This window comes from Balaenoptera acutorostrata, chromosome 1 (assembly GCF_949987535.1).
Source record: "Balaenoptera acutorostrata chromosome 1, mBalAcu1.1, whole genome shotgun sequence".
Lineage (NCBI taxonomy): Eukaryota > Metazoa > Chordata > Mammalia > Artiodactyla > Balaenopteridae > Balaenoptera > Balaenoptera acutorostrata.
The window spans coordinates 30,580,762-30,642,120 of NC_080064.1; the positions used below are offsets into that span (position 1 = coordinate 30,580,762).

A 61,359-nucleotide genomic window follows, 5' to 3' on the forward strand; every position below is an offset into this window, starting at 1 on the left:
CTTGCCACAACTGGAGAAAGCCCTCGCACAGAAACGAAGACCCAACACAGCCAAAATCAATCAATCAATCAAACATACGCATCTGATTCAAGATTCTCATTAAAAAAAAAAAAAAAAAAAAAAAAAACCGGTTTAATAGCCTATCTCTGTTCCATTTCTGATGCCAGGATGGCAGTGACAAGGTGGAATGTCACCAGCTGCTAGATTCAATAGATTGCGTATGGCTTCACTATGAAGAGAAGGCTGTATTTTTTTTTAATATACATCATTTATTTAGATAGATTTCTTTTAGTTCAAGACATACATTCTAATAGGGCAAATGTAAGATGAAATACAGATTGTCAGAACAACTTCCCAAATTGTACACTTCATTTTGCTGATTCAAAAATGCTTGAATAACAACTTTTCAGAAAGAAGGATGCGTTATTCACTAAGTGTACACACTGATTGTAAGACAATCCCAGTTTCAGTAATATTCATTTCTTAAAGTACATCTTAAAATAGGGGAAATATGGACTACATATTTGTTGACTACAATATGTGTATATATAGCCAACAAGGATGTTTTATCAGTAAGGTCTAGTATTTTTGCTGAAACTGAGAGCTCGAAGCAGGAATCCTTTCCTAATCCTTCTTGCATACCACCAGTGACAGGATGCTCACTACCTCTGAACACAATCCTTTTCATTGTGGGACAGTTCTGTCAGAGTTGGTTCTCAGTGCCTTGTCATCTCCGCGTTCTGCCCTTGGAGCAGGCAGGGTTATTGGTGCTCCCGTCTCTGCCCCCCGAGTCTCTCTTCTCTGAAGTCAGGATCCCCAATTCCTCACTATCCTTTGCCCTCCACAGATTGGCCTCTGGTCTCTCCCTGTCCCCTCAAAGGTATGGCAACCAGAATTGAACCCAACCTTCCAGCTATCACCTCCTTCATCCTCAATCTATACCGCCAAAGATGCAGCCTGAGATCACATTAGTTTGGGGGCAGCCATCTTAACATGGGATTATATTGAACCTTCAGCCAAAACCTTTTTCATGAAAAATCTTTTCATTTTACATCCATCCCCATTCCATTTTACTTCAGGGAGTTTAGTCTATCATTTCACTTTACATTTGTAATTTTTAAGATCCCCCCCCCACAAACTGCAGAAACTTCAGGCCCTACAGAACCTTCTCTTATTGCTTTCCCCATTTTATAGATGAAGAAAAATGCGGCACAGAGATGTCAAGCAAGTTACCCAAGGTGGCAGGGCCAGGAGGTGGTGAAGTTGGGATTCAAACTCTTAACCCCCTCAGATGAACCAACAAGGGCTTGAGGAGTTTTCCCAGGGGATTCATGTCTTTAAATGCAGTACTGGGTTATGTTTCAATTTCTGTATTTTAATCAGTTAAGAAATACTTTGTATTGGGACTTCTCTGGCAGTCCAGTGGTTAGGATTCTGAACTTCCACTGCAGGGGGCACAGGTTGGATCCCTGGTCCAGGAACTGAGATCCCACATGCAGTGCAGTGCAGCCAAAAAAACAAACAAACATTGTATTAATTGTTTAAAGGGCATTGCTTGATTGAGAGATTGAGTGCTTGGCAAACGGTGATTCGCAGTTACTCAGTCCTTTTATCACTTAGCTGAACACTGCCAGCCCCTGGCGTAGCTTTGCCTATGAAACAATTTTAAATTATTTTTATTATAATAACAAATTTATAGTCTATACCCATCATAGATCACTGGTTAAAGACAAAAATCCTAAAAAAACAAAATTTGATGTTGAAATACAAGTTAATTGGGAAAAAAAGTTAACGAAAATATTTCTGTAAATTCCTCCTATCTACACACTGCTTACATCTGATCATAATTTTCACACGTTATTTGATAAATACTGTTGGGACCGCCAAGAATCCACCAGGATAACTAAATTGGGTCCCTACCTTACACCCGTGCCAAAATTAATTCCAACCTATTTTATTTTATTTATTTTTTTGGCTGTGCCACGCAGCTTACAGGATCTCACTTCCCCGACCGAGGGGCTGAACCCAGGCCATGGCAGTGAAAGCTGGAATCCTAACCATTAGGCCACCAGGGAACTCCCTCCAACAGATTTTTTTTTAAACTATACATAAAAAAAAGAAACCATAAATGTGTCAGAAAAAAGTGGGCGTATTTGTGTCTTAATCTTAAGAATGGAGGCCTTCTTACGTATCACAGAAAAACCCCAAACCATACAAGAAAATGATCTGTTTCTCTACATAAAATTGAAAATTTTTCCTGAGTTAAGAAAAAAGAAACACACATACAAAGTCAAATGACAGCTGAATACGAAAGGAAAATATTTGAAATCTATCACAAAGAGCTAATTTCCCTTATCTTTAAAGAGCTCCTATGAATCAGTAAGGATAAAAGACCAATAATTCAATAGAAAAATAGGCAAAGGACGTAAACAACTAGTCAGCCCCCAAAATGCAAATCGGTCTCAAATGTAAGAAAAAAGAACCTTCATCCTCACTTACAGTAAGTGAAATACAATGAGATACCATTTTGCATCCACCAGGTTGGCAAAGATCAAAACGTCTGGAGACCACGGTGGGGCAAGGATATGGTGACATGGGCCATTTTCATCATTGCTGGTGGGAAGGTAATGGTACGATTTCTATGAAGAGCAATTTAGCAGTATTCTTCTAAAGGTCAGCGCTCACATGCCCTTTGTTATGGGTTGAATTGTGTCCCCCCACCAAATTTACATGTTGAAGTCCTAACCCTCAGTACCTCAGAATGTGACCCTATTTGGAAATCAGGACATTACGGATGGAATTAGTTAAGATGAGGTCATACTGGAGTGGAGAGGGGTCCTCATCCAACATGACTGTTATCCTTATAAAAAGGAGAAATGTGGACATAGACACACACACACAAGGAGAATACCATGTGAACATCAAGGCTGAGATGAGGTAATGCAGCTACAAGCCAAGGGACACCAAAAAGTGCCAGCAAACCACCAGGAGCCATGGAAGAGACCTGGAGCAGATTCTCCCCGACAGCTCTCAGAAGAAGCCAACCTGGCCCCACCTGATCTCAGACTTCCAGCCTCCAGAACTGTGAAATAATAAATTTCTGTTGCTCAACCATTCAGTTTGTAGTACTTTGTTACAGCAGCCCTAGCAAACTAAGACACTCTTTGACCCAGCAAGATGAATTCATCCTACTATGTATTTGTGCAGTTGCAAAGTGGTGAGCAGATGCGGGTCTACTTGCAGTGTTGTTTGTAATAGCTAAAGGTCAGAAACAACCTAAATGTCTTATCAGTCACAAACTGCCTAAATAAATTATGGAATTATCTCAAAGGTCTATTAGGAAGTGAGAAAAGCAAGGTGCAGCTGGTTGTAGAGAGGGCCTCGTTTGTATAAAAATAAAGAGAAACAAAGCAGAATGTACGTGAGCAAATATTTGCTTGTAGCTGCATAGATTCTATCTGGAAAGATACACAAGAAATTGCTAACTTCAGTTGTTCCTGGAGAACAGAAACACTTTAAGGACCATGGAAAGGAGATTTTGGTTCTACTCAAAACACACCTGTACCTTTTGAACCTTTTACATTGTTTATGTAACACCTGTTCAAAAAAAAAAATCTGTGTATAACATCAAGATGCCTCTAGTACTTCAAAAACCAACAGGAAAAAGAGAAAATATAGCCATTTTAGCTTTTCATCTTTTGGAAATAACAGCTAATAACAGTAATATTCATACCTGAAATGGGTTATTTGAGGAGATATCTTCTCTCTTATCTCTTCGTTTAGAAACAAAGCACAAAATGTGTTTTGAAAATAACCAAATAAATCACAAAAATGAAGCACAAGATGCCAAAATTCTAAACTCCCATGTATTGAAAGCAAATCTATTTTTTAATTCATAGCACGTAGTTAAATTTCAATCTATAATGACAATTTCAGCATACATTCAGTCTCCAAATCAAACCTAACAAGATATTTTCAATTCATTTGTCTATAAATCTTAATTTTCCTCATAAAATTAATTTAAATTCTATTAAACAGTTGGCATCATTTATTAAATAGGAAAGGGTCAAAAGTAGCCTTTAAAATAACAAATCTTACAAAATATACACTTTCTAATACAACCTTTGGAATCAGACTGATCTAAAATAAAATAAATTTTCTCAAAATATCTTCTTACCTTGCAAAAAAAAGAAATTATCTTCTTTATTCAAAAAAGGGTTTGTCGGGCTTCCCTGGTGGCGCAGTGGTTGAGAATCTGCCTGCTAATGCAGGGGACACGGGTTCGAGCCCTGGTCTGGGAAGATCCCACGTGCCGCGGAGCGGCTGGGCCCGTGAGCCACAATTGCTGAGCCTGCGCGTCTGGAGCCTGTGCCCCGCGACGGGAGGGGCCGCGATAGAGAAAGGCCCGCGCACCGCGATGAAGAGCGGTCCCCGCACCGCGATGAAGGGTGGCCCCCGCTTGCCGCAACTGGGGAAAGCCCTCGCACGAACCGAAGACCCAACACAGCCAAAAATAAATAAATAAATAAGAAAATCCTTTAAAAAAAAAAAAAAAAAAAAGAGGATCACCTCAAAAAAAAAAAAAAAAAAAACGGTTTGTGAGGTCATTGATCTCTGTAAAAACAATTGGAGTGTTCAAACATGTTGAGAAATACAACCTGGGCTCATCCTGTATGTTTGTGCAAGCTGCGAACTGTACAACTCCAGGGGGCGCCATTGAGATCATAATCCAAATTGTGCAGTGCACTGCCTGTGCAACCGGGCATATCAATCCTGTGCCTACTGAAAATGTTGGGGGTCGTGGAAGGCTTTTGGGGAGGAGAGGGTAGATGTCAGAGGTGGGGTCACATAGATTGGGAGGCCAGAATCTCATGCATACAGCCTCCCATCTCTCCAGGCTGACCTCCCTTGTGGAGGCGCTGGCAACAGAAATATCCTGAGTTTTCTCTGAGCCTTACAGCCTTGGTTTTCCTAAGGTTGGTGGCGGGAGGACCATCTGCCAGGGCCTACAATCATCTCCTTGGCCTGTACCACTCAAAGTCCTCTTTAATCTCTTAGCAGCTGAGAAGCAAGGCCAGATGAAGGGACCCCACCATACCCTTCATTTTACTCCTACCCTAAAGGAGGCAGAGGTGGCTAGTGCAAGAGGAGAGGTGGAGGCGGCTGAACTTGAAATGACATTCAGGACATTTGGCCTCCAGGACCAGCTCTACCACTGCCTTTCTGTGTGATCTTGGCAAATCTGTAAGCCTTTCTGGGCTTCTGCCTCCCTGTTTGCAAAATGAAGAGGATTATTGCCATTCTTTCTCTGTCTCTTGGAAAAACACACAAAAGAAGAGAGAAAAACACAAAGCAATGATTTCACAGGGAATGCATAGAAATTCAAGCATTCCAATTATTATCATTAAACATCAAGAATTTGTCAGGAGGCTCTGAGCAGCTATTAAAACCTCAAGCAAATCTCAAGACCTCCGTGGGCCTTCGTTTTACCATGTGCCAAGTGGCAAAGCTTGAATCAGATCAGCAGTTTGCTGACCTTTTCACCACTAAGAGTCTATTTTATTATTTCCAAACCATCCCCACAGACCTCACATTTTGTAAGATTTTATCCCCTAAGCTGTATTTAGGTAATTATTGTATACTTAAGAAATATTAAGGAATTATTGTTATCATTATAAAGGATATTTTTGGTTGTGAGTGACAGAATTTATGGGCTTACATAGGCAAAGAGTCTAGAACTAGGAATAGCTTCAGGCAAGGCTCGATCCAGCAGCTGTTACAGAGGACCAGTGTTCTTCTAGTCTCTTGGCTCTACCTCCTCTGAAGTGTCACAAGGTGGCTTCCAGAAACTCTTGGGACTACTTGCTTTTCTCACTTGTGATTGGCAAGAAACAGAGAGCTTGCTGCCCGGTTAACATAAAGAAAAGACACAGAATTGAGACTCATTAACCTGGTTAGCCTGATTTGGGCCACGTACCCTTTCCTGACCAATTACCAAACCTGAAGGATAAGGTGTATTGATTTGCTTAAGCCAGTTAGGCCCCACTGCTGGAATGGGGTCATTTCTGACCAGATCACATGGCTGGGAAATTCCCAGCACTAATAGGAAGGGGGAATCGGACGAAGGGTGCTGGAGAGACACCAGCAAGTTTCCTGTGGTGTGTTTATCAACCAGCGATATCTCAAACAGCCCTTCAGAACTTCTGACCAGCATGTGAGCTGCACATTAGTGACCTCCAGGATCTTGTGAACTAGTCTCAATGACAACCCCATCTGGGGATGGCCACACTGACCACGTGAGTTGACGTCAGCCCAACTGTGGTTAGACTTGGCCCAGATGCAAGTTCACCCATGAAGCTTCTAGTTCTCTACTCCCACCCAGCCTTTCAGACATGGCTCAGCTGGAGGCCCAGGTGAACTTCAGACTCCCCAGTTCCCAGGCCTATGCCTGCCCTTTTCAGATACAAGAGGATATCTGTGAGCTGGATTTGGCAAAGAGGAAGCAACAGAGATGTCCACAGCAAAACATACCTGGAACCCTGGCTGCCTCGTTCACTGACTCACCACAGATTTACCAACATCTGTGCCAGGTCGTGTCCCAGGGACCCGCCTTCAAGGAGTCACAGTGAGGTGGGGAGACAGTGGTGCCCCAGACCATTACAGTTCAGTGTGGAAACACAGTGAGGCGGGCAGCAGTGGGACAGGGGCAGGCCCCTCCCCATCTCGGGCCAGAGGGCATGAATGTCCACCCCAGTAAGGTCAGCAGCAGGACCACTTCAGCCCAGCCTGGACTCTCCTGGCCCGAGGGAAGCTATCTCTGGTAGCTTCAAGGATCTCACCAAAGTTGTGCCCCCCCAGTACAGACTGGGGAGTGTTCAACCCCAGGACTGGGGACCCAAGGTTCTGCACACCATCAGGGCCTTGCAGGATTCTCTCTGGCCCCTTCAGTGCAGTGGCTTTGGGGCTGGGGAGGAGTGGGAGTGGGCATAGGGGACAAGCCAACTCACCCTTTTGCCTGCCTTCAGACCCCGCCTCTTCCTAAATCTTCAAAACCAGGTAGGATTCACTGGCTAAGCAAGCACACAGCGAGGCCAAAGGGGTCCCCTGCCACTGCTCTCTCCAACAGACACCTGAGATTCTACTTCTCCTTTGAGTAAGGCATTGCCCTTATCAGGTCCTCAAGTAAGTCACCAGTATTTCTGAGCACCTGTGTGGGTCTGATCTCCCTGTCTCTGGCAAATGGGGCCAGGGATGCCTGGGATGGAGAAAGCCTGGCTAGTCCCATTCTCAACTTTGCCGAAATTAACTTGCCATGTGGCCAGAGGCAAGTCCCTTTCCTGCTCTGTCTCTCCATCTATAAAATAAAGGTTCTGGGATAATCAGTCTCTATGGGGCTTTCCAGCTCTAACAGTCCAGAATGTGAGCATTCAAGGTTCAGCAAAGAACAGGGAGCAGGGGTGGCTGAACTGGGGGAAGAGGGGGCGCCATCTGGCCAGGACCTCATAGACCAAAAGGATATATAGAGATATAGATATAGCTATAGATATAGATATATAGATATATAGGATATATCGATATATACCAATAGAAATGAACAAAGCCATCTGACCTTCTTACCTACAAGGCCCGTGAAATTATATACATATTTTTTAAATAAACTTTTTAATTTTGGAATTAATTTTCAATTTACAAAAGAGTTGTAAAGATAGTAGAGAAAGTTCCCGCATACCCCCGCATAGTTTCAGTTTCCCCTAATGTGATCATCTCATACCACTGTGGTACGTTTGTCAAAGCAAAAAAAAAAAGAAAGAAAAAAATTGGTACATCTCTATTAACTAAAATCCAGACCTTATTTGGATTTTACCAGCTTTTCCATTAATGCTCTCTCTGTTCCAGGATCCAACCAGGAACTATACTGCATCCACCCGGCGTGTCTCTTCATGTCCTCTGGTCTGCTTCTGTCTTTCCGTGCTTTTCGTGACCCTTTCAGTTTTGAGGAGTCCTGATCAAGTATTTTGTAGAATGGCCTTCAATGGGAGTTTGTCTGAGGTTTTTCTCTGGGGTTACGGGTTTGGGGAAGAATACCACAGGGGTGAATTGCCCTCCTCATCACATACTGTTGGGGGCACATGATAGCCACTTGACTTATCATGGGGTGGTGGTAACCGTGATCACTCGGTCAAGGTGGTGTCTGCCAGGTGTCTCCACCATACACTTCCTATTGTTCCCTTTCCCTACTCTGTGATTTAGAAGCAAGTCACTAAGCCCAGGGCACATTCAAAGGAAGAGGAGAGGATAATTAGCCTGGAGAAGGGAGAACCTACATGTGTTATTTGTAAGATTTGTCTCTACCCTGGCCCCACCCAGCTAGTTATTTATTCAACAATTTATTTCTACCAGTACCAACTCAGGGATGTGGATTTTATACTTTGGGTTACTATCTAATACTCCATTATCTATTTTATTGCTCTAATTGTTGCAGCTTTGGCCATTGGGAGCTTTTGGCTCCCGAGTCCGTTTGACACACTCCTACCCTTTTGAGTTTGGGGCACTTCCTAACTCTGGCACCACAAGACACTCCAAGCTCACTTTTTTCCCTGTCCCAGCCCTAGAATCAGCCGTTTCTCCGAGGAAGTAATATATTTTTAAAACAAACCCTCCAATTATCTTGTCAGTAGCCCAAATGTACTGCACTGCATTTGAATACACGATGAAAGAGTTCATTTGTTCAACTGAATTTTAAAACATACTTCAATATTTATAGCTCCTAGTGTGACAAGTCCTTTTTTTTTTTTTTTTTTTTTGGCCATGCTGTGTGACATGTGGGACCTTAGTTCCCTGACCAGGGATCGAATCCACACCCCCTGCAGTGGAAGCGCAGTCTTAACCTCTAGACCGCCAGGGAAGTCCGACAAGTCTTTTTAAAATATATTAGGAGCCTCAAAACATGGGAGGGATCTGGCCCTTTCTCCATTTCCAGGAGGGCTTGTGGAACTGAACCTCTACGGCCACACTGCTAAGGCTTGGGGACAGCCTGCCCACACTTCCTACAGTGGGGACCTAGCTCCTGTGTCCTTCCCAGTCTGAGCTGCCCGGTGGAGCTACCAAAGTCCTAGGTAATTCCTGGGACCTTTCTCTCTCCAGCCTCTCCTCGCCCCCCCACCCCCCGCCGCCCAGGGGGCAACCAGTCCTGGAGCTCTGCAGACCCCACTCAGGCTAGCCAGGTGCAAGCAGGTGGCAGGAGAGCAGGAAGGCTCCAGGAAGGAAGTTGGCAAGCCCAGCCACTGAGACGGGCGTTCAAGGGATGGGGGTGGCGGTGGGTGGGTGGGGGGGGGAAGCGGGGTGGGGAGCGGGTGGGCTGAGCACATTAGATCCAGAGGGCTCCCGGGGATTCGGGCCAAAGTTTGCAAAATCCAGCTAGAAGTGGAGCAGGGTTTCCCCAGAGCAGTCCTGGGTTCTGCAGAAGACAGTCAGCTTCTCAGGAAAGAGCCGCCTTCATGAGCCGGAACAGAGCAAGACTGCGGCTCACTCTGGGAGGACACGGAGCTGTGTGACTCATCGCCCAGTCCTGCTGGCTCCCTCTGGCACAGTGCTGGGCAGTACAGGGCCTGGGAGTACGGGCGGAGTCCCAGCCCGGTCCTGGCCCAGGAGGCGGTCCAGGCTGGCAATCACAATCCGGCACGTAGGGTCATAGGCAGGGTACTGTGGGAGCACCGAGGAGGAAGCAACTCAGCACCAAAGGAGTCTGGGCAGGCCTCACAGAGGAGGTGACATCATCAAAAAGAGGAATAGAATTGGCCAGGCAGCAGTAGGGAGGGAAGAAGGGGAGGGCACTCCCGGGGCTGAGATAGGAGATGCAAAGGCACGGAAGTGTCTGCAAGGCGCTGGCACAGTGCCTGATGCCCAGCGAGTACATAAATGCGAGGCATTATCGCTGTGGTTGACTTATCATCATTATGATTATTAACCTGGACTCATTACTTAATATTTTTACTACCGTAAAGGTAGTTACTACAATGAATGAATGTCTAAATATACTGCACTTTTCACTGAATTTTTCCCAACTATAAAAGGGGCTGTTCTGAAGATTACGTCTACAGTACACACAGCACTGGGCAGGAGTAGTGGTGAGCACGTGTGCTGGCACAACGGAAGGAGCCTCGTTTTCCCCCTCTCCTGGAAGCCAGCCCCTGGGGTTCCTGTGCCTGGGAGACACAGAAGAAGAGGTATTTGGGGGTCTTTAAAGATGACCAGACAACAAAGCAGGGACTTGGCTAGGTGGGATCATTGGTGGTTTCAAAAGCGACAAAGGTGGCACCTGGTGCCCTGGAATGGGAGCTCCTGGTCCTGGCTGCAAGTCTTTCCAGCTGGGACAAGGCAGGTTGTACTTGCCCTTCTATCCTGGCAAGGTCTTTATTTCAGAAAAAATTGTACCTGGCCCTGGATGGGGCCCCAGCTCTGTGTACCTGCTCCAATCACGGTGTACCTGTTGAGTGTTCCTGTCTCAATGCGAATAGTGCCTGCCTGGGTGTACCTGTCTTGATTACTATGGCTCTGCCTCCAGCCGTGTGTGTGGACCAACGCCTGTGTCCCGTACTGTACCTTCGGCGTACTTAGTTAGGTCTGAAAGTACGCGGCTGTACCTGTGCCTGTATCGCCATACACTAGGTCTGCCCTTGCCTAACTCGGTGCGCGTACCTGGTTCAGCCTGGGCTTACCTTACGCCTGCGGGCCATGCACTCCTGCCCTGCAGATCTCCTCTCCGCGGGAGGCTAGAGGTTCACGGAAAGGACAGCTGCCCGCGCGCCTGCCCGGATTCCTCCTGGCCAGGCCTGGCGCTCTCGGGCTGCGGGGGCGGGGCCTGAGGCCGGGGCGAGGTGGGGAGGGATGGGGCGGGGCGGGGCGGGGCGGGGGGCGGAGCAGGAAGGGGCGATGGCCGCTCCGCCCCCTGCCTCTCGGGCCGGCTCTCGCCCCCCCCGCCCGGCTTCCGCGTCATGGTCCCGAGCGCCACCTCCTCGCCCACCCGCCCCATATAAAAGCGCCGCCGGCCTGGCCCCCGGGACTCGGCCCCGTGGAGATGCCGCCGGCCGCGGCAGGCGCACTGAAAGGTGAGGCGCGCGCGACGGGGAGGGGGCGCGGGTGCGGGCTTAGGGGGCGGGCGGAGGAGCGGATGGGAAGGGCTTTGGCTGGGACTGACCTGAGCCGGAGGGACGTGGGGCCGGTCAGCTCCGGCCTCCCCTACCCCCAGGATCCTCCCAACTTAGTCCAAGTCGGAGGATCCTGGGGGTAGGGAGACCGAGGTCCGGAGGGGGAATAGAGCGCTCGCGAGGCTCTGGGCCGGGACACCCTCAGCGTCACCGAGCCCGGAGGCCAACCAGAGTTTCCCAGCAACTTTTCTCTCTGGTGGGTCGCCCCGGAAACTTCCCCTCCCCCGGTCCGGGAGTCCGGCCACGGGCCCCTCGCCTCCTGGCCTGGGCTCCGAGCACTGGGCAGGCAGGCGGGAGGAGGCGATGGCTTCATGGGGGAAGCCCCCCCCCCCCCAGCGCAGTTCCAACCCAGTGGGTTTCCATCTGAGAGCCCCGCCCCGCAGCTGTCGGGGCGCGGCGAGGTCCTCGGAGGCCTCCCAAGACCTCTGGGTCCCCTGGGTTGACGGGGGGCTGGGGGATGGGGTGGGAGGAGGAGTCAGACTGCCTAAGTTCAAATCCTTGCGCCATCAGCTAACAGCTGGATGACCTTAGAGCAAGTTCTTAACGTCTGTGGCTCAGTTTCCTCCTTTGTATTAAGGGAATGATGCTCCCTAGCTGAGAGGGCTTTTGAGAGGATAACAGAGGTAACGCGGAAGATGGCTTTACATTTTGCATACTGCCACCAATCCGCGTGTTCTCATCCTGTTGGATGGGGCGGGGTCAGGAGAGGGGTGAGAGAGAGAGAGCCATTCCCCATCCCTAACCCTCGTGGTTGTCATACAGGAGCTGTGACAAGTGCCTTCCACCAGTCCGAGCTGTGAGTGGCCGGTGGAGAGAGAGGCCCACCCAGGAAGCCACCCCACCATGAGTCTGTGGGAGCTTGAAGACGGCCACAGCTGCCAAGGGACCCCCAGGCCGGCCCAGGAGTCCACGGCTGAGGAGGCAAGGACTGCAGAGCTGCAGATGAAGGTTGACTTCTTCCGGAAGCTGGGCTACTCATCTGCTGAGATCCACAGTGTCCTGCAGAAGCTGGGGGTCCAGGCAGACACCAACACTGTGCTGGGCGAGCTGGTGAAACATGGGTCAGCGGCCGAGCGGGAGCGCCAGGCATCGCCGGACCCCTGCCCTCAGCTGCCTCTGGTCCCCCGGGGTGGGGGCAACCCCAAGGCCCCCATCCTGGAGCCCTCTCCCCCCGAGGAGGACAAGGAGGGCAGTGACCTGAGGCCCGTGGTCATCGATGGGAGCAACGTGGCTATGAGGTACATGTCACTTCTGTGGCCAAGACTGTGGCCGGGAATAGTGGCCGTGTGTCTCTGCACCTGTGGTAGAGAGGATTTCAGGAAGGAGTTTGACCGCTTCTCCAGACTGGTCTAGAGGAAGCCCTTTATGGATGCCCTACTGTGTGCCAGGAGGCTCCCTTAATCCTCATGGCTTCTTGGAAATGGGTTTTAGGGATGTTTGAGGGAGCTCAGAGTGTTGCTCAGGGTCACACGACTGGTAAGTGCCGGAGCAAAGATTCGAACTCAGGTCCTCTGTCTCCAGAGCTACCTTATGCTCTTCAGGAGGGATCAGACTGTGGGCTCCAGCTTACTACATAGGAGCCTTCTTTCCTCCTCCATGAGATGGGACTAACCCACCCCTCAGGTGGTGGTTGTGAGGAGTGAATGCACAGAACCTGGAGAGAAGTAAGGGCTCATTAATCAGTAGTAGTGGTTGTTATTGTTACTATTATTCAGAGTCTGGGACTGCTGAGGCCTTGTCCCAGACCTGGGCTCCCATGGAAGTGGGCCCCGCTACTGAGGTCTTTGTAGCTGTGACCAAGAGTAACCTCGAGGATCTGGCTCTACATCAGGGGTGTGGGTGGGTAGCTTGATGCTTTGGCTCCAGGGGAGCAGTGACTTGGGTCACTTCTGCTGGAGCCACCTGTGCTGGACTGGGCTCTGAGGGCTCCCCGGGGGGCAGAGCCAGGACTCAGCCCCTGTAACCATCCCACCTTTCCCCTAGGCAGGCTCAGCCTTGGGGGGGGGGCCGGGGGGCGGCGGGAGGGCTGCCGCCGACCCCAGGGAGCCCAAACTTCCCTTCCATCCTGGCCCTGCCCTCTGGCCCTGCTTTCTCCCAGTCCTTTCAAGGCAGGCTGGTGAGTCAGGGTTGGGTGGATGGTTCACAAGGAAAAGTTCCTGTGGGTGTGGAGGGGGAGATCCCAGACACAGGTGTGGAGTGGGAAGGGCTCCTTCCCTGGCTTCCCTGAGGTCTCTCAGGTGGGCTGCCTAAGGCCTCTCTATGCCTTTGCCCCTCTGCCCCTCCCACACCTGGCCCACCTGGCCCAGCTCAGCTGTCTGGCTGGTCCTGGCCCAGCTCAGCAGGTGCGCAGGTGGCCCTCTTCCAGCCACTTTTGGGTCAGTCTTCCCATCTCTGAAACGGACTGAGCCTAGGTGGAAATTGAGGAAAGCTGGCATCCACAGGCCAGCGGCTGCTGGTCACAATATGTGCTTTGAGAGTTAGGGGATCCCTCTCAGGCTCCAGCGGTGTTTGGCTGGGATCAGTCGGTGACTCCCTCCTCTAGGGGTGTGGGCCGGAGCGCTGAGCCCCGGGGGCAGCCATGTGCGGTGTGTGTTTGTGTCCCGGCAGAAGGAGGAGGGGCCTGGGCGGGAGGAGGGGCAGGTGGTGCAGTGGGTGGCCAGAGGCCGAGCCGCAGGGGTTTTCTGAGCTGGGGCAGTAGCAGGAGGGGAATTCCAGCCTCAAACTTCCTGTCTCAGCTGCTGCAGGGTTCCTGCCCTTCTGCCCCCTCCCGCCCAGGGCAGGCGGGCCAGCCCCTGCCATATGCAAATCGTGGGGAAATTCACCTCTGTTTCCTTCTAAGGGAATTTTTCTCCACTAGCTGGGCCCAGCCCAGGCAGATCTTTTCACCTGGGTAGCCTGCCTTTTGGCCCTGCCCTCTGCCCTAGGGCGGGAGCCGCTGAGCTGGAGTCTCCTACAGAATCGCACATCTTAACCAGTGTCTCGTTAGACAGGCTGAGAGGCCCTGACCTTCTGGGCCGACAGGACGGTGGTGTGGGATGGGAGGATGTCTGGTTTTCCTGTGCCAGGACAGCTTCCTCCACAGCAGCGGAGGGGGACTAAAGTTAGCTGTAGAGAGACACTCCTGGCTTGGGAGGGCAGGATCTGGGCTTGACTTGAGAGACTGGAACATGTGTTCTACTTCTCCCAAGACTAAGGCTCTGACTACCTGCTTAAGGGATATTCTGGGGGCTAGGGCGGCTGAGAGCAGACTTGTCCCCAGCCAGGGTTTCTGATGCCCAGAAGCAGTACACTGTCCTGGAAGCCCCAGTGTCCCATGAAGTCCCAGGGCTTGCAGGTGCTGGCCTGGGATGGGGCATATGCAGGTACACACGTGTGTATAGAAGGAGGCAGGTAAATGCATGTGCAAACTGCGTACCTGAGACAGGGATCCAAGGCAGAGATGATCCCATCCCCACATTTCTGGGGAGACAGAAGGCCTAGGGCAGGGGGAAGCACTGGGCATTGCTAAGGCAGACCTGGGACCTGACCCATCCTGCCAGGTCAGGGAAGGCTTCTCAGAGGCAGTGACACCTCACCTGGTCCTGACAGAGGAGAGAAGTTTGCCAGATGCATGGTTTTCCCTGTTCCCAGCCTGCCCTACCCTCTGAACAGTTTGTTCAAACTCAAGTTTGGGAGCTTTTTTTTCTTTCCTAAATAAACCTCAGCTCTTCTGTTAGGGGCAGGAAGGCAATCCAGTACCCCCAGATGTGGGTTCAAGTTCTGCCTCTTACCAGTAGCCAGGGAACCTTCGATGAGTCTCAGAGCCTTGGAAGGATGAAGCAAGGAGGTGTGAGATGTACCTGGCCTCCAGCAGGTGCTTGGTACCCGCCCATCCCCGCTCCGGGCCTGCTATCAGGGTTGGCACTTGTCTTTGTACTGTCTTAGCATCAGCACCCGTGGTGGCTATGAGCACAGCCTCTGGGTCTGCGTTTCGGTTGGACCACTGCTACTGTGTGATGCTGGCAACTGGTTGCCCTCTGTGGACCAGTTTCCACACCTGAATAAAAGGGCAAGTGGGACTTCCCTGGTGGTCCAGTGGTTAAGACTGCGCACTTCCAATGCAGGGGGCTCGGGTTCAATCCCTGGTCGGTAAACTAAGATCCCACATGACATGCAGCACAGCAAAAAAAAAACTGGGGGTGGGGGGGCCAGGGCCCTTTAATGATAGTACCCTCCTCAGAGACTTGCTGGTGATTCAGTATTGAGCATGGAGATCAGGGCCTGCCTCACAGCTCTCAGTAAATGTTAACTTTTATTATAAGCAGGCCAGCGGATGGCAGGGAGGCCCCACCCGGTGGGGATGAGCCCTGCCTTCGGGCTGGACTTTGCCTCACCTACAGTTTACGGAGACCTTCAGCCCTGGGAGCCCCCCACCTCACTCCCAGACAGCCTCCGTGCCCGCCAGCTGCCCTACCTCCCTTTCTACTTCTCTTGGGGCTCCAGCTATTACCGCCCCCAAGCCAGCCACAGGATGTGGTCGGCCATGGAGTTGCCTCTTTTGCGTAACGCTTATTCTGTTTTATGTGCCAAATATGAGAGTCTGAGTTGTACGCTGAGGGGCAGGGACTGTCGGGGTGAGAGCCCCAGCTGACCCCTTCCAGCCCCCTAGCCTGGTCCTGGAGCCCTGCCATGATACCCAGTATCACCTGGGAGCCCCCTTCCATTCCCAGGAAGCCAGCTGGAACCTCCACTTTGTTGGACTGTCTTTCGCCTCAAGAGAACAGGAACGTTGTCCCACTGACATGGGCCCTTCTTAAGGAGGCTGCAGACCACCCGGCCCATTTTTCAGACAGAGAAGCTGAGCCAGAGCAACCTCAGGGCTTGCTTCTTTTTTTTTTTTTTTTTTAAGGATTTTCTTATTTATTTATTTATTTATTTATTTATTTATTTTTGGCTGTGTTGGGTCTTCGGTTCGTGCGAGGGCTTTCTCCAGTTGCGGCAAGCGGGGGCCACTCTTCATCGCGGTGCGGGGACCGCTCTTCATCGCGGTGCGCGGGCCTTTCTCTATCGCGGCCCCTCCCGTCGCGGGGCACAGGCTCCAGACGCGCAGGCTCAGCAATTGTGGCTCACGGGCCCAGCTGCTCCGTGGCATGTGGGATCTTCCCAGACCAGGGCTCGAACCCGTGTCCCCTGCATTAGCAGGCAGATTCTCAACCACTGCGCCACCAGGGAAGCCCAGGGCTTGCTTCTTGACCCAGCCACATTTGGATGGGGTGAGGTCTGGTCCACGGCAGGGGGATGTCCCATTTCCCAGCTCTCCTGCTGGCAGAGTCCCCAGAGTCTTCCAGACCATCTTTTTGCCTCGGGTCATGGCTTCTCCAAAAGGGCAAGAAGAGAACAGGGAGCCCAGGCGTTTTGGGGAATTGGCAGTCGCAGGAAAAGCAGTTCCTTTCACTTTCAGAACGAAAGGCCTCACAGCTGCCTCCTGCCCTGTGTCCCTCGCGGTCCTCAGTCCCAGCCCCTGCGGTTTGAGCAGGATTGAACTGTAATCCAACTTTAATCCGGAGCAATCTGGTTTCTCCTTCCCAGCACCCACCCTCAGCCCTGCTGAGCCGGCGAGGGAGGGGTGGTGACTCAGTCAGCCTGTGTACATCTGTGTCTCCGTGGTCCCAGTGCCTTTCCCCCACCCCCAGGTGTGTTGTAAGCGGCCTGACCCTTCCCCATGTGGGGAGTGGGTGCTGCCAGATTCCTGGGTGTCTCCTCACTGTCAGGAGACGGAACCTCAGGGAAAGCCCCGGGTCTGGCCATCCCGGGCAGTGTGGGAACCAGCAGGGAATACAGGCCCTAGGCCCCCGGCCAGAAGGCGGGGGGCTGAGCCCAGCGGCTCCACCGGCCCGGGCAGGGGCTGGAGTGCCACCCATCTCCCTCCTGTGCGGGCCTGGAAGCAGCAGGCCGACCCCATCCTCCTCTCCTCCCCAGCCACGGGAACAAGGAGGTCTTCTCTTGCCGGGGTATCCTCCTGGCAGTGAACTGGTTTCTGGAGCGGGGCCACACAGACATCACAGTGTTTGTACCATCTTGGAGGAAGGAGCAGCCTCGGCCCGATGTGCCCATCACAGGTGAGTGGCACCTCTGAAGGGACATGGTCTCCCTGCCCCAGGAGCCCCAATCCTCCTCAGTAGAGACCCTTTGGGTGTGAGCAACAGCTTCTAGGCCCCAAGCAGGGACCAGCATTCTTTTCCTGGCTTTTGCTGTCCTCAGCATCCCTGCTCTGAACAGCGGTCCTTGGAGATCACCTTGGGCAACCTCTGCCTCCGGGTCCTGGGCACCTCCCTCACCTAATGGTGGCATGCTCTTGCCATGTCCCCAACGGCACAGGGGCAGCGTGGTGTGGCGGCTAAGCCCCTGGGCTCTAGAATCCTGGCTCAGTCCCTTCTGGCTCTGAGCCACTTGCCCCTGATCTGAGACGCGGGATGGGGTGAGGATTTGATAAACTCGCAGGGTTGGTTGTGAGGATCACATGGGTTAATACACGTTAAGTGCTCAGAAGAACACCTGGTACATACATAGCAAGTGCCAGCTGCTACCGTTGCTCTTACATGAGCCCCCAACCTTTGGGAGGAGAACCTGAGTTTATTTCCCTGGAAGTCTTGAGATCTGGGGGCAGGCTGGCTGGGGCCGCCCGCTCCAAGAAAAGCAGCCCCTTCTGGGTGGGTCCTTCTGTCCTGGTTGAGACACTCCTCTGGCCCCAGCTCAAGCCGCGGCTCATTCCTAGATCCCTCGAGAACAGGCTGGGCGCGACCACGCCTAGTGTCCAGGAGGGGGAAGGAGGCAGCCCAGCTCTACTGAGGAGCCTTCCCTGAGCAGGACCTGCTAGCCTGTTCCCTGGGGTTCTTGGTCTTTGGGCAGCAAACTAGGCGCCAGGCCCAGCGAGGGGCTGGGCCGCAGCAGTGGCCTCTGCAGAGCCTCTTCCTGTTCCCGCGACCCTGGGGGAACCTTGAGAGCCCTGTGTCTGGCAACCGGGGGGTCAGGGAGCCCTGCGAGCTGGCTCTGGGTCCAGGCTGGGCCCTGACCTGCGCCCCTGCTGCCTCCCAGACCAGCATATCCTGCGGGACCTGGAGAAGAAGAAGATCCTGGTGTTCACGCCGTCGAGGCGCGTGGGCGGCAAGCGCGTGGTGTGCTATGACGACCGCTTCATCGTGAAGCTGGCCTTCGAGTCCGACGGCATCGTGGTCTCTAATGACACTTACCGGGACCTCCAGGGCGAGCGGCAGGAGTGGAAGCGCTTCATCGAGGAGCGGCTGCTCATGTACTCCTTCGTCAACGACAAGTACGTTCCCGCCACCGCAGGGAGGTGCCTGTGGGAGGGATGGAGCTGCGGCAGCTCTGCTGCGGGGTGGTGGCCTTGGGCCCAGGCAGCAGGCCCCATGTGGGAAGGGTCAGGCTGGGACCAGACTGGGGCTTTCTAATTTGGGGGATGGAGAAGGAGCAGGAGCATGTGGGACAGGATGTGGTCAGTGCTTCCAAGAGAGCACCTCCACTTCCCAGCACCGAAGCTCTGACCAGAGGCCAGTGGATGCAGCTTTAGATTCAGATGTTCGGCCTCAGCGAGCTCCCAGTAGGAGAGTCGCCCTAAAGGCGCCCATGGCTGCGGCCTTCTGGACTGGGACCTCCTCCACTCCCTTGGGACAGTACCCCCTAGAACCCAGGGATGTCGTGCTGGGCAGACACCAGTTTTAGGAGCTGCCCTCCTCTCCGTGTTAGCGAGGCTTTCTGTCCTGCCCCCTCCTCGGCCCTGGGAAGTCCCCCTTCATGTCTCGCACCTCCTCCGCAGGTTCATGCCCCCTGATGACCCCTTGGGCCGTCACGGGCCGAGCCTGGACAACTTCCTGCGTAAGAAGCCACTCATGGCCGAGCACAGGAAGCAACCGTGTCCCTATGGTAAGACCCCCCAGCTCCACCCTCCAGGGCCCTCCTCACGCCATCCCCTTCCTCTCTTGCCTAAGTCGGCCTGCGCCCCACGTTCTTTCTCTCGGGGACCCCCAACCCCATGTTTCCTGTGCTACCCCCTTCCGTCTCCCACCCCCTGGTTCTAGAGCCCCCCGGCTGAGAGCCCTCCTTAATTCTCTCCCAGGGAGGAAATGCACCTATGGGATAAAGTGCCGATTCTTCCACCCCGAGCGGCCAAGCCGGCCCCAGCGCTCCGTGGCTGACGAGCTCCGTGCCAACGCCCTCCTCTCGCCCCCCAGGCCGCCGAGCAAGGAGAAAAGTGGCCGGCGGCCTTCACCTTCCTCTCAGCCTGGCTCTCTGCCAACAGAGCATGAGCAGTGCAGCCCGGATGGGAAGAAGCTGGGGGCCCAGTCATCCCCGGGAACCCATGGGGAAGGCCTGACACAGACCTTCACCCCGGCAGGCAGGAGCCTCCCACCTAGTGGGGGCAGTGGCAGCAGCTTTGGGCCCTCAGACTGGTTCCCGCAGACCCTGGACTCTCTCCCGTATACCTCCCAGGATTGCCTGGACTCGGGCATTGGCTCCCTGGAGAGCCAGATGTCAGAACTCTGGGGGATTCGAGGAGGCGGCCCTGCTGAGCCGGGCCCACCTCGGAGCCCTTACGCCGGCTACCGCCCCTATGGGGCCGAGCTCCCCGCCACTCCGGCCTTCTCTGCCTTCAGCCGGACCATGGGTGCTGGCCACTTCAGCGTCCCTGCTGACTACGCACCCCGACCGGCTGCCTTTCCACCTCGAGAGTACTGGTCTGAGCCATACCAGCTGCCCCCACCCACCCCAGTCCTGCAGGAGCCCCGGGTGCCGGGCCCAGGGGCTGACAGGGGCCCCTGGGGCGGGGCAGGCAGCCTGGCCAAGGAGCGAGCCAGCGTGTACACCAAGCTGTGTGGCGTCTTCCCCCCGCACCTGGTGGAGGCCGTGATGGGGCGCTTCCCGCAGCTCCTGGACCCCCAGCAGCTAGCCGCCGAGATCCTCTCCTACAAGTCCCAGCACCTCAGTGAGTAAGCTGGCCAGCTGCCCGGGCAGCACCTCCGGCCTCCGAGGGCTGCCAGGCTGGGCTTTGGGTCTTCGAGCAGGCCAGCCCCGGCCCCAGCCTAGAGGCTGGACAGAGGGAGGATTCAAGTAGGGAAGAGAACCCACAAACCAAAGATACTGTAGGATTGGTTCTGGCACCTCTAGGCGTCTGCCCAAGGGGTCAGGAGCGATCACCCTGTTGATGCACATTGTATCTGTAGTTTAAGGAGACGCTGCCAGTAACGGCTGTCAGTCCGTGGCTGAGGCCCAAACCCTCCTTCTCTCAGAGGGCGGGGAGGGAGGCAGCGGGGAGCAGAGGCCTGGGCTGGGGGCCCTCTGCACGGCCCCCCACCTCCGCCCCGTCCCTGGGATGCTGGCCTTGGCCGGCTCGTTGGGCACCGTGTGCCCGCCCTCCGTGGGCCCTCCTCTAAGCCAATGAGGCCTCGTCCGTGCTCTAGCGGGCACGGGGCTTCATGTTAGTAAGCAAGATGCTTCTTAATAACCCACTTCCGTCCCACTCTGTGCTCCTATCCCATCGCCCCTGCAGGGTCAAGGGCACTCTGCCCCACCCTCTCCTCCTCTCCCCTTCCTCTGTATTCAGAGCCATCTCGCCCTTCCCCAAGGGGGGACGCGTGTATGTGTGTGTACAGGTGTAAATGTTAAATATTTTAACTGGAAAGCCCTTGCCTCTCTTCACACATCAATAAAGTACAATGTGAGCCCCTCTAAGAGGTGATGGTCTTTGTTGCTTCTGGGTGGGGCCGGCTCCTGGGTGATGGAAGGTCAGCAGGTGGGCACCCCAGATCTGCCTCCACACCAGCTCCCTGACCCTTCTCTGGAAGGAGGGTTTTCTGAGTTCTACCGAGAGTGCTCTGTCCCTTGGGGTAGAGGCGTCCTTCCTGAGGCCTTGGGTCAGGCCTTGAGAGGGGGCGGCTGTGGACACACGGGCAGAGTGTCAGGAAGCAGAAGCATGAAGCTTGGAGTCCTGAGGCTGCAGCGTGGGGAAGGGGTGCTGTTGCGGGAGAGTAGGGGGATGGATCAGGCCGGCCCCTCCGTCTGCCCCGTGACCAGAGCTGAGCGTTCCAGGAGAGCTTGTAGAGTGGGCCTAAGGGCTCAGCTCTGTCCCGTCCTCCCAGATCTTGCCCTGCTTCAGGCCCGGAGTGGAGTCGGGGGTACTGGGGTGGAATCAGCCTGGAGAGGCCCTGCCAGGGTAACCTCCAAGCAGGAGGTTAGGGGTCCCTGGCCCCAAACACAAGAACGGGTTCTGCCACCACGAATGTCACCTGGGGCAAGTGACTACCCCTCTGGGTCCCAGTTTCCGCATCTATGAAGTGGGGATGATGATGGCATCTACCTCACAGGGCTGTACCTTACGGGAGGACGTGAGATCATCCGTGTCGTGTTCACCTCCACCCACCATCTCAACCTTCCTATCTGCCCCTGGAAGGAAAAGGCCAGGCAGGAATACACAATTTTTTTTAAAAATAAATTTATTTATTTATTTTTGGCTGTGTTGGGTCTTCGTTGCTGTGCCCAGGCTTTCTCTAGCTGTGGCGAGCGGGGGCTACTCTTCGTTGCCGTGCGCGGGCTTCTCATTGTGGTGGCTTCTCTTGTTGCGGAGCAGGGGCTCTAGGCACCCGGGCTTCTGTAGTTGTGGCACACGGGCTCAGTAGTTGTGGCTCGTGGGCTCTAGAGCACAGGCTCAGTAGCTGTGGCGCATGGGCTTAGTTGCTCCGTGGCATGTGGGATTCTTCCCGGGCCAGGGCTCAAACCGGTGTCCCCTGCATTGGCAGGCGGATTCTTAACCACTGCGCCACCAGGGAAGTCCTACACAATTTTCTTTTTCAGATAAAAATGAGGTTTAAATGTTAAATTTTTTTTTTTTTTTTAAAGGATTTTCTTATTTATTTATTTATTTATTTATTTATTTATTTTTGGCTGTGTTGGGTCTTCGGTTCGTGCGAGGGCTTTCTCCAGTTGCGGCAAGCGGGGGCCACTCTTCATCGCGGTGCGCGGACCGCTCTTCATCGCGGTGCGCGGGCCTTTCTCTATCGCGGCCCCTCCCGTCGCGGGGCACAGGCTCCAGACGCGCAGGCTCAGCAATTGTGGCTCACGGGCCCAGCTGCTCCGTGGCATGTGGGATCTTCCCAGACCAGGGCTCGAACCCGTGTCCCCTGCATTAGCAGGCAGATTCTCATAAATGTTAAATATTTTAAGTGAAAAGCTGGACAGTCAGATGATCCCCAAACACCATCAGCAATGGAAAAAATAGTTTTAAGAATTATATCTTTGAACATTTCACCCCATTTGTACTTTTTATTTGTGAAGCTTTTATTGTATCTATTTTTTTCTAGAAACTGCCTTCCCACAGGACGGCTGTGCAGCATGTTGTAGGAAAGGCCACCCCGGTGATCTCCCTGCACATTAGGGTCCCCCTGCCCCCGCCAGTTGCTCTTTGCCCAGAACGCTCTGTAGAAGCCTGCACTTCAGGCGGGAATCCACGCACACGATGTGATAGTGACTGCCGCAAACGTTACTTCCAAGCCCCCATGTCGCGCTCTTCCAGGCGTTCTGTGCCTGCCGTGTCCAGCCGCCTCGGGACGCTTTGCCTGCACCAGGAAATGTCGCTGCCTCGTTTATAAAATAGTTTTTCCAGTCGAGAACTGTATTCCAGATTAAAGGCCTACTTATGGGCCTTTGTGTTTATAGACAGGAAGCTAAAATACCGGACTGTCCAGTTCATTATCAGCCGCTGACGAAGCTGAGTGACTTGCCCGAGGTCCCACGGAGGACAGACTCAGGCAGGGCCTCTGCTTGGGGTCCCCTGGCCCCACAAACCTGAGGAAGGGAGGGACCCAGACACTAGTTCACAGCAACTCTCGGGCCCCTGAGGGGGATGGAGGTGGAGGGGGTGCCCTCAGCCCCGCCCCTCATGGCCACGTGGAGTTCCATCTGCATGGGGACCCTCCAGCGGGAGGGCTGGCCTGACCACCCCACCGCCCTGCTCACGGCAGGTGCGCCAGCAGTCCCACCCATGCGGCCCCTCTCTGCACACCACGGGGCGGGGAGGGTCGTGAAGGCCGTGAGGCCCCAAGGGAGGCCCGGAAGGAGAAGTAGGGTGCCTTCACCCCTCTGCCCATCCCACCAGCCTGCTCTCCATGAACGTGAAGGCTCACACTTGGTTCCAGACCAGAGCTGAACTCTTGGTCATTCACTGCTTCTGCTTTGTGGGGAGGGGAGGAAGAGGCAGATTCCACAGGCAGGTGGGCAGTGGAGAGGCGGCAGTGGGCAGCAGGTCCGGGCTTGCCGTGGTACCGCCTGGCCTTGCCGGCTCGCCGGCAGGCACGGACAAGGGCAGCAGAGCCCACACGGCAGGTGCGAGCTGGGGCCGGGCTCGTGGAGGACTGAGTCAGTTCGGTGCCCTGTCATCTTTGCTTTTCCCAGCAGCTTCGGCCTGGCTGGGCTGGCCGTCCAGGGTTCGGAGCCTCCCCTCCAGGCCTCTTTCTCAATCTGGCTTCCGGGCAGAGCTGCTCAGAAGCTGCCAGGCCCAATGCCCAGCGTGTTTCTTTCCCATGACTTGGGTTTTAATCCTCACCACCTCCTGCCCCACCCGCTGAAGCATCTTTATTCACGAGGCCTCAGCGTCCCCACCTGTGACAGGGACATGATGGTCCCTGCTTCTCCCTAGGTTTGACAAGAGGACACCTCAGTGTGGCTGGTGGCAGCACAGGAGGAAGCAGCCCTGGGTTCGGGTCCCCCTCACTGGCTGTGTGGCCCTCTCGGGGGCCTGGGCTTCCTGGCCTACCTCACAACACGGTTGGAAAGTGTGAGAGAAAGACAAGTATCACGTGATATTGCTTATCTGTGGAATCTAAAAAAATGGTACAAATGAACTTATTTACAAAACAGAAATAGAGTCACAGCTGTAGAAAACAAACTTATGGTTACCAAGGGGGAAGGGGTGTTGGGGAGGGATGAACTGGGAGATCAGGATGGACATGTACTCACTACTGTATATAAAACAGATAACTAATAAGAACCTGCTGTACAGCACAGGGAACTCTACTCAGTACTCTGTAATGACCTATAGGGGAAAAGAATCTAAAAAAGAGCGGATATATGTACATGTATAACTGAGTCACTTTGCTGTACACCTGAAACTAACACAACATTGTAAATCAACAATACTCCAATAAAAATTTTTTAAAATAATAAAAGAAAATAGAAATACTTGGGGGGAAAAAAAGTGTGAAGGAGAGAGTGGCAGGGCCAGAACGTGACCCTGAGACAGGATCTCAAGCCACTGAGGTGCCGGAGGGGATCAAGCTCCAGTCACTGCCCTGCCAGCTCTTTCCTCCTTTTGTTTTCCTGGTTCCAGGGGCTAAGAAGCCAATGGGGAAATGGGAGCGTATGCAAATCCCTGCATTGGAAAATGACCCTGGGGCGCTCACAGAGGATGGCCTCCTGCCAGCCCTTCCCCCAACCCCCCTAGGCCCCTACACCCCACCCTGGGGCTCTCACCAGCAGGGGCCTGACCCTGGGTCTTCTTGCAAGTTCTGTCCTGCCCTCAGGTTAACCACACTGGGGCGCAGGATGACTACGGAAACCTTGGCCTCCCTGGCAGAGAACTGGATGCAATTCCCTGCCTGGAGGTCCCCGCCCCCTCTGTCCCCATCGCACCATGCCAGCCTGACGAAACACTACAGTCCCTAAAGATCTGAGGGCCTAACCTAGGAGCAGGAGAGCTTTGGGGCTCCAGGAGAGGCGCTCCTGGGCAACCTCCACCCCAGTGCTGCTAACACCCCAAACAGCACTGGTCTCCTGCAGGGTGGTATGGGGGAGTGGCTGGGAGAGGCCACCAGCCACCATCCAGCTGCCACTTCCTCCCTCTTCCCACGCTCTGTGCCCTCCCTCCTCCCCCCAGGTCCCCTGGAAAAGCCAGACTGTGTCTCCACTACACAGAAGGGCAAGCCCCCTGCCCTGAAGGAGGTGCTGGGCAGGTCTCTATGAGAAACAGACTGAGCGAGCCACAGAGAAACTGGGATTCAAGGGGACACAAATCTAGAGTTGGGGGAGGGGTAGTGCCATCAGCCCAAGCCCTGGGCCCAGCTGGTCTCCAGGGGTTCCTGCCCCTAAAGAAGGCAGTTCCGGGATCCTAGCACTTTTGCCCCAGGGATCCTCAAACCTCTGGCTCATTTTTTTCCCCTAGACCATATAGCAGGGTGGGTAGAGGGTGGTGAGTAAGAGCCTGTTCTGGGGGCCTCCTAGTTCATGGAAAGGGTGTGGGAGATTTGGCTGAAAGGGACAGGAAGTAGGGCCCTACAATTAAGGAAAATGAAGCATTCCCAGGCCATGGTATGTAAATCCTTCCGGCTAGTTCCTGGAGGGGGAGGAGGCCCCAGGCTGTCATTCTGGGGTGTGGCCTCAAAGCCCGACTCAAGGCCGCTGCTGGTGATCTTAAACTGCTCACCCATTTAAGAAATGGCTGCAAAACTAGGTGGGAGAAATGGAGTGGGCAACCCACTCACCGCACAAGGTTAGGCTTGTTGCTAGGAGGCAGGTCACTGGGAAGGGTCCAAAGGCTCTGATTCTGGCTGCTCTCCAGAGAAGAGCCTCACTAAAGGCCAGGGGCGCTGTGGTGCTCTGCCTGCCACCTGCTGGCACCTCCTGGTAAGGACTGCCTGGGGAGCAGGGGGCCTGCTTAGCCCACAGGGCTGCCAGCCCAGGCCTGAGCACAGGGCCTAGAAACTGGGATGCTTGGCAGGATCCGAAAACACAAATCTAAAGAGAAAAATATGGAAAGTAAGTGCTAAGGCAAAAACAGGGAATTCTCAGTGGTCTTTGCAGCTCCACCTGGAAAGCAACACCAGAGGTCACAGTCCACCCTACAAAGTTTAGAGTTCCAGAAAATTCCAACTGTTCTGGGTAACAAATTACCCAAGAAAAATTCTCAGGAACTGGAAGAATAGGGAGGAAAGGAAAAGGAGAAGAAATACTTGTATTCTTTTTTTTTTTTTTTTTGGCTGCACTGGGTCCTCACTGCTGAGCGCGGGCTTTCTCTAGTTGCGGCAAGCGGGGGCTCCTCTTCTTTGCGGTGAGCAGGCTTCTCACTGCGGTGGCCTCTCCTGCTATGGAACACGGGCTCTAGGGCGCGCAGGCTTCAGTAGTTGCGGCTCACAGGCTCAGTTGCTCCGTGGCATGTGGGATCTTCCCAGACCAGGGATTGAACCTGTGTCTCCTGCATTGGCAGGCAGATTCTTAACCACTGCGCCACCAGGGAAGTCCCTGTATTCCTATTTTTAAAGTGATATGGAAGATAAAGTCACAGTGAGTTCTACGTATTTCAACCCTTTGGCTCAGCCATCCCACCGCTAAGCACTGTGTTTGCAAAAGGATGTGTGTAAGGCACCACAACACTGTCTGAAACAGCAAAAGATGGGAAATAACATTAACACTATCAGTAGAGGACTGGGTTAGATAGATTTTGGTAACAAATGTAATGGAGTATCAGGTAGCCAACAGAAACGAGGCCGCTGCGTTTACAGAACATTTTCTAAGCTATATTACTAGCTGAAAACAGTATGCTCCCATTTCGGTAACAGACACACGTAGGTGTGCATGTTGCTCACGTATGTGCAAGGTTCTTCTGGAAGGATACACAGGAAACTGTCTCCGGGAAGGACAACTGGGAGCGGAGGGGCAGGTGGACTGACTTTTCATTGACCGCACTTCAGTACCATTTGAATATATGCCACTTGCATGTACTACTTATTCGAATTAGATATTTTAAAGCACCCTTGGGTAGAGAAGTAAGTTATGGGGGTGGGGATGGGGATCTGAGGAGGGCTGTATTGGCCAGGGGTCTCTAATGTTTATTCTTTTTTTTTGGGGGCACCACGCGGATTATGGCATCTTCGTTCCCCAACCAGGGGTCAATCCCTGGCCCACAGCAATGCAAGCGCGGAGTCCTAACCACGAGCCCGCCAGGGAGTTCCCAGCTAATGTTTATTCTTGTACACGAACAGTGAAAAGTTGGTGCACACCTACCCCCAACATGTGTATGTTGTGAAACCACAATAACTGCCATTCTGGAAGATTAAGATGGTTGACTGCTTGTGGTTCAACCTAATATTTATTTACAAATTATCTTACATGTACTAATGAATGAATATTTCTGCATATTATATAACACAAAGTGAGGAACTAAGTAAGGCTGAGCCAGAAAGTAAATATAAACCAAAGGCCTGCCGTGTTCTTCCCAGCCCCCAACCCCTCCCCTTGGAGACCAGCACCCTTTGAAGCGGGGATGAGAATCAACTCCGCCACAGCCCATCTCAGCGAGGAAAACTGTTACTCCACAGAGGCGGTTTTTCCAAGGGAAAATTGCTTCAAATCATGAAGCTTACCACTTATAAAACTCAGGCCTGATAACGTTAACTTGGATTAGCACAGGAATGGGAACCTCAGCCCCTTCTTCTTCGTATCTCTGCACCTTCCAGGCACATCGCCCTCGCAGGGACTCAGTACGACCCCAGCCTGGGAGAAGTGAATGTGTGCAGAGGGCCGTCCTGCTTCCTCTCCACGCCGCACCCAAACCCAGTGCAGCGTCCCCCGCCGGGCTTCCGATGTGAGTTCTTAAGTGTAATGATGCCTCAGTAATTTGGAGAAAGGCTAAGGGGCAGAGGAGTCAGAATAAAAGCAAAAACTAAGTCACACAGTGTTTCAAAACAGCATACTTACTGCTCCCAAGCTTAGGCCATTTAATACTTGTTTCAGTTCCCTTACTGAGCACACACGTCAAGAAGTCAAGAATACTCTCTTTAGAATACATACTTACAGGGTACCTACATTACCCCAGCACCCAAAGGCTCAATCTTGGAGTCGGAAATAATGCTAACGCCTGCTTCCTCCTCTTTCACAGCAAGGGATTTTCTCCTAAGCAAAGAGAATAAACTCCATTATAGGGTAAACGTTTAACCTAATTATGGATCAATTTCCTACAGCACTCCGAAGGCTCCCAAGATGGGGACGGCAGCTTCGACAGGCCATGCTCTCAACCCTCATTAGCCCTGTCCAAATTCACAACACTTCCCTCGGTCCCTCCCCTAGGCCCCAAATAGCTTCTCACCTCCTGCTTTGTGGGTTGTTCCCGTTCTCCGTGTTCAACTTTTAGGGTCTGATGGTGTTTAGAGCACTTTGAGCTATTTCCTCATCTCCTGGAAAAGGGTACTTGAGATTCCCTAGAAAGTTCTATACAGGCACCATCCTCCCAGGATAAGACATAAAGTGCCTGGATTTTTTTTTTAGTATCTTGTAACTACCAAAAGGAGCAAAGGACAACCTATTCCCATCTTAGAGATGAGAAGGTTAAAGACTGGAAGCCAAGTACTACTCCAAACCCAACCAAGTTGGTGAAGGCAGTACCTTCCCAGTGGTCCTGGCAGCCGTTCCAGGGCAGGGGTCACTGGTGGGGGTGGCTAAAATGGGAGGACACAGGCCACCCAGCAGACCACCTCCACCAAGTGTCACAGATGGGAACTGCAAGGGCAACTGCCACCTGAAAACACATGTTCCTCCGCTAGGACGGTTGTTCCTCTAATCAATAACTTGATCAAGGTCATAACCTTATCCTCTTTTAAACTCAAGCAAACTTAAGCTTAGCTGATAGCCAAAGTTGCAAATATCACAAGTATGGTAGGCAGGGATCTCCCGGCATTTTTTCCTAAACAAGCCCAACGTAGGGAACCTAAGTGATCTCTCAAGACTCTTGTATCTCCAGTATGTCTGGCCAACTTACAGGAAAGTTGTGAGGTCTCCTAATCAATGATTAAACTTTATAGAGAAAATATGTATAAAGCAAGCCATGTCTCTAACCGTGATTATACATACATAGAGGTATTCATATACATAGATATGCTTTTAATAATGTATCTTTTTAAGAGTAGTCCTACTCTATCTCTAGCAAAAGTCAAACTGTGAGAGTCAGAAATATCTTCAGGTTTGCTGTGTGCTGTCCTCAGAGTTAAGGAAACCACCGGGATCCCATCCTTCCCTCCCGGGAAAGGAGACTGACAAAAAAGGATACAGAAAGCTTCTGGTTTCCATTGTTTTTAGTTTTGTTTTGTTTTTAAGGAACAATCTATATAAGAAACTACTTCCTTAAAAAAATCCCTGAAGTTCTGCTACCAAAGACATAGGCAAAGACATCTAAATAGCCACAGAGTCAAAAAAAAAAAAAAAAAAAAAGTTTATTTGAGAACAAGAGGAAGCTTTTGCACATCTGACAAGGTAGACGTGTTTGGATAACAGACGCCATCCGTATTTCAGCTCTACCAATATTGCCACAAATGGAACATATTTTTTCTAACAAAGATATGGACATAGTAAAGGACTATGACTAAATAGAGTCAAAGGAAAGGTGAGGCCCCACAGCTTATCCCTTAGACTGATTCATGACACAGGATTTAAATCGAACAATCCAGTCTCCTAATGCAGTGGTTCTCAACTTGGTTTCTTATCAGAATGCCAGGGACTCTTCGAAAGAATATCCCCAATACGAGGCTGTACCCGAGTCAGAGTCTTGGGGAGTGGGACCCAGGCACTGGTAGTTTTGTAAGCATCCCAGGTGATTCCCGTGTGCAGCCAAGGTGGATGGCCGCTGCTCCAGAGGCAGGTAACAACCGTTAACGGGTTCCTCAGCCCATCCACCCTGAAAGGAAGGGGCATTTGCTGGGCATCGCGGCCTCTCGGTGATCCTGTCATTCACTTTGCTCAAGGACTCCAGGCGTTATCAGCTTTGGGTACAATTTAGAGCCTTTCCATTTGCCTTAGTGATTTTTAGAGCAATCAGGCAAATACCATCAAAGAGAGAAAAGATGGAAAAAGAAACTTCCGTAAGGCATGATACGAATAAGTAAGTGAAAAAACAATCTCAAGTTTAAAAGTGAAGGATGAGAAGTCAAAGCCTGTGAAATTTTATTTATACAAAAGAATAAAAATACCTATTTTAAAAGGACTGATTTAAACTTATGTTTTTCAGCTTTTCCTGTTCCTTGAACATGAAACTGCTTCCAACTCAAAAAGATTTAAGATAGGTAATTATTAAACAAACACTCTTTACCTTCCCTCTGCAAAAAAACAGAAAGCCAAGTCCCCATTTTATTTATGGTAAACCAAATTATTTTCAGTTAAGAATATTGGCAACTGCACGAAACAGATTATCAGATATGTCAGCAGGAAGGTATGAGCTGTACAATGGCATTACAAAAAGTCCCACAAGAAAATAAGATGGTAAAAACAATCATAGAAAAATGATAAAACACTAACAAAATAAGAAAACGCCAGATATTTACAGCCTCCCTCTGAAATGTGACTTGTTCTACGTTCAGCATAAAACAAACCTAGAGAACATTTCTCGATGCGCATCACAGATGAAGCTGGTGTCGGCCAGTTTGCCGGGGGAGACATTGGTTCCAAGAAGGGAGAAACGCACAGTTAGCAACTTGCTGGGATTAAAACAATGTCTTGGGTCTTCCTGCAATTGTTACTGAAAATGACACAAAGTAAATGCTCCGATATGGTCTTACAGAAATGACTTGTTTGTCACCACATTTCAGAACAAACTACTCAGAGTCACAGGCACCGGGTCTGGGAAAGCAGAGACGGATGGCCACGCAGCCAGGTGAGGGGTGTTTATCTTTGTGAGGTCGGAGGAGGGAAGCAGGGCTCTATAGCCTGGACGCTTCTGCACTAATGAGTCTTCTAATAATCCTGAAGAGAGAAAAACAAAAGTCCCAACTTATTCTCAGCAGAACATTGATAAATTCTCACCAACAACCCTGCTAGGCTATTGCTCTGTAGCCAAAGGTTCTATTTCAAATATGACAGACAATATTTCACATCGAAAATGGCTTGTCTTCTGAGTCCACAAAGGGACAGAAACATCAATTCTGCCTTATTAGACCTGAGAACTCACCAGTTAGAGGCATGGGGGTGGTGAGGAGGGGTAGTATTAACAGTTCATTATTTGATCAAAGGGAATTTTTCTTCAGTAAAAAATGTGTGAGCCTTTCTCTCTCCAAAATATAAAGAAAGTACACAAACCTAAAAGTCAAAGTGCATCCAGATGGATACCCCAGACTTTAAAACAAGAACTGTGACCCCAGATTAGGAACACTCAAGCTCTGAAGACAAATACGTTTTTCTAACCATCTACAAAAATCACCAGCCTCTCTCAAATGGTCTGGCTGATACTTACAGCTCGTGGTTTTTTGTTTAACTTCAGATCAATCCTGTGATAGGAAAGATAAAAGATATTTGCATTTTAATTTACAGAAAACGGGTCCAAGAATCAGCTACTGCATAGGGCACAAGCTATAACAAAGACTATTTGGTTAAGTAAAATCCACATTCTTCATTAGACTATGTCATATTTAGTTGTTTACCCAGATATTATTAAGCAAGTATTTATTAAAAACATGAGCAGATACTCTTGCCACAAGGTAAACTTAGATGACTCAAAAAGAAATACACTATAGCAGTTATAAAAGTCGTACAATTTTTTAAGATTATTCCAAAATTACACGTTAAAGAGCTTGGATTAAGAGGGCATGCTCTACATTAATGTGTTAGCTCTGCAACTATGTTGCTGATAATCACTGAGACACAGAGTGATTAAGAACAGGAAAGAGACTAGGAGTTTGTATTCCTGGACATGAAACACAAAAGAAATTCAACAAATTTCAGTTTTTAAATCTTTCCAGAGCAAAATATCAAGATCTTAAACTATCAATCTCCTTATGAAGCAAAGCCAGGATATCAATTTAAATATGAATCAAAGTAAAGGTTATCTATTTTTAAAGAAATTAAAATGCATAAAAGTGAAGTTTACTTAATTTTGCTTAAGTTATTAAATAAAATGTTACCTCCATCACGTTTTTCTGTTTTTAAAAAAAACTTCCCAGCCTAACCTAATATACATACCTACAATTAAACAGATAAACTATGGGTTAGAAAGGTCTCAAAAAGGCATATTTGTCTCTACACACTAAACAACACAGCACAAATACTAATTCAAATCAAACTTACTCAAAGTCATAATCAAACATGCCAGACGGGCTGAGGGGCAGCATTTGAAAGGAAGAAAGCAATAGAAATTAATATCCTAATTGAATAAATTAGTTGATTAGCCACCCTAGCAAGATTTGTAGAAACAAAATCACTTTTAAGAATCTTAAGCCACAAAGTTTCAAACATCAAAGCACCAAAGATTCTGTGGTTGGGAGATTCCCTTCCCTCAATGGATTTCATATCAGAAGAACAGACTATAAAAAGAAAAGTTATTTCATTAGAAAACTAGATACCTGCAGGCCTTCTATTAACTGCCAGATTCAGAGTTAGAACTTTTAAAATATTTAATTATAATGAAAAATAAACACGGCATTTAGAAGAAATAGAGAACAAAGGGTTTAGTCACATAATGAAAAGTGGTTTGAAGACAGTACCAACAACTCAGCATAATATACTTTCACTAAAATGAAAGATAAAAACATCATACATTTTTGAAAATAAAAAACACTTTGCAATTTCTAACTCGGGTTTTATATTTAAGCATGTCCAAACATGGTACTCCTTTTCGCTGCACTCATGCTAGAAGCCAAGGGTTGAATCAGAGTCTAATTCCAAAAACCACAGAGCCATATTACTCTGCCCCTGAACTGGTGAGGGCAGTTAACGGTTTATGTCAGGGCTACAATTATGGAACGCTGAAGTCTGCAGTGCACCTATTGAAACAAAGGGAAGTTGACATCCACAAGCACCCAAGCCGTAAGGGTCCAGATGGGAGCAGCCTAGAGGAGAAGGCCGTTTCGGGCCATCACCGCTAACAGACCATGGGCTGGGCAGACCTCCAAAGCAAATGTTAACCAGGGGCACGACGCCAGCTCCTTAGCTGGCTCCAGAGCCTTTCAGACTGTAGACAGGAGGTAAAACAATATGCAAAACGGCTGTATTTCCTCCTAACCAATGTTTGCAAGAGTGAAGCTGGAAGAAAGCTTAACTTCAATAACTTTTATGCAACAGTTTCACTTAGGACATTTGGGAAAAGTATACAGTAAGTGTACAAACCAGGAACTGTCAGAAATTTAACTTTCAGCCTAACTTAACTTTGTTCAGAAATTAAAGAAGTAGACTGTACCTATTTCATGAAAACGTCACAAACTACCTAGAATTCTAGAGCTTGGTACAGTATCAAAAACCTGTAAGAGCAGCTATAGGTTATACTGATTTCAACTTTTTTCTTTAAAGACACTGGGACTTATCATTCAGATATCACGTAAAATATAAGACTTTAGAATCTTGTGATCATTTATGAATGCTAAAAATTATTTGATAGATTTTTATATTCCTAAAGAGGACAAATTCAAAGTTCTTCCTTTTTTGCTAGGGTACTTATTTATATTTATTTCCACTTTGCTTTACTCATCACTAAACAGTGTCTTACACATGGTGGGTATTCAGACTTTTGTTGAAATAATTTACTGTTGACTTTTATCTGGCAATATGGGGTGTGGTACATTGAAGGAGAAATGACACTGTACTGGGAGCAAAGTTACAAACATGTGTAGACAAAGTGCTCCCCCGCCCCTGTCCCCCAACCTGTCAGACCCACTAAGACATTAGTCAGGGGTGAGGGGTTTGGGCCAAACACAATTCCTGACTAAAGATGGCAGGAATCTGAGAAGGTGTGCTAAACCTATTTTCTCCAGAAAGAAGGCAAATCAGCTCCACTATCCTCCCTCGGGGCAGGTGAGTCCCTAAGGCCAACGGAGAAACCCAGCAGGATACTGAACCTGGGGAACGACAAAAGGATCCTGCTTTCCAAACAGAAAGCCCCATTGTGAAGGCAATAACTAACATCAAATATCTTTTTAAATCCTAGTATTTTTCTGGAAGGAGTTAGTTCCTAGGGCCAGGAGAGGAAAGGGTAGGAAATGCTGTTACTATGGAAATCTACCAGCAATCTGCAAGAAGAAAGTTAAGTTCAATGCCTAATTCCCTTTTATCAGCTGATCATATCATTAAGGAAAATAAGGTATTACCTGAAATAAACAATAGCTATCAATAGAGTCTAGTGTACCAGGAATGGAGAAAGTGTCCCAGAAACTTTCAAGAAATTTACCCCTCCTCTACATACTCTGAAATAGGAAAATAATTATCCCATTTAAAATGACACTGGTGTAAACTTAATGAAAGCAACACAGAGCATGACCTTTTTATCTTGACAATTTAAAAAAATATTTTTAAGAGTATGGATCTCTGCTGTTTATGATAAACTAGCGTCAGTCCTGTCATAGTGATTAAATAAGCTGTAGCCTTACCAAAAAAAAAAGAGAGAGAGAGATGCAATTTTTGCTCTCTCTTACTGCACTTATGAGATTGGCGTGGTGATTCCTGGTTTGCAGAAAAATGTTAAGCTGCAGTCCTTAGTCACTATCTGGAGGATATACTATTTCTGGGTCTAAAAACCACCACCACCATTGACAAGAAAAACTCTTAAAAGAATGAAAGAATCAGTTGATGCCAAGGAGGCTTAAACCTGTTAGAGTTAATTCTGTATTATCCCTGTATGCCACATCTGGCAAAGGTAACAACTGTAATATCCTGGGCGCCTGAGGGAATGTTCTATGGGACAACCCAGCCCAGAAGCAAACTGACTGGCACAGGGAAGCCCACCCCTTCCTTGCACGCCCCCTTTCACCTCCTCAGCATGCAGCTCCTAAGAGGAGCAGGACAAACGCCAACCTGGTGGATATCTGGTTTTCATACCTCCCAGAAGAAGGTTTGAGGCCATTCCTTCCTCTAGAAACTACTGCATTACCCTCTCTGAGTTCAGCTGTATAATTTCCAATTATCTGAGCTAACAGGCCCCGGCATTATCATATAAACCCCAAGCAGAGTGAATGCTAAAATCCTCTCTGGGTGGCACCTGACCTCTCTGTCCACTGATGTGATTCCTATCTCATTAGGCACTGCAAAACAACACAGTGAACAAACATTATCGAGGAAGGTGCTCTCGTATCTTATAGCCCTTATATTGTTCCTCTGATACCGAAATCAGCATTTTACAAAGATATATAAAAATAGAGAAATCATAAGCAATCAAAAAACTTGTATTTAAAAAGCATAAAGGCACTATCAGATCAGTTCTGCCCATCCTCCAGGGAATAAGAATAGGCAGGGGTCAGGATTAGGAGCAAAAGACTTATCCCACTTTTCAGCTTCCCAACACATGCTAGTGGCATCTTCCAAACACTAGTACACAGATTCCATTTCTATTTCCCTTTTTCTCTTCTGAAAGGATTTCAAATTCACTGTATTAAACAAAAGTTTTATGGAATCAAATTCTTCTACACTAGAAACACTTGAGAAGGATGTCTTCCTTCACAGTTACTCTAATGCCCACTAATTCCTCCCTTAGAGAAAAATTAGCCTGTTTCAGTTGGACCAAATGAACTTCTTCCCATCAGCAACAGAAAGACCACACCAATCCTGAAGAATGTTTATTCTATTAAAGTCCCTTCACAGCAATGGTCACGGAAGCTCTAAGTGGGTGGGGATAGGGTGGGGGCAGAGGGGGTGGGGAAAGGTGGTCCCTACCACTGACCTGTGCCGGTTTTTATTCTTTCGTTTTTTATGGCTGCTGTGATGACTCCCTGAGGAAGTAGAAGAAGCAGCCTTCTGAGGTTTCACTCCCTGCACAGATCCATCCAGATCCTCAGGGTCCTCCTGGCTGGGCTCATTTTCCTGATTGTGGAAGTCTGGAGAAGTATCACTTTCCGTCCCACTTCCTGGCTCCCCTGGAGGGAATAAACACAAGTCCCCCAAAGCATCATCAGTACTCCTCAGGCAGTTTGTCCATCAGTCAGGAAAGATTTTTTGAGCACTAACACATAGAAAAGGACTTGTTTCCTACCCTCAAGGACCATATGTTCTAACTGACAGGAAGATACATACAGTCAAAGTTATCAGAGTTCCTGAGAAACTTGTAATCTGAAACAATGTAACCAGAGGCAACAGACCTAAAGACAGCTGGGAGACTGGACCATACAACCAAGATAACCTCGCTACATAAAGGTTATTTAAACAAGAATATGCTAATGGGATTAATAATTACACAAGAAGCATTATCAAAAACATTACATAGGTCTTCGGGAGGTGAGAGATGACCTTGGGAAAACATCCTACAGCTGGCCCTGGTTCCTTCCCCAGACCACATGGGAATCCTGACTTCCCATCAAGAAAAAGGGCCCAGGAGAAGAGCCCCATTACCTAAGTTACTCTGAGAAGCCTTAAGAACATTATTTTAAAAGTGGTAATAATACCCTTCAGCTGAGAGATATTCCCAATTTTATTTATTTACTTTTAACATCTTTACTGGAGTATAATTGCTTTACAATGGTGTGTTAGTTTCTGCTTTATAACAAAGTGAATCAGCTATATGTATACATGTATCTCCATATCTCCTCCCTCTTTCGTCTCCCTCCCACCCTCCCCATCCCACCCCTCTAGGTGGTCACAAAGCACCGAGCTGATGTCCCTGTGCTATGCGGCTGCTTCCCACTAGCTATCTATTTTACATTTGGTAGTGTATATATGTCCATGCCACTCTCTCACTTCGTCCCAGCTTACCCTTCCCCCTCCCCGTGTCCTCAACTCCATTCTCTACGTCTGCGTCTTTATTCCTGTCCTGCCCCTAGGTTCTTCAGAACCATTTTTTTTCTCTTAGATTCCTTATATATGTGTTAGCATACAGTATTTGTTTTTCTCTTTCTGACTCACTTCACTCTGTATGACAGACTCTAGGTCCATCCACCTCACTAGAAATAATTCAATTTCATTTCTTTTTATGGCTGAGTAATATTCCATTGTATATATGTGCCACATCTTCTTTATCCATTCATCTGTCGATGGACACTTAGGTTGCTTCCATGTCCTGGCTATTGTAAATAGAGCTGCAATGAACATTGTGGTACATGACTCTTTTTGAATTATGGTTTTCTAAGGGTATATGCCCAGTAGTGGGATTGCTGGGTCGTATGGTAGTTCTATTTTTAGTTTTTTAAGGAACCTCCATACTGTTCTCCATAGTGGCTGTATCAATTTACAGTCCCACCAACAGTGCAAGAGGGTTCCCTTTTCTCCACACCCTCTCCAGCATTTACTGTTTGTACATATTCCCAATTTTAAAACATCCCTCAGATATATTAAATAAGCAAGTTCAAGAACAATTTGCATAAATACGTTTTTAAGAAAAATTACATGTATTTTGGTAAATGTATACTTTTTCTTCCTGAAAGGAATTTCTTGAAACTCTTAATACAAAAGGATGGGGGAGGAGAAGACTTTCACTTTCCTGAACTGTTGAAGAATCCTAAATATGTACATACATTACCCGTTTCTAAAAATTGTCAAAAGGGGTTATGTGGACAGCAGAACCAGGGGACCATCTTTCTTCTTTTTATGTCTTTGTATTACAGACTACTGGGAAGAGATTTCAAATTGAGTAGCACATGGATATGAGAGCTAAAAGAAAGAGGCAATCCCAAAAAAGCAGAAGAGAGAAACAGAAGCAGATCTCAGCAATCATGAAACCCTATTTTTGAACACTTCGTGAAAACAATAGAAGAAGAAGCTCTAAAACTAGGAAGCTAGAAAAAGTATACTGACCAACCCTGTCCTGAGGTTCAGGAAAACTGATTTCATATAAAAATTAGCACAAGAACTTCAAAACTTACTACACAAAGCTAGAGTAACCAAGACTGCATGGTACGAGCGTAAGAATAGACATACAGGTCAAGGGAACAGAATTCAGAGTCCAGATATAAATCCTTACATTTATGGTCAACTGATTTTCAACAAGAATGACAAGACAATTCAATGAAAAAAGAATCGTCTTTTGACAAATGGTGCTAAGATAACTGGATATCCACATGCAAAAGAATGAAATTGGAACCCTATCTCACACCATATACAAAAATTAACTCAAAATGGATCAGAGACCTAAATGTAGGAGCTATAAATCTCTTAGACTCTATTGGATTAGGCAATGGTTTCTCAGATAAGACCACAAAAGCAAGCATGACAAAAGAAAAAATATGTAAAGTGAACTATATCATGTATGTAAAACTCTTGAACTGCAAATATCACCCAAAAAGTAAAACAACCCACAGGGGTGAGGTGAGAGCAAAATGGGCAAAGGGGGTCAGCTATATGGTGACAGATGGAAACTAAACTTTTGGTGGTGAGAACACTGTAGTATATACAGAAGTCAAAATATAATGTTGTACATATCAAACTTATATGTTATAAACCAATGCTAACTAGAAAAAAAAAAGAAAAAAAAAATCACAACCCACAGAATGGGAGAAAATATTTGCAAATCATATATCTGATAAAGACTTGTATCCAGAATACATAAAGAACTCTTAGAGCTCAAAATTAAAAAGACAAAAAAAAAAAATTTAAAACATCAGCAATGGATTTGAATAGACATTTCTCAAAAGAAGATATACAAATGGGCAATAAGCACACGAAAAGATGCACAACATCATTAGCCATTAGGGAAATGCAAATCAAAACTACAATGAGATAGCACTGCCTACCCACTAGGGTAACTATAATGGAAAGACAAACAGTAACAAGTGTTGGTGAAGATGTGGAAAAACTAGAACCTTCAAACACTGCTGATGGGAATATAAATTGTACAGCCAATTTGGAAGACAGTTTGGCAGTTCCTCAAAAGATTAAACACTGAGTTAACAAATCACCAGCAATTCCACTCCTGAGTATATATCCAAGAGAAATGATAACATGTTCACACAAAACTGGTCATAAATGTTCACAGAAGTATTATTCACAGCAGCAAAATGTCCATCAACTGATGAATGCATAAATAAAATGTGGTATATCCATGCAATGGAATATAGGCACAGCTCGGAGACATTGTGGATTTGGTTCTGGACCACCACAATAAAGCGAGTATCAAAATAACGTGAGTTACACAAATTTTTTGGTTTCCCAGTGCATATAAAAGTTATGTTAACACTATACTGTAGTCTATTAAGTGTGCAACAGCATTATGTCTAAAAAAATGTACATACCTTAATTTAAAAATATATTATTGCTAAAAAATGCTAACCATCATCTGACAGCACAGGGTTGCCACAAACATTCAATTTGTAAAAAATGCAGTATCTGCAAAGTGCAATAAAACAAAGTATGCCTGTAATATTCAGCATTAAAAAGAAATGCAGTACTAATAAATGTTCTGTCTGGGAGTTTTTAAGTGTGATTATAGTGTAAAGGGCCTATCATTTATATAACTACAATATGATCCAGTAACCCCACTTACGGGTATTTATCCAAAAGAACTGAAATCAGGATCTTGAAGAGATATCTGTACTCCCATGTTCATTGCAGCATTATTCAATAGCCCAAATATGGAAACGACTTAAATGTCCGTCAATAGATGAACGGATAAAGAAACTGTGGTAGGGCTTCCCTGGTGGCGCAGTGGTTAAGAATCTGCCTACCAATGCAGGGGACACGGGTTCGAGCTCTGGTCTGGGAAGATCCCACATGCCGTGGAGCAACTAAGTCCGTGTGCCACAGCTACTGAGCCTGCAAGCCACAACTACTGAGCCCGAGTGCCACAACTACTGAAGCCCATGCACCTAGAGCCCATGCTCGCAACAAGAGAAGCCACTGCAATGAGAAGCCAACGCACCGCAACAAAGAGTAGCCCCCGCTCGCCGCAACTAAAAGAAAGCCCATGTGCAGCAACAAGGACCCAACGCAGCCAAAAATAAAATAAATAAATAAATGTATTTAAAAAAAAGAAAATGTGGTATATACATAACAATGGAATATATTATTCAGCCTTAAAAAGACGGAAATCCTGTCATATGCCACAACATGGATGAACCTGGAGGACATTATGCTAAGTGAAATAAGCCAGCCACAGAAAAACAAATACTGCATGATTCCACTTCTATGAGGTATCTAAAACAGTCAAACTCACAGAAGCAGAAAGTAGAATGGTGGTTGCCAGTGGCTGGGGGGAGGGGGGAGGGGAGAGTTGCTGTTTGATGAGTATAAAGTTTCAGTCATGCAAGACAATTAAGTCCTAGAGAGCTGCAGTGCAACTCTGTAGTTAAGACTATCGTATTGTGCACTTAAAAATCTGTAGGTCTGGACTCCCATGGTGGTGCAGTGGTTAAGAATCCACCTGCCAATGCAGGGGACACGGGTTCGAGCCCTGGTCTGGGAAGATCCCACATGCCGTGGAGCAACCAAGCCCATGCGCCACAACTACTGAAGCCCGCGCTCTAGAGCCTGCAAACCACAGCTACTGAGCCCGCACGTTGCAACTACTGAAGCCTGTGCGCCTAGAGCCCATGTTCCACAGCAAGAGAAGCCACTGCAATGAGAAGCCCACGCACCACAATGAAGAGTAGCCCCTGCTCGCCGCAACTAGAGAAAGCCCGCGCACAACAACGAAGACCCAACACAGCCAAAAATAAATTAAAAATTAAAAAAAAAAATCTGTAGATCTTATGTTTAGTGTTCTTGCCACAATTTAAAAACTATCATTTGGCAATACATACTGAAAGGGACTTCCCTGGTGGTGCAGTGGTTGAGAATCCGCCTGCCAATACAGGGGACACGGGTTTGATCCCTGGTCCGGGAAGAGCCCACATGCTGCGGAGCAACTGAGCCCGTGCGCCACAACTACTGAGTCTGTGCACTACAGCCCGCGAGCCACAACTACTGAGCCCGTGTGCCGCAACTACTGAGGCCCGCACGCCTAGAGCCCGTGCTCTGCAACAAGAGAAGCTCGCGCACCGCAACGAAGAGTAGCCCCTGCTCGCCGCGACTAGAGAAAGCCCACATGCAGCAACAAAGACCCAACGCAGCCAAAAATAAATTTTAAAAAAATTAAAAAAAAACCCAACATACTAGAATATGTATACAAGAAACGGGGGTAGATTTCTGAGATTTTTCAACATAATACAGGGGCTGGAGGTGAGGGTAGGTAGGGTGTGGATAGGACAGGACTGGCCACAGTGTGATGATTTGGGGGCCATGTGATGGGTACACAGGGATTCATTGTTTTGTCTGCATTTGCGTAGATTCAAAATTCACTCTAATGAAAGAGTTTAAACGTAATCTTTTTCCCCCTTATTTTACCCCAATGTATCTGTAATGGGCCCTCCCAAGATATGCTTTTAAGAATGGGAATGGCAAGACTCTTTTTGGAAAGTCCAGGGTGTTTTCCAACACCAACAACCAATTCCCTGATTCCCCAGACACCAACACTTGAATTTAATTCTGACACTAACTACTGGAGTCAGGGCAGAACCCACAATTTAAGGGCTCAGTCCCACAAGAGTGCCCCCTACTTCAGACACCAGTCACCAGTCCTGGGCCTCCCAGACATCCAACAGACCAGCCATAAATCAGGGGTACGACAACCCCCTCCTCAGGGTCAATAATTTGCTAGAATCAGGAACATGCTTTATTACAAAGGATACAACTCAGAAACAGGCAAATGGAAGAGGCACACAGGGCAAGGTATGGGGAGCGGCGTGGAGCTTCCTTGCCTTCTCTGGGCTGGGAACCTTCCCAGCACTGCACCATGTTCACCAACAGAAACTCCATCATTTAGGGGTTTTTATGGAGGTTTCATTATGCAGGCATGACTAATTAAGTCACTAGCCATTGGTGATGAGCACAATCTCCAGTCCCCTTCCCCTCCCTGGAGGTTTCAGGGTTAAGGCTGAAAGTTCCAAACTTCTAGTCAAGGACTGGTCTTTTGGGTGACCAGCCCCCATCTGATGCTATCTGTGGGCGAGGGAGGGGCTGTGAACACGGCCACCAGTCATCTCATTAGCATACAGAAGACTACTCTTTTGCATGCTAGTCATTCTTTATTTTTAAAAAAATTTTTTTATGTATTTATTTATTTATTTATGGCTACGTTGGGTCTTCATTGCTGTGCACGGGCTTTCTCTAGTTGAGGCGAGTGGGGTCTACTCTTCGTTGCGGTGCGTGGGCTTCTCATTGCGGTGGCTTCTCTTGTTGCGGAGCACAGGCTCTAGGCAAGTGGGCTTCAGTAGTTGTGGCACGTGGGCTCAGTAGTTGTGGCTCGCAGGCTCAGTAGCTGTGGCGCACGGGCTTGGTTGCTCCGCAGCTTGTGGAATCTTCCTGGACCAGGGCTTGAACCCGCGTCCTCTGCATCGGCAGGCGGATTCTTAACCACTGTGCCACCAGGGAAGTCCCATGCTAGTCATTCTTAATATTCTGGAGAGTCCAAGAGTTTTAGGAGCTGTGTGCCAGGAAAGGGGACAAAGACCAAATATACATTTCCCTTCATACGACAGAAAGTAACTGGGCTATATTTATGAAAATCATTCTTTGACACAGTAGTGCCACTTCTGGGACATTGTCATACAGAAATTAAAATTCCACTGCAAAAAAGCATACGGGTACAAGGATGTTTACTGTGACACTGTTCATAGTGGGGGAAAAGGGAGATGATGGGAATATTCATCAACAGAGGAGGAACAACCAGACTAGGGGATATTTTCTGGCTTTTAAAAAGAATGTGGGACTTCATGTGGCACAGTGGTTAAGAATCCGCCTGCCAATGGGGGGGACACGGGTTCGAGCCCTGGTCCGGGAAGATCCCGCATGCCGCGAAGCAACTAAGCCCATGCGCCACAACTACTGAGCCTGAGCCCTAGAGCCCGCAAGTCACAACTACTGAGCCCGCACGCCACAACTACTGAAGCCCGCATGCCTAGAGCCCGTGCTCCGCAACAAGAGAAGCCACCACAGTGAGAAGCCTGAGCACTGCGACGAAGAGTAGCCCCCACGCTCCACAACTAGAGAGAAGCCTGTGCGCCGCAATGAAGAGTCTGCACACTGCAACAAAAAAGATTCTGCATGCCGCAATAAAGATCTCACGTGTGGCAACTAAGACCTGACGCAGCCAAATAAAGAAAGAAAGAAATAGGGCTTCCCTGGTGGCACAGTGGTTAAGAATCCGCCTACCGGGCTTCCCTGGTGGCGCAGTGGTTGAGAATCTGCCTGCCAATGCAGGGGACACGGGTTCGAGCCCTGGTCTGGGAAGATCCCACATGCTGCGGAGCAACTAGGCCCGTGAGCCACAATTACTGAGCCTGCGCGTCTGGAGCCTGTGCTCCGCAACAAGAGAGGCCGCAATAGTGAGAGGCCCGCGCACCGCAATGAAGAGTGGCCTCCGCTTGCCGCAACTAGAGAAAGCCCACGCACAGAAACGAAGACCCAACACAGCCAAAAATAAATAAATAAATACATAAAGTGTAAAATTAAGAGGTAGAAACAAAATATTAAAAAAATAAATAAATAAAATATTTCATTTAAAAAAAAAAAAAAAAAAAAAAAAAGAATCCGCCTACCAATGCAGGGGACATGGGTTCGAGCCCTGGTCCGGGAGGATCCCACATGCTGCAGAGCAACTAAGCCCTTGCACCACAACTACTGAGCCCGTGTGCCACAACTACTGAAGCCCACACGCCTAGAGCCCGTGCTCCTCAACAAGAGAAGCCACTGCAATGAGAAGCCCGCGCACCACAACGAAGAGTAGCCCCCGCTCGCCGCAACCAGAGAAAGCCCACACATGGCAACAAAGACCCAATGCAGCCAAAAATAAAAATAAATAAAATAAATAAATATATAAAAAATAAATAAATAAGACTGCAAGATGCTAACAACAGCTGACACAGACAGTCCTTACCATAAGCCAGGCACTGCTGTACACACTTCAAATATATTAATACATACAACCCTCACAAAAGGGTTAAAAAGTTAAAAAAAAAAAAACGAAATATAAACAGATGAGTCTAAGATGGAAATGTACGGTCAGGACAGCCTTCCTCTGCCGTACTCAGTCCTATTTATTCAGATAAAAACTGTCATCTCTGAAAATGCAAATGGTGGAGGCACTAGTTGGGGAAGGAGCAGGCTACCAGGGCATGCAGTCACAAAAGCTTTGGATCACAGACAGGATTGCAGAAGGGACACAGGACTAACTGAGGAGGGGCTGGGCACAGGGGAGAGAAGGGGTAACTAAAAAGGTGGGAAACAAGTAAGGAAGGCAAGTTAGATACGGCAAATTTTGTCTGTGTTGCAATTCTACTCAAAGACACTGGGGAGCAAAACCAACTATTCACTCATTTGGGGCCAGTTGCTATGGGAGTTCTGAGTAAATGGATGGAGGAATTGGTCATAGTCTATAAAGTGGGGACACGTGTACACACGCACACATGCAAACACAAACAAAGCAGCGTAAATCAAATCAAAGCCCTATGAACAGAGTCCAGGCAGTAACCGATGTCCCAAAGGGCTGATACGGATACTAAGTATTATGCGAGTCAGAGAAGAAAGAGCGGATTATTCAGGAAAAGCTTCACTGAGGGGGTGGAATTTAAACTGGACCTTGAAAAATGAGAGCCAAAATAAGTACAAAAAGTAGCACATGCAAAAAAGTGCAGAGGTGAGAAAACACAAGGTATTTGGGACAAATAAGTCAAACAACACCTTTTAAACAGAGAGCTTGAGAAATGACAGGTGAAATGGAATGACAGGTTGAGCGGAGTCATAACTGTCAGACTAGGGGATCTAACATGGGGGACAATATGAGGGGATGTTAAGAAAACTGACTTGTTGCTTAATCTTTCTGAGCCTGTTTCCCCGTCTGTAAAATAGGAATTCTTTCTCTCACGTGCTGAGCACCTCTTATGGACGAGACATTGGGCTAGATGCTTGGGGCTACAGCCATGTTCCCTATCCTCAAGAAGTAGCTTCAGGGATTAAATGAGACAATGTAAAGTGTTTGCTTACTGTTCGGAACACAGTAAGTGTTCAAATCTCAACATCTTTGAGATCTACAAACACATAAGTCAAATTCCAAGCAATCAGTCAGGGTTATTTGCAGTAAAACAGCTGCTAGCCGGACATAACAAGACGAAGGCATCCAGAATTTCGGAACAGGGAAGTAACACCAAACAACTAACGTGTATTGAGTTCTCTGTGCAAACCCGTGTTTTAAGATTAGGCTAGAAGCGGTTTATAAGAGGGACTGGAGCTGGGGAGACTAGATTAAACGCTGTTAATGTACAAAGTGAGAGCACAAAGTAATAATCATTTCCTTCCTCGGCTCATGGAAGCAGAAGAGAAGTGATAGCAAGAGGACTGGGTTACAACATATCAAAGTACAGCAGCAAGTCGGTCAATCGATTGCTGCTGCCACCATGAAAAGACACACGTGTTTGCCTCTCACTGACATAAAACTGAGCAACTCATTCTTAGAGCAAGTAACGTCAAATTTTAAGTTAAATACATCTACAAATGAGATGCTCTACTTAAAGGACTAGCTACTGAATAGTGCCGCGGCAGTGACTTCTGATCAGCACGAAACGTTTAAAGGCAGAAAGGAAGACACCCAGAACAATGCTCATGCAGCTGTTCACTTACCTGTGCAATGATGCAGATGCTGGAGGGGTTTGCTTTGAGGAAAGCTTCAGAGAAGCCCAGTAAAACAAACAGGTGAGACTGCTGATCCTTTACAGGAAACTGGATAAAATCTGCCTGCTTTGTTTTTCTTTTACTTTATTCTTTTTAGAAAAATATACAATGCCTCACTAATTAGCTTAAAATTCCCCTTTGGGACCATGCTAATCCAGTCTCATTCTAGTGTAGGTACATAAGAAGCCAGAGGAAGCAAAAGTAGTGCCTTTTTTGAGGAAAATTTCAGAACAGTTCAAAAATAAATGCCAAAAGTGCAAAACTCCAAAATCTTTTGAGATCTGAGAATGTACAAGTACAAATTCTAAGAGAAAGGGATGTTTTCTTCATTGCCACCAAAGATCAAAAACACAGGAGTCATTCCACAAGATCTGTTATACAAAAATTCTGAGACAACGGAAAGACTCTGTACAAAGGAAAAAAGAGTGAAAGGCAAAGCAGACCATTCCTCATTCCTCTCTTGGAATTCAAGTTTGGATCTTTTGGGGACCCTAAGCCTTGAACTTGGTCCAAGCAGTCCTAGCAGAAGCAAACATAGGTCTTCTCTGGAAGACAGCACCTTCATCCCAGCTGTCAAATTATTCTACAAATACTTTTAACTATAGTGAACAGAAGTACACAAAGACAACCAACAAGCACACAGGGAAATTAGATTTCATGAGTGATACAACAGCAGAAACAACAAACAGAAAGAGGCTCTTAAAGACTTCAGAAACTGAAATTAAATACAGATTACAGAAAACCTATGCTTGTTATACTTAAAGAAGTAGGGACTTCACTGATGGCGCAGTGGTTGAGAATCTGCCTGCCAATGCAGGGGACATGGGTTTGAGCCGTGGTCTGGTAAGATCCCACATGCCGCGGGGCAACTAAGCCCATGCGCCACAACTACTGAGCCTGTGCTCTAGAGCCCGCGAGCCACAACTACTGAGCCCATGTGCCACAAATACTGAAGCTGCACACCTAGAGCCCAAGCTGTGCAACAAGAGAAGCCACTGCAATGAGAAGCCCGCGCACCACAACTAAGAGTAGCCCCCACTCGCCACAACTAGAGAAAGCCCGCACGCAGCAACTAAGACCCAACAACAAAGACCCAATGCGGCCAAAAATAAATAAATAAATAAATTTATTTTAAAAAAGTAAAAGGCAAGTTTGAAAACAACTGCAAAGAAAGGTACTAAAAAATCACATAGCAGGGGCTTCCCTGGTGGTGCAGTGGTTGGGAATCCACCTGCCAATGCAGGGGAGACGGGTTCGAGCCCTGGTCCGGGAGGATCCCACATGCCGTGGACCAGCTAGGCCTGTGAGCCACGGCTGCTGGGCCTGTGCTCTGGAGCACGCAAGCCACAACTACTGAGCCCACGTGCCACAACTGGTGGGGCCCTCGCACCTAGAGCCCATGCTCCGCAACGAAGAGTGGCCCCCGCTCACCACAGCTGGAGAAAGCCCACGCACAGCAACGAGGACCCAACGCAGCCAAAAATAAATAAATAAATTAAAAAAAATATATATATATATAAAAATCACATAGCAGATTTTGTAAGTAGTTAAGTAGAATTTCTGGAAATTAAAAATGTAGTAATAGGACTTCTCTGTTGGTCCAGTGGTTAAGACTCCACACTTCTAATGCAGCGGGTGAGGGTTGATCCCCAGCTGGGGAACTAAGATCCCACATGCCACGCAGCATGGCCAAAAAGTTTTTTTTTAAAGTATAATAAAAGATTTAAAAATCAAGGGACGGTTTAACAGTAAATCAGACTCAACTGAAAAGAGAATTAGTGAATGGGCAGGTCAGAAAAAAAATTACCCATAATGCAGCACAGAGACAAAAAAGAAGATATAGAAAAGATAATAAAAGACATAAAGGATGAAATGAGAGAGAAGGTTTAACTTACATTTAACCAGAGTACCAGGAGAAGAGAGAGAGCATGGAGCAAACACAGTATCTGAAGAGGTAACAGCTGGGAATTTTCCAGAACTGATAAAAAATACCAAACCATAGTTTCATGAAGTCCAATGAAACCCAAGCTAGATAAATTAAAGAATGAAATCCAATAAAATAAATTTAAAATGAGATTAAGTAAAGCAAAGAGGCACAGAAGAAGAAAGTAATTAAGCTGGATGTAGTACTAAGATTCATTCCCCAAACACATGCTATAAATTCCTATTTGCTTTCTAGAGAGGAACCCCAAATTTGGCTTTAAGCATTTTAGCACCCATACAAAGAGGGAAACAGTCAATTACCAAGTTTTCAGTAAAAACCAACTAGTCGTTCAGGGAAAACAACTATTCCTAAAGGAGATAATAATTAGTAATGATAATAAACATTTGCAACGTCCTCTTACAATAACACAGTGACACATTTTACAGGACCAAAATGTTACTAAGTGCAACTTTATAGGGAAAACCAAGGAATACCAATATGATATATTCCAGAAATGGGGCTCAATCCAGGGGGAAGATCTTAGGGGAATGGATGGCATCCACATGCTCCAGAAAATCTTCAATACATCAGTATTTGTCTCAAGTCAAGCTGCTGAAAGCAGTGGCTTTAGGAGTCTTCCTGACCAGTATCTAGGCACACCCCTTCTGTGTGGGTAATTAGGTACAGAGCCATATACTAAACTATCCGCTAAGTCTGGGGCAAGATAATAGGCTCTTGTGAAAACTGAGGAGTCAGACATCATTCCATCGCAGCTCATAGGAGTAAGGTCCAGAATGTTCTTAACCAGTCTTGTTACTCCACAAAGCAGATGAAATGGCTCTACATTCTAGAAGTGGTATTAATGGAGAAGAAATAAGATTTAACTGACAGTCATAATGAAAGAAAAAATCAAAAGGACTTGGTCCAACTGATTAGGCTGGCAGAAAGGAGTCAAAGCTGCCTACAAAGTTTTGAAGGACAGAGAACAGAAGTACTGTGAAACAAAACAACTAGGCAGACACATTTTGAAGGAAAGAGAACAGCTCAGTTTTAGACAAAATATTTGAGTCTGATCATCTGAGTGGAAATGTCTAGAAGACATTTTCTAGAATTTTCTAGAAATGCATGACTAAAGCTCAGGAAAGGAGTTAGGGATAGGGCTAAAAATTCAGAAATCTGTACATAGAGATAATAATTTAAGTCACTGAGTAGTTCTAATTCCCATACTACCAAAATCCCTTCTCCGCAAACCAATGCCCTGGTAATGCAAACAAGAGAACTTGATCCCACAACAAGATATGCCATGTGAAAATACCCACCAGCCACAATACAAAAAGCAGGGTGTGTTTCAGAGTGACCCGACCCACAGGGAGAGCATCCAATACAGCTACATAGAGTCTGATACAGAAAGATAAACCTGCAGTTCTAAGTCCCATCACTAGAAATTAGAAAGGAGTTAGACTGTATGGCTTACATACAGAGAATGATACAATTTCTCTACAAAGTAAATACTACCTGCTCTCCATTTTAAATTTAAGAACACACAGGTACATTCTGTTCATAGGATCAGAATTTCCTAAGAATTATTAAATTGGGTGCATGAGGATTTATTAGATATGTCTGAAATTTTCCATGATAAAAGGGTTTTTTTAACTTTAAAAAATTCCCTAAGACTCAACAGGAGTGAAGACATATCTCTGTGTCTTTGAACAGGTGAAGTCAACCTTCATGTGACTGAAAAGGCAGGATGGACACGGTAGTTTCTTCCCCCAAAGAAAGACAGAATTAAGGATACCCAAAAGGGTTCCTAACTTCTAGAAAGAAGAGGCAAGAACAAGAGATGCAGTCTTCAGATACACCATTGGATAGGAATTAAATATAGGGGCGATGGTAGCTTAAAAATAAACTGATGAAAAAGTAAAAAGATAAACTTACTCTTTTCAATGAGCTGGTCCTGAACTCCTGCCAATGCACTTACTGCCTAAAAGAAAAAACCACCAGTTACTACAAAAATTATCACAGATCTCAGGAGAGCACTCACAGACAGAAAGGAAAGAGACAACCAACTCACAGACGGACAGGAAAGAGAAAACTCGCAGAAACTTAACGGAGGTCTTCCTTAACAATGGGCCACAGAAAGATCCCCCCGCCTCACTTACAGCTGCTGAAGTAACTGAGGATTTACTGAAGAGCCGCTCTGCTTCCTTAAACTTCCGGTTCCTTCTATCGTTTTTGCTATTGGAGTTTCTAAAACACACACAAGAAACTCATTATAAGCACCAAGCTATGTCTGTGGCTCAAGCTGAGGACGCACCAGGACAAACGTAAGGAACTCTTTTTTTTTTAAATTACCAAGTTCCATACAGAAATGCCTCCACACCACTTGGATTGACCAAAATGACCTTCAGGCTGAATGCCTATGTAGACAGCAATGTTTTCCAATGGACGGTATGTGGTCCACTGTGACACATGAGATTACTTTAGCTTTAGGTTCACAATCATTTTCACTTAATATGTATTTATTTTAATGCCTATTATTAAAAACATCTAGCACAGACTAGTGCTATGAAGTATCTCTGTTAAATAATCTTAGTTTAAAAAACTTAAAGGGCTTCCCTGGTGGCACAGTGGATAAGAATCTGCCTGCCAATGCAGGGGACATGGGTTCGATCCCTGGTCTGGGAAGATCCCACATGCCGTGGAGCAATTGAACCCGTGCGCCAAAACTACTGAGCCTGCGCTCTAGAGCCCGCGAACCACAACTACGCGTGCCACAACTACTGAAGGCTGCGTGCCTAGAGCCCGTGCTCTGCAACAAGAGAAGCCACTGCAATGAGAGGCCCGCGCACCGCAACAAAGAGTAGCCCCCGCTCTCTGCAACTAGAGAAAGCCCGCGTGCAGCAACGAAGACCCAACACAGCCAAAAATAAATTTAAAATATAAATAAATAAATAAATAAAACTTAAAGAAAGAACCAGAGTTCCTTAGTGAAATGACTGATACCAGGTCTGAGACAGGAAAAGGACAAGGATGGGACCTCCTTGGTGGCGCAGTTGTTAAGAATCCTCCTGCCAATGCAGGGGACACGGATTCGAGCCCTGGTCTGGGAAGATCCCACATGCCGCGGAGCAACTAAGCCCATGTGCCACAACTACTAAGCCTGCTCTCTAGAGCCCACGAGCCACAACTACTGAGCCCACACGCCACAACTACCGAAGCCCAAGCACCTAGAGCCCGTGCTCTGCAAGGAGAGATGCCTCCACAATGAGAAGCCCGCGCACCACAACAAAGAGTAGCCCCCACTCGCAGCGACTAGAGAAAAGCCTGCGCGCAGCAACGAAGACCCAACGCAGTCAAAAATAAATAAATAAAATAAATAAAGTTACTAAAAAATTTTTTTTAAAAAAAAAGGACAAAGAAATCAGCCTGAGGAGGCTCCCTCTGGCCACGTTTGGGACAAACTAAGCATCAAAAAGGATAATGATGGGTGTGTTAGCATTGTGAAAAGTCAGTGAGCTAAACACTTATGGTCTGTGCACTTCTTTGTATAGATTTCAATAAATTAATTTACACTAAAAAATAAAATAAACCTTTACAAAGTGACAGTACTAGATCCCAATACACTGTTGTTTTTTTTTAAATCCATGCATCTACAGTGATTCTAAAGAGAGAGAAAGAGAGAACGAAAGGGAAAGAAGATAAAAAGGGAAGACTCTTCTTTCAGAATGCCAGTAATAAATGTAAAAGGAACAGTAAAATTAGAATCATCATTTTGCAACCTCCATTATAATAATTAATTCAGATAATCAACAACGGATACTAAAACCAGTGACAAAAATTGGGGGGAGCAGTATAATCACACTGCCTAAAAAGTGTCACCTCCAAGGACCTCCCTAGTGGTCCAGTAGTAAAGAATCCACCTTACAACGCAGGGGACGTGGGCTCGATCCCTGGTCAGGGAACTAAGATCCCACATGCCGTGGGGCAACTAAGCCTGCGTGCTAAAACTACTGAGCTCGCACACCTCAGCTAGAGAGCCCTTGTGCCGCAAACTACAGAGCCCATGCACCCTGGAGCCCGCGCGTGCCACAACTAGAAAGAGAAAAACCTGCACACCACAACTAGAGAGAAGCCCACGCGCCGCAATGAAGAGTCCGAGCACCACCATGAAAGATCCCGCGTGCCGCAACTAAGACCCGACACAGCCAAAGATAAATAAAATAAATAAATAAATAATAAATAAATCTTTAAAAATAAAAATAAATAAAATGTATAACCTCTGAAATTACTTGTTAATTACAAAGGGAAAAAATAACTTTTACAATGGCGAAATCATACGATCAAACTTAGCGGCACCAATAATGGGGTAATCTGTCATTATGTGCCTCCTGATAAAACAGAGGTAAAAAACAGGAGGTACCCAAATCACTAATGCAACATTTTTGCCAAAAATATTTAAAGGATCTCTCATGAAGTCACTATAAGAAAAACCTGGAATTGGGACACTCTACAAGACAACGTCATAAACAATCTTACCACCGAAAAGGGTGGGAAGCTCCTAAATTAAGAGACTAAGGAGACACAACAGCCAAATGCAATGCACAAACACTCACTGGTTCAAAACAAGGTAGCAATGCATTTTAGGAACAATTAGGGAAATATGAATAAAGACTGTATATTACATAATATTATTAATGTAGTGCTAATTTTCCAGGCATGATAATTGTTGGTTACGTAAGAAAGATGTTCTTATTCTTAGGAGGTACCTGCTGACATAATTGGGGGCAAATGTCATGATATCTGCTTTTAACTTTTAAATGGTTTAGCAAAAAATGTATATACATATATATATGGGAGAAAGGGGAGATATAACTACAGAGGGGTAGCATGAGGGAGATCTTTGTGATGATGGAAAAGTTCTGTATCTTGATTGCAGTGGTAGTTACAGGAATCTACCCACATGATAAAATGACAGAACTACATATACACATTATACCAATGTCAATTTCCTGGTTTTGCTATTGTACTATATGGTTACATAAAACCCAACCACTGGAGAAAACTGTGCTGTTTTTGCAACTCCCTATGTATCTATAATGATTTCAAATTTTCAAAAAATTTTAAGTGTAGATATAGGGGTGTGTGTTAATACACATTATAGAAAGGGAAAAAAGAGAGGAAAGCAAATGTGGTAAGAAGTTAACAACTGGTGAATGCTAGTGAAGGACAGATCACGAACTATTCTTTCAATTTTTCTCTAGATTTGAAAATTTTCAAAAAATTTAGAAAGTTTTCAAGAATAATATTACTAAATAAACCGTGGTACAGTTGGCACACAGGTATGGCAAATCTTGTGAGGGTGGGACTCGTGACTGATTAAAATGTAGAAAACACTGATAGCTGTGCTGGTGTGTACGGTATTATATGCTGTATCTCATTTAAGCCTCACACAACCCTGTGCCACTGGCCAGATTTCCTCTACTATACAGATGTAGGATTTGTCCAGGGTTACTCAGTGAGGCAGTGGCTGAGCCAGAGTCCAAGCTCAAGTGCAGACCTCTGTCCACCCCACTTTACTACTGTCTCCCTGCCAAGTCACTACCAACAACATACACAGCCCTAAACACAAATATTACTAGGGCACAACACAAACACTACAGGCTTCTGACACTCACTTTTGGTTGGTCAGATACCGATCCCAGCCACGAATAATGTTGCCATACATCTGAGTGTCTTCCAGGTAGCTTCCTTCAAAAGCATAGATCTGTCTCTCCAAGTTTGCCAGTGTTTCCTGAGAGATGAAAAACAAGGAAGTGGTTAATGCCTTCTACATGCAAGCATTAAGCCTAACCAAACTGAAATCTGGATATCAGACTTACAAACTCAAGTTCAACTATACAGAGCCAGCCTTGTGGAAAGAAGGATGACATGGGCAGGGGCAGGCTGTTTCAGACTAAGACAGTCTAGACCCATCTTGTTGGATCCCTTTAAGAATAAAATGGAATGGAAAGAGCCTGTCCCCATTAAAATGTACACCCATGCCAAAGTTTGCATGTACTCAGGGGCTTCGTGGAAACCCAGCTGTCAAGAACCTGGGCGGAGGAAGAACGTGAGCAGTCTCCACTCCCACGCATAAAAGATACTGCTACCGTGAAAGGGAAGGGTGATCAGCCTTCCAGCGCCAACTCGCTCCCCTCCCTGCAGGCTCCGAAAGGCCGCCTGCACTGGGCTGCGGTTGCTATGGAAACCTGGAAGGGCAGCTTCAGGTAAGATGGGCCTCCCGGTGCCCAAGCCAAAACGCAAGGGGAGGGAGGGCTTAGCCACCAGGGTGCAAGGGGTCCCGGGTGCGTGTCACAATTCCTAATTCCCTAGACTGAGTCCGCTTCCCCTCGCCTGTCACCTTCTAAGATGTTCCCAAATACATCACAACCCTGCCCATCAAAAACCGCATCCAACTGATCTACTCCTAGTCCCCAAAAGGACACGCGCCCCTCCATCTTCCAAAGGCCTGTCTGGATGTGTGGGTCCCCTTCCCACGGCCTGCCTGGATGTGTGGGTCCCCCTCCCACACCTGTCTCCTACCCCACCTCCCAAAGCCCACTGGCAAGCCCGAACCAATCTCCTACAGCCTGCCGACAAGCCCGGTCCCCACCCCTCAAAGATCGTGGACCCGCCCGCCCTCGCCCACCCCGCAGAGCTCATGGACACTCTCCTCTCCAGGGCTCCCGCACGGAAGCCCCCACCCCCTGGCGCCATCGTTCCTCCACGCCCCCACCTGCCTAGTCCCCCTCCCCCTCCCCGGCTCCGCGCCCCGCCCCCGGCCCCGGCTCCCTGCTCCGGATGAGCACGGCTGGGAGGCCGAGGCGCCGGCGGGCCGCGACATGCGCAGCCGTCCTCAGGCCGCCGGACTCCCGGCCGCTGCGCTGCGCTGCGCTGCGTCGGCGGAGTAACGAGCGGCGCGGCGGGGCCGGGTCCTGGAGGCGGAGGCAGGCACAGGGCCCCCACCCAGGCGCCCCCGGTGCCAGCCCTCACCGCCAGCTCCTGCTTCCGCTTCACGAGCTCCGCCAGCTCCCGCCGGGTGTCCGGGATCTGCGGCGGCGCCGCCTTGTTGTGCATCGCCATGTTGTGCCGAGGCGGGCGGTGGCGGCGCCAGGCTGGGGGCGGTCCTTGCGCGCCGCCGCCCGCCAGGGGGCGCTCCCCGCCACACTGCGCCGGCGCTCGCGGCTTCCAGAGGCTCGCGGTGCCGCGCTGAGCTCCAGCCCGCGGGCTCGCGCGCGCTCTGCCAGGAGGACCTTAGTGTTGGCCTTTGCTCTTGGTCCTGGCCGAGTTTCTGCACCACAAATTCACCGTGTCCAAAATCAGACCTCTCCGAAGTCTCCTCAGTGAATGACTTTCATTGTCCGACGAATTGCCCAAGTCAGAAACATGGGTGCCATCCTCACCCTCCTTCACCCCCTTAATCCGATCCAAAACCAAGTCGAGCCAAGTGGACTCGACTCCGGAAGAGCCCGCAAATCTATTTTCTTTTGTCTGCCACCTCCCTCATTCATCCAGGCTCTCCTTATTTTTTGACACATTATTCCAACAGCCTCCTGTTTCCACCCTTAGCTCATTTAATCCATTATCCACAGTGGTGCCAGGATGATTTGTTTTTGGAAAGCAAATGTGGTGTCACTCCCTTGGTTAAAACCTTTTCATGGCTTCCCATTGCCCTTTAGGGAGACAAGTATGTGTGGTAGTTAAGGACACATACGATCCAGAACTACCTTGTTCAAAATCCTACCTCTACCATTGATAAGCTGTGTCACCTTGGGCAGGTAGCTAAATTTCACTTGTCTCAACTTCCTCATCTATAAAATAGAGGTAATAATAGTGCCCACCTAATACAATTGCTGTGAGAAGTAAATCACTTAATGTAAGGGGCTTGGCAAGTAATAAGGACTACGTAAGTAAAATCAGTAAGTCTAATACCATTAACTTTGTATTCACCTGCCCCCTGCTTACTTCTGCAATCTCTGATCTCTCCATTTTTCAGTGTTCTGCAATTTCACTGGGAATCTAGGTAGGATTTTTTTTTTTCATCTTTCTTGCTTGCTTGCTTTCCTTCTTTCTTGCATTCTTCTTTCTTTTTTTTTTTTTTTCCCCCCCTCCCACCTTGCTTTGAAATTCTTTGTTTCTTCAATCCGTGGATTTGTACTTTCAACAGGTCTGGGAAATTCACAGCTATCTTTCTTCAGATATGCCTCTGCCTCATTGTCTCTCTCCTTCTGTAACTTAGATTAAACATAAGAATCCTTTATTTTTTTTTACCCACTGTTTTTTCCATCCTTTTGTCTCTGCCGCATTCTGGATTTCTTCTGTGTGTTGAGCTTGTAAGCTGGGGTCTTGCTAAATTCCTTTATTAATTGCAGGAGGTTTTTTTGTAGATTCCTTGGGACTTTTAATGTAGACAATCTGCAAATAGTGAGATTTATTTCTTTTTCCTTCCAGTCTGTGTGCTTACTATGTCCTTTTCTTGCCTTACTGTGCTGGCTAGACTGCCAGTACTACGTTGAATAAGAATGGCCAGAGAAGATATCCTTGACTTGTCACTTATCCTAAGAGGAAGGTATTCAGTCTTATCAGGTTGAGGAAGTTCCCCTCTATTCCTGCTTTACTGAGAGTTTTTATCATGAATGGGTGTTGAATTTTGTCAAATGCTTTTTCTGTATCAATTGACATGGTCATATGATTTTTATTCCTTAGCTTCTTTATTTTTTTATTTTAATTTATTTATTATTTTTGGCTGCGTTGGGTCTTCATTGCTACTCTTCGTTGTGCTGCGCGGGCTTCTCATTGCAGTGCCTCCTCTTGTTGCGGAGCACGGGCTCTAGAGCACAGGCTCAGTAGTTGTGGCTCAGTAGTTTGTTTTTGTTTTGTTTTGTTTTGTACTGTTCGGTCTGGTTTTGGTATCAAAATAATAATGGCCTTATAAAATGAGTTGAGAGGTGTTCCCTGCTTTTCTAATTTCTGGAGATGGTATAGAATGGTGCTAATTCTTCTTGTAATGATTGGTAGCATTCTTCAATGAAACCATCACCATCTGGGCCTGGATATTATTTGGGGGGAAGTCTTTTAATTACAAATTCAATTTTTTAAAATAGTTATAAGATTATTCAGATGATCTATTTCATATCAGGTGAATTTTTGTAGCTTATGGTTTTGGGGGAATTGATCCATTTCCTCTAAGTTGTTAAATTTATGTGCATGAATAATTTCTTTTGACCTATCTTCCAGTTCACTAATTCTCCCTGAAGCTTCTGTTAAAGGGATTTATTGATGGATTTAGTTATTGTATTTTTCATTTCTAAAAAGGTTCTAGTTGATCTTTTAAATAACTCCCATTTCACTTGTTGCCATTTCTTGTTCCCTGTGGGTATTTTTAAGTTTGTCATTTATTTGTTTGAAAATAGCAACTATGAACGTTTTATAGTACCTTGTAATTCAAGTATCTGAAGTCTTTGACAATCAGTTTCTGTTACCCATTATTTCTGTTGGTGAGAACCTTTTCTTGTATGCTTTTAAAAAAAATAATTGTATCTTTGCAGAAAAATATGTGGAAATAACTGGAGAGGAGATAAAACGTCCCTTCCTCCAAAAAGTAATTTCATTTATTTATATCAGACACCTGGAGGCACTAATAGTACAGGGTCGTTTTCTTCTTTTTTTCTTCTTTTTTCTTTTTTTCTTTGTATTTAGTACAGGGTCATCTTAAGCCAAGTTCAAGGCTTGATGTTTTCTGAGCTCCAGCCTGCGAATCCCTGGGAGGATTCAATTTCTGTTCCACTCTTATTCTGAAAGGTATAGCTCTCTGGCATGCCAGCTTTTTGTGGGAAACATGTTCTATTAGACTCATTGTATGTGGGCTTTGGGTTTTGATTTTTGTCCCATTCAATCCAGGGTAAGGTCTGATTTGCTAGAATCAAATATGGTTTGTCTTTATATCAAATGTGGTTTCCAGGCATCTATGCTCCATTTCTCTCTGGATTATTGTTATCTTCACTTTTGGCCTGGTAACTCTCTACTTACTTGTCAGTTCTTGGATGCCTTCAGAAATTTTTTAATTTATATTTTATCCAGATATTTTAGCTGTTTTCAGCAGGAGGATTCATAAAAATAACTTAGTCAGTCATTAATAGAAACCAGAAGTCTCAATCACCCTCTTTCCCCCATTGAACTTCAAGTGCTTCCAAAGCCTCATTTATCACCTTAGGCATTTCTGAGTGCTAGTCTCTGTCTAGAAATATTTGCCTGTTTTAGCATCTGCAAAATGTAATGATAATAGAAGCCTGCCTCATAAGGTTATGAGGAGGAAATGAGTTAATGTATGCATTTGTGCAACATGTAAAATGCTCAGAACTGTGCCTTGTACATAGAAAGTGTTCCTAGACATTGGCCAGTTTTATTAGAGGTCTCAGTACCTGCATTCTTAGGCTCCCAATGATTAAATATTTGTCGATTTTTCTGAATCAACATGATGATTTCCAACTAGTTCTGACTATGACTAGGTGAGGTGAGGATTTGCCTAAGCCACACCCTACCCGTGAAAGTCCCACTCACTAGGATTTTCTTGAACATCCTGTGAATCAGGAAGTCTCATGAACCAGCTGTCTCTTCCCTCCTCAAAACTCTCCACGAAGCTCCACTGGGGAGGTGAGAGGGAACAATTCAGATGAAAGACCATTGAACCAGGACTGAGGCCATTTCCATCCTTGCTCTACCACTGCCTTGCTGAGGGAACCTCAGGTAAACAATTTTATAGAATCCTTTCCACATATTCCACTCCAGTCCTGTGGTCCCCTGGCCTGCTCAGTCTGAAACAATGTCCTCCTCTACTACTGGCTCAAAAATCTACCTATTCAGGCTTCCCTGGTGGCGCAGTGGTTGAGAATCTGCCTGCCAATGCAGGGGACACGGGTTCGAGCCCTGGTCTGGGAAGATCCCACATGCCGTGGAGCAACTAGGCCCGTGAGCCACAACTACTGAGCCTGTGCGTTTGGAGCCTGTGCTCCGCAACAAAAGAGGCCACGATAGTGAGAGGCCCGCGCACCGCGATGAAGAGTGGCCCCCGCTTGCCGCAACTAGGGAAAGCCCTCACACAGAAACGAAGACCCAACACAGCCAAAAATTAATTAATTAATTAATTATTTAAAAATCTACCTAGTCTCTAAGGCATACTTCAAATACCATCTCTTCTCAGCCACACAAAAGAATGAAATAATGCCATTTGCAGCAACATGGATGGACCTAGAGATTATCATACTAAGTGAAGTAAGCCAGACAGAGAAAAACAAATATCATGTAACATCGCTTATATGTGGAATCTAAAAAAAAATGCAAATAAACTTACTTTACAAAACAGAAAGAGACCCACAGATATAGAAAACAAATTTATGGTTCCTAAAAGGGAAAGGGTGGAGGGAAGGATAAGTTAGGAGGTTGGGATTAACATATATGCACTACTATATATAAAATAGATAACCAACAAGGACCTACTGTATAGCACAGGGAACTATACTCAATATTTTGTAATAACCTATAAGGGAACAGAATCTGAAAAAAATATATATATGTGTGTGTGTGTGTGTGTGTGTGTGTGTATATAACTGAATCACTGTGCTGTACACCTGAAACTAACATACTGTAAATCAACTCTACTTCAATAAGATACAAATAAAAACTAAACACAAATACCATCTCTTGCAAAAGGTGCAGCGCACCTCCAAATTACTGCTCCGTTTCTAACTCACAGCTGTAAACCAATTGCTAGCATAGTAAGTTTATGTAACCATTGATTGATTGGATTAATTCACTTTAACTTTAGAGTAAATATGAACAAATCAACTGTCTTTTGAAATTGTTTCCAGGACTTCCCTGGTGGCACAGTGGTTAAGAGTCTGCCTGCCAACGCAGGGGACACAGGTCCCATCCCTGGCCCGGGAAGATCCCACATGCCGTGGAGCAACTAAGCCTGTGTGCCACAACTACTGAGCCTGCACTTTAGAGCCCACGAGCCACAACTACTGAAGCCCGTGTGCCACAACTACTGAAGCCCGTGAGCCTAGAGCCCATGCTCTGCAACGAGAAGCCACCACAGTGAGAAGCCCACGCACCGCAAGGAAGAGTAGCCCCCGCTTGCCACAACTAGAGAAAGTCCACACGCAGCAACGGAGACCCAGCGCAGCCATAAATAAATAAATAAATAAATAAATAAATAAATAAAAATCAATCAATCAATCAATTAAGTAGCCCTTTCACTTGATATAAACTCACACACCCAGGAACACTGTGGGATCAGAACATTCTTTCACAAGCAGGCATTACTGGCATGTTATGTGCATGTCACACTTAGGCTCTGATGAACGTGGCATCATTTCGTTCCTCACATCCACTACTAATTTCCACAAAGGGAAGGATGTTAAAAAATATAACCATCGGGCTTCCCTGGTGGTGCAGCGGTTGAGAATCTGCCTGCCAATGCAGGGGACACGGGTTCGAGCCCTGGTCTGGGAAGATCCCACATGCCGCGGAGTAACTAGGCCCGTGAGCCACAACTACTGAGCCTGCGCGTCTGGAGCTTGTGCTCCGCAACAAGAGAGGCCGCAACAGTGAGAGGCCCGCGCACCGCGATGAAGAGTGGCCCCTGCTTGCCGCAACTAGAGAAAGCCCCCGCACAGAAACGAAGACCCAGCACAGCCAAAAATAAATATAAATAAATAAAAATTAAAAAAAAAACCATCTGTGTACCATATCAAATCATAAATAAATATATTTATATTTATGTATGTTCTAAGCCTTTAAAAACCAAGCTGTATTGTATTTTGGCATTTCAATACAATAACACAAAAAATTTTTTTTCAATTATCTGAATTGATTACTCTGCTTTCCCTTATCATCAGGATATAATAAAAGTAAAAGTTAGATCACCAGTTGCTCTTAATGAGCTATCCTTTGTCAATGTCAGAAAGAGGGAATGAGAAAATGACTGGGAAGAGGCTCCTGGGGAAAATCTGAAGATTCTGTTCCATACCTCGGCAGAGCTGTGGGCCACCACAGAGGATTTGGGGGAGGGGCTCAGAAGCAAAGGGCTGTTTTGTAGATCGCTTGATTTTAACAGCTATGACTTGCAGACAAGATAGCCAGGGTGGAGAAAGGGTGGGTAATAAAGCAATTGCAAATAGCTAAAATGAACATCAGTTTCTAAGCAATGAATTAATTCAAGAAGAAAGTTTTAGGATTTTGTCAACTTCAAATGAGAAGTCTGCTGGTGATATCTGGCTTTGGAGATGAGTAGTATCTTTTCTTTCCCTCTTAAAAAGAAAAAAAGTGTGTGGGCGGGGAACACCGGCCCATATATCAATGTTTGGCATGAAGAATCTCTTAATCCAGGAAGCAAAAGTCTACTACACAACTGGGACCTTTTATTGAAAATGTAGGCAAGGACTTGCCTGGTGGCGCAGTGGTTAAGAATCTGCCTGCCAATTCAGGGGACACGGGTTCGAGCTCTGGTCTGGGAAGATTCCATATGCTGTAGAGCAACTAAGCCCGTGTGCCACAACGACT

The 61,359-nt window shown here is 47.3% G+C and overlaps 2 protein-coding genes across 6 annotated transcripts; one reads left to right on the forward strand and one right to left on the reverse strand.

Annotated features, from left to right (window-relative positions):
* The first annotated feature begins 10,977 nt into the window (after positions 1 to 10,977).
* On the forward strand, positions 10,978 to 20,918 carry ZC3H12A (zinc finger CCCH-type containing 12A). Its single transcript, XM_007182542.2, has 6 exons — positions 10,978 to 11,108; positions 11,970 to 12,445; positions 17,166 to 17,305; positions 18,282 to 18,516; positions 19,021 to 19,127; positions 19,321 to 20,918. The coding sequence occupies exons 2-6, from the start codon at positions 12,051 to 12,053 to the stop codon at positions 20,193 to 20,195; spliced, it is 1,752 nt and encodes a 583-aa protein (XP_007182604.2). The 5' UTR covers positions 10,978 to 11,108; positions 11,970 to 12,050; the 3' UTR covers positions 20,196 to 20,918.
* An 8,512-nt stretch (positions 20,919 to 29,430) lies between these two features.
* MEAF6 (MYST/Esa1 associated factor 6) lies at positions 29,431 to 54,920 on the reverse strand. 5 transcript variants are annotated; one of them, XR_009005163.1, is made up of 9 exons: positions 54,790 to 54,920; positions 53,433 to 53,548; positions 49,917 to 50,004; positions 49,693 to 49,738; positions 35,869 to 36,061; positions 32,292 to 32,321; positions 32,129 to 32,186; positions 31,462 to 31,495; positions 29,431 to 30,974 (listed from the first exon to the last, which is right to left on the reverse strand). XR_009005163.1 is itself a non-coding variant. In XM_057527587.1 (8 exons), the coding sequence occupies exons 1-8, from the start codon at positions 54,877 to 54,879 to the stop codon at positions 30,966 to 30,968; spliced, it is 606 nt and encodes a 201-aa protein (XP_057383570.1). In that variant the 5' UTR covers positions 54,880 to 54,920; the 3' UTR covers positions 29,431 to 30,965. The 5 variants fall into 5 exon arrangements, 3 of the variants coding, with proteins under 3 accessions (XP_057383570.1, XP_057383576.1, XP_057383585.1); XR_009005164.1 differs by lacking the exon at positions 32,292 to 32,321; XM_057527587.1 differs by lacking the exon at positions 32,129 to 32,186.
* Positions 54,921 to 61,359: the final 6,439 nt, after the last annotated feature.

Excerpts from the sequence above, each read along its gene's own strand:
- MEAF6 (XM_057527587.1), bottom strand. The coding sequence starts at position 54,879 with ATGGCGATGCACAACAAGGCGGCGCCGCCGCAGATCCCGGACACCCGG. Across the intron at positions 53,549-54,789 it reads AGCGGAAGCAGGAGCTGGCG|GAAACACTGGCAAACTTGGA; the intron begins GTGAGGGCTGGC and ends TTCATCTCTCAG. Across the intron at positions 36,062-49,692 it reads GGACCAGCTCATTGAAAAGA|GGGAGCCAGGAAGTGGGACG; the intron begins GTAAGTTTATCT and ends TATTCCCTCCAG.
- ZC3H12A (XM_007182542.2), top strand. The coding sequence starts at position 12,051 with ATGAGTCTGTGGGAGCTTGAAGACGGCCACAGCTGCCAAGGGACCCCC. Across the intron at positions 18,517-19,020 it reads TACTCCTTCGTCAACGACAA|GTTCATGCCCCCTGATGACC; the intron begins GTACGTTCCCGC and ends CCTCCTCCGCAG. Across the intron at positions 19,128-19,320 it reads GAAGCAACCGTGTCCCTATG|GGAGGAAATGCACCTATGGG; the intron begins GTAAGACCCCCC and ends ATTCTCTCCCAG.